Consider the following 65166-nt stretch of genomic DNA (forward strand, 5'->3'; position numbering starts at 1 on the left):
TCCAAAAGGCACAGTATCAGGAATCGAAGTCCTGACAGCTTAATACTATATATATACCCTGTAACAATAGAAAGAGCTATTATCGATTATAATTTAGATTTTCAACTAATAGGTTTATTTCTTAGTATAAATATATATCCGCTAATGAATTTATATATATTAATCTTCCTTTTATAATCAATATTATAGAATTCTTAAATATAAGGATTTTTAATTTTATTATAATTTATATTTTTATTTATAATTCTTTTCAAATATCTCAGTATTCTTTTAGTAGCTTGAATATATTCTACATTAGGATTGGATAAGAAACTAGTTAATCTAGACATAGAAAATATTATATCTAATTTAGTTCTGAGAGCTAAATATAATAGAAAATCTATAATTTCTTAATATAATTTAATATTATTATTATTAGCTTTTCCTTTATTATAAATTAACTTTATTTTCGGGTTTATTGAAATGGAAATAGAATTGGAATCTAGTATATTGAATTAATAAATATCTTTTAGTATATTCTGATTGATGTAGTTTTAGTATATTGTTAATTCTTCAATTTGACTATCTAGATAGTTCTTTATAAACCTAGATTCTTTAGATTGAAGTATTCCTTTAGATTATTAATAAATTCATTAATAATCTCTTGATTTTGGGGTTATATAGTAATATTATTAATATAATATACTTAGAATTATATTCTTATTTTTATTAATAAAAATATATTTCCTTAGAGATTAGATTTATAAAATCTAATTTATTTAATATATCTTTTAGGATATAATATCATATCCTAACCAACTGTTTTAAGCTATATAAAGCTTTATTTAGCTTTAAAACTTATTCTTTAATTTATTAAATCCTTTTAATAGATTTAATAAAAATAATATATCAATATTGCCTTATGTAAATGCTAGTATCATATCGATTTTATAAATTAATTAATTATTTTGAAAAGCTAATATAAATAAAAGCTTTTATACTATTGATTTAATTATTAATACATATATATCAATATAATCTAATCTATATAACTATTCAAATCCTTTAATAATAAATCTAATTTTGAATTCAATAATTTCATTTAAATCCTTTATTTTATATATCCATCTAATTCTTAGGGTTTTATTATTATTAAAATTATTAATAATATTCCAAATCTTATTAAATTCAAGAATATTTGTTTTGTATTCCATAGCTTTTAATTAATATTCCTTTTCTAAAAAGCTAATAGCTTCTTTATAAATCTTAGATTTAATCAATATATAATTTGATTTATTAATAATAATCTTTTTATTATTTTTAAATTTAATATTAAAAGCTAATTAAAGATTTTATTAATTTATTTCAATATTTATTTTTTTATTAATTAAATTAAAATACCCAGAAAAAGCAAGTCTATAATAGGAAACTATATATTTTCCATTATTAGTAAGACCTTTATTATCAGAAATTAGATCTCTTATATATTTAGATTATTGTATATTAGATTCTATTTCCTCATTAAGTATAGATTTACTGAATATAGATTTATTAGAATTAATTTTTATATAGTCTATTATTTTATTACTTTTATTATTTTTATTTATTTTGAAATTAGTTTAATATTTATTAGTATTAATAATATCTTTATTCTCTATATTATCCTAAATAGATTAAAATTCAAGATCTTTTTTTTTTTAATAACTTTAGATTCTGGTTTTTATATTTATTAGAGTATATAAAATCTTTTTAAATATTAATATTTCTTAAATTAATTATTCTTTTATTGATTGGAATATAGATCAAATAATTATTAAATAAATTAAAATCTATTAGTATATCTTTTCAAACTCTAAAATCCAGTTTTTTATTATAAATCTTTTTATTATTAATAATATAAATAAGAGAGCCTAGAATTCTAATATAATTTAGATTAGATTTCTTATTATATATTAATTTAAATAATAAATTATTAATAAATTATTATATATTCTATTTTTGATATAAACAATAGTTTTAACTAGATATAACTATAAATAAAGTAGAATCTCTTTTTTCTTAGTTATACAAATTAATTTTTTAATTATACATCTATTTAATATTTCAACTATTCCATTCTGGGAATAAGCATACAAACTAATATATTTATATATAATCCCATAATTTCGAATAAAATCCGATTATTTATTCAAAAAAACTCAAAAGTATTATTTAATCTTAATATTTTAATACTAATATTAAACTGATTTTTAATTAGATTATAAAATTTTATTAGAATATTATAAGCCTAGGATTTGAATTTAATAAAATATATTCAAATAGTTCTAATAATCTAATTAATAAATACTAAAAAGTATTTTTTATTTTTTATTTTTATAATTTTAAAAGATCTAGCTATATCTAAACTGAATTTTTTGAATTTAGAACTTATTTCAGGGATTTCAAAGAATTTCTTACTTATTTTCTAATAGAATTTGCCGAATTTATATAATTCATATATATTTAAATCAGATTTAGCTATATCTGATTAGATATTTAAGGATTTAATAATATAATCTTTATTCATATAACCTAATTTCTCATAAATTAAATTAAAATCGATTTTATTTAATAATAAATTTAATTTTTGAATTGATTTTTTTTAATTTTAAAAATATTAATACTTTTAAAATATTTAGAATTTATTTTAAAATTAAAATAATATGTATTAATTAATTAAAGAACTATAATTCATATATTAGCCTTTTTATAAATAATATCAATTTTATTTCCTGGAGGAATAATATAACTAAATTATTCTTTTTAGATTATTTTATTCAAATTAATAAAATTGAAGGTTATATTGGGAATATAATATATTCCTTATAATAGTATCTTTAATTTATTATTAATTAGAATAGAAATATCTTTTATATTATTAATATAAAGCTTTTTTCTATTAGCTATAATAATAAAATAATTATTTAATAGCTTATAATTTATAAATCATTTTTTATTAAATAAATAATACTCTATAATACTCGAATTTAATATAAATTTATATTTAAATCTAAAAGATTAATTAGTTAAGTCTATATAATAATCTATAGTTATTAATTATTTACTAAAAATAGATTTATTCAAATCTTTCTTTAAATCTTTATTCAAATTTCTATTTAGATTTGATTTAAATTGTTTCTTATTATTCCTTTTATTAATCTTTAATTTAGAATATTTTATAAAGTATTTCAATTTTAAATATCTTTTTTTAAAGTAATACTTGTAATAAGGAGTTTTATTAAAGTTTGTTTTATTAGCATTTAAATCAATATTAAATTGTATTCTAGCCTTTTTGAATATTAGCTTGGAAAAGAATTTATCCAGATTAATATTAATTATATTTTTAGTTAGTTCTTTATATTTTCGAAAAGCAAAACTATCAAAAAAGCTAAATAGGCCTCTAAAAAGAAATCATATTATAAAAATATTCGGAATATCGAAATTCATTAATTTTAAATAATTATATAATAATTGAATTGAATTAATATATTCGTTTATTCCTTTTAAGTTAATATAATTAGATTTTATTAGCCTATTTAAGTATTTTCTTATTAATTCAATAAAAAACTCTCCAAACATTTTATTAATAAAGTTCTATAAGCTTTTAACTATGGTTTTCTTAAATCTTTTGATTAATTTGAAGCTAATTATAGATTTAATAGCTTTTAATGTCTTTCTTTTGTTTTTCTGATATTCTAAAAGTCTTTTATTATATTTTATGGTTAATTCAGATAAAATAGGTTTTTCTAATTTGTTTATATATAGACTTTTATTAAATGGAACTTCTATATTGTTGATATATAGTATAAAGCTATTTATTTTGAGAAAGAGCTTAGTTTGATTAATCCATGTCACGAATCGATACTCAATTGCAGCTGCAATCGCTCATATACATATATACACATATATACGATTATATATATATAATTGATATATAAATACACTCAATAAACACTTTGTTTTTGATTCTATAATTATAGATTTTAAGAATAAATTATATTTTATTCTTGCAATTCTTTTAAAACAAAGTATTATATTATTTACAATTTCTATATAATTATATAGCTATTTAATAATTATTTAAATAATATTTTATAATTATAATATCTTTTTAAATAAATTATATATTAATATTATTTATAAAAAGAAGATTTATTTCAATTAAGATTTAATAAAGATATTTCCTTTAAATATATCGAATTATAAATATTATTATTATATTCAATTTATTTATTTTAAAAGAATTTTATTACTTTCCCTTTATAATCAATCAAGCTTCTTTAATCAATAACAATCAATCTCGATAAAGTAATAAATATAATTCTTTTGATTCTAATATAAATATTAATAAATATAAAAAAGGCAAATAATCAGAAAACAATTTTTCAATTAAGGAATTAATTCTCAAAAATAATATATTGATATACACTTATTCATTTCAGGAAAAACGATTACTGATTTTTATAAACTATAAAATCTTATAAAACAAAATAATAAAATTTAAAGAAGAATTGCTATAGTATAATCCTAGTACTGTTTATTTATTTCAATCTCTCTAATTCCAATAACAATATTATATAGATTCCTTAAAGAATTGCGAAATCTGAACTTCTAATATTCTAATTATCTTTATTGAAAGGGTACCTTTTATTATCAAAAAAAAGAAGAATAAGAGAAAACTCTGTTTACAAAATCAATCTTTACAATAATCTTTTCTGAATACTAATAATAGATTCTCCTCAATTCTAATTACTTTATTAATCAATCTATAAATTCAATAAATACTCCTTTCTTGCTTTTTTATTATTATAATAAAGTATTTATATATTCCAAAATCTACTAATCTTTTATTTAAATTCAAGAATAATATAAAATCGAAAGCAAGCCTTTAGTAGCTATTAATTACAAAATGACTTGAACTTTACGAAAACTTGTTTATCTCAGAATCACAATAACAATCCTATATAATAGAATAAATCAAAAAAGAAATATAAAAATATATATTCTTATTATATATACAAATCTTTTATTTGATAGATTAATAATTAATTAATCAGTTTATAGCTATTTACAAGAATTTAGTTAAGACTAATTATACCCATATTAAGTATAAATACTGAATTATACCTAACAATATATAATACAGAAATTTCCTAATATAGTATTACAAGTTTAGGCTATTAATTATATAAACAAAAATTATTAATCCAATAACCTTTTTTTATAATCTAAAAAAAAGATTTTTGATTTTTTTTAATAAACTATTAATCTCTATATTCAATAATATTATATTGTGGAAGATTTAGCTAATAAGTTTATTAAGATTAATAAACTCAAAGTTATACTTTAGGAATACAATTGTAATAGAATAATTAAAGAAATTCCTCTTAGAAAGTCGTTTAGTAGAACCCTTTTATCAACTTCTTCCAGAACTACTTTCTATTTGATAAATAATTCAAATCTATTCACTTAGACCTTATATCCCTCTTATATTTCTATTAATTATATAGGAACCTTTAAGTTCAATAATATTCTATTTTTAAGAAATAACTTTAATTATAGTATATTTGCTTTTGTATTAAAAGCGAATTGTAATTTTACTTTATATACAAGCAATATAAATACTATAATCAAAATTCAAAAGATTAAAGAAAACAAAGAGTTTTATAATATAGAAAAGAATATTAAGAAGGATATTAATCTAGATGTATAAGTAGAAGCTATTGAATCTGTTTGTATTATTGAAAACTAATATTTAAATTAAAATGTTTAAATAAAAATTCCTTTTTAAGTGTAATTTGGGATATAAGATTTCTTGATTTAATAAAATTAATAAGAAATAATTTTATAAATTTATTATATATATTTTTGAAAAATAAATATTTATATTATATCTAAGTGCTTATAGATTCTGGAGTAAATAGTTATATTTTTATTAATAAAATACTTTTTTTATTATTATTTTCTATATTTAAATCCTGTTTTAAATTACTCAAATTATTAATTGAAATCAAAAGCTATAATAATACAAAAAGCAAAACTATTATTTATTTAATTTTTTTTAATTTTATAATTAATATTTGATAATAATTCTATTTATTATTTCTTATTATTAATTTGGACTTATATAATATAATTCTAGATTATAAATGATTAGTAAAGATTCAAATCAAAATCGATTATTTTAAATAATATCTCGAATAGCTTTTTAAGTATTCTTTTACTATTTCTTTATCAAAAAATATATTTCTAATTAGGGATAGCTTATAATAATCTAAAATTAATTATTTAAAATAGAAAAACATTAATAATTAAAATATCTGGTTGAAAGAGACATATTACTATATTGATAATGGATAATAGGAGATAATATTAATTATATTTATAATATTTATTATATTTCTTCAAAAACCTAATATAATAATCTCTGGTATAGTCAAACCCCCGATTTCAATTAATTTAAAAAAGAAATCTATTTTCAATTAAGTCTATATTTAATTTATTTTTAAATCTCTTTTATTATATATTTCCGATATATATAATATATATATATTCAAATCGATTTAATTCTAGTTTATCTATAAAAGAAATAAGAATTATAAGATCTTTATAATTATCTATAAAGAAATCGATAATATTATTTCAAATTACAAATCTAATTAGAATAATAATTATTAAATTATAGCCATAGTTATTTTTCTAAATAATTTCAAATTAGAAACTATTATTATTCTTAATTGTATTATTATAGATATTGAAATAGAATTTCCAATTCTTAAGGTTTATTAATAATATTATTGAGTATTTTCTAAATATAAGTCCAATATCCTATCTCCCTTCTATTTGTATAATTATAAAATCATTCTTAAAAAAAAAAAAAAAAAAAGCTTTTAAATATAACCTATTATATAAAATATTATTTAAATAATTTAAAGTTATTAAAAAATATATTATTGAAAATCTTACTAAAAGATTTATAAAATCTAATTAAATATTATTTATAATGCCAATTCTTTTTATAAAAAAGTTGAATAAAAGCTTAAGATTTTATATAAACTTTAGATTAATAAATTCTTTAATATATAAAAATAAACATCCTTTACTTTTCATTAATAAGATATTTATACAACTCACTAATACAAAAATATATATTAAATTAGATATTCGATAAATATTTTATTATATATATATAAATCCTATTTTTAAAGAATATATTACCTTCCATACTTGATATAATTCTTATAAATATAAAGTTTTACCTTTTAGATTAACAAATAATTTTATAACTTATTAATAATATATAAATAATATTCTATTCAACTATTTAAATAATTTTTATACTATCTATCTCAATAATATATTAATATACTCTAAAAACAAAGATAAATATAAAAAATATATTAAGCACATTCTCAAACGATTTAAATTTATTAGACTATAAGCAGATTTTAAGAAATATAAATTCAATATCAAATATATCAAATATTTAGATTTTATTATTTTTATTAACAAAGTACAAATTGATTTAAAGAAAATCAAAGTAATTGTTATTTGGATTTACCCTATTACTATAAAAGATATTTAATTGTTTTTAGGTTTTTATAACTTTTATTATTGATTTATTAAAAATTATAGTATAATAGTAAAACCTTTTTATGAATTTATAAAAGCAAATATCAAACTCTATTTTAACGAAATCTATTAGAATATATTCGATATACTCAAAGATAGATTTATCTTTACTTTTTTTTTATAATATTATAATTATATATTACTTTGTATATTAAAAATCGATATATTTAATAATATAATTACTAATATACTCTTTTAAAAATATAATAACAAATAATTATTAATTATTTACTTTTCAAAAACAATAATTACTATCAAACTAAATTATAAAATTTATAATAAAGAAATACTTATAATTATTAAATCCCTAGATTATTAAAAAACCGAATTTACTAAATCTGTCACGGCGCCAACTACATTGCCTTCATACTTCAGGCATATACCATTAGCGTGCCCTACTTTCTATAAGAGCGCCTTATTCTTTTATAACTCTTTTATTTTTATAATATAATATAAGTCTTTATTTATATTTTAATAGTTTGTATTATTTCTTTAGAAGCTATTCTAGTTTTATTTCTATTCCAAACTTATCAAAGTTTCGATCTGATTAAATCGATTGGATTTATTGTTACCTTGCTATATATTCTAGTTACTATTGTTCTAAACCTTAATTATAATTATAATTGATTAAGTATTTGTATTTAATCTATTTTCTCAATTCCTATTTTTGAATTATATTCTTAATTTTATTGAAATTGATATTTTTTTATTTATAGATTTATTTAATAATCCAAATATTATACATTTTGTAGCTACCTAAATTATATTTGAATCAATTGAATTATATACAAGTATACTTCAAATCTAAATTACTAATATCTAAACTAAAATTAATAAATTAAATAATATAATTAATATATTGAAAATCGCTATTCGAAATAATCTATAGACTTTGTATTACTATAAGTATCTTATTACTTTTAAAAAGTTTAATAATAATAAATAGAATATTATAAAATACCAAAATCAATATATTATATTTTATAATATTATTAATTATTATTTAATTATAGATTATAAAAATGAATTAGAATTTCAGAAAATTATATTTTTTGTTAATCTATTTTTTGATTCTATTTATACAAATAATCAAATATATTTTAATACAATTATTAATAATTTATATAATTCTAATCTTTAGTTTTTTAGATAATATATTATTATAAATATCTAAAGCAAATTAAATAAATAATATCAAATTCTTAATCTTTTCTATAAAGCTTTTATAGATTATAATAAATATAAAATAAAAAAGACTTTATTTAATAATTTCATTATTGAATTTAAGCAATTTGCTATTAAATATAGAAAAACTATTAAATAACAGATTATAGATTTTAAATTTAAGATTTTATAAGAATTAATTGATATATTTATTAATTATCCAAATAAACCTTCTATTACTAATATTGAGATATAAATAGTTTGGTAGTAAGATATTTATAACGATTTAAAGGAAAAAGCTTATCTTAATAATTAACAAAAGAATCAAAATACCAATTTCAATCATAATTGTCACGGATCGGCACCCAATTGCAGCTGCAATCGCTTATGTGCGTATGCGCGTATGTGTACGATCATGTGTATATAGTTGATATATAGGTGTACTTGATAAGCGCTTTGCTTTCGATTCTGTAGTTGTAGATTCTAAGGACAAATTGTATCCTGCTCTTGCAGTTCTTCTAAGGCAAAGCGTTACAATAATCAATCGAAATTCTATAATAAAAAGTTGGTTATCATTATACTTTCTCCTATATCTAATTTCTTTAATAATCTTATATAATTGAATACTGCTCAATCAGATTAGCGCTTTTCAATTTACTATATTCAAAAGTAATATATCAAACTCAGCTTCTATTTTTATTACAAAAAATCAGATTATATTAAAAGCAATTATAAAAAGAAATAAGTTAATAATATAAAATATAATATTAATATTAATATAAGATACATCTTTTATACTAATTATTTCTTTATAATTAATTAATATAAAAATCTGGAATCCTATTATAATACTATTATCTTTTCATACCAGAATTTATTTTTATCTACCAATCATTCCTTAATTATATTATTATACTATATCTTTCTAATTTTCTTTAACTTTATTTAAATATTTAATCTAAAAGATTATATCAAGAGTTTTATTTACTTAAAAGAAAGCAATAGTTCGATTTTCTAATTAGATATATTAAAAGATTGATTTCAGCTTACAATCATAAATCAAAATCTTTTATAAGAAATTTACTTTTATAAATTAAAAGATTAATTATATCTAAGAATTCTTTATATTTTAAATTAATAAATAATAAATCTTTTAAAATCTTAATAAAAGTTTTTCTTATATTTAATATAATTATTCTATTTATTAATCTTATAGATAATAAAACTATAGATTATAGTTTTATTAATAAAAAAGTTATTTTTAAGTTTTAGATATTTATATATTCTTTTTTTTATATTTATTATCTACTTTTAACTAATAATAAGCTCTCCAATATTCTTTTTTAGTATATACTCCTAAATATACAAATCAATAATTATAAAAAGATAAATCTATTCTATATTACTATTTTATTAATTATAAACCCTATAATCCTTAATCTTTTATAGCTTTAATATTATAATTCTACTATTGATTAATTAATAATAATATTCAAATTTATATTTATATATTACTTAAAATATTACTATCCAACTAATATTATAATAATTATTATTTTCAATATAAAAAATAATTAAAAGATAACTTTACTAAAAATAGTAAAATTATATTGAATATTCTTAAATCTTTTTTATAAAAGCTTATTCTAAAAATAGCCTTTATTTTTAATATAAAAATAATCAAAAAATAACTTTATTAAAAAATAGTAAAGTTATATTTGATATCCCTAAATCTTTTTTATAAAAGCTTATTTCAAAATTAGTTTTTATAAAAGGGATTATTAATAAAAGCTTTAAAACTATTTTATTACTATTTTGAAACTAATCTATAATTCTCGAATCTATTATCAAAACCTCAGAAATACTTAAATCAGAAATATCCAAATCCATTTTGAGAAATATTCTATTAGCTTTAATATTTCCAAAAAAGCTTAATAAAAAGTATAGTATTTAATAAGAATTAAATAATATTAAATACCTTATTATTACTAGTTTTATTTAGTTTTATAAAAATTAGAATATATATATTACAAAACTAATCTGAAACAAACTGAATATTATTTATAAATTACATTAAATACTAATAAATAATTCTATTCAATTATGTTATGGTATTATGGAAAATAATATTAAGAAATTTATAAAGAAAATCGATTACTTAATATTATTTACAATCAATATTCAAAGTAGATTATTATTTTAATTATATAATTTATATATAGAGTTTCTGTCCTTATTTATTAATAAGCTTCTCTTTAAATACTTTTGGGATTATAAGATCGAATTTATATTAAATAAGGAATTATTATATAATAAAGAATATTTGATATTCTTAATCAAATTTTAGATTATATATAAATAGCTTAATAATAATTTGAATAAAGGATTCATTTATAAATCCTATTTTAAATTAATTACTTTATTTTTATTAGTTATAAAGTCTAATAAAGATATTTATATTTACTAAGATTATTATAAATTAAATAATATTATTATTAAAAACTAATATTTTCTGTTATTAATCAAAAAGATTCTTAATACTTTATATTATATAAAAATCTATATTAAATTGAATATTATTATTATATTTAATAAATTAAGAATTGTAAAAGAATATAAATAAAAAATAGCTTTTATAATTTACTTTAGCCTTTTTGAGTTTTTAATAATATCTTTTAATCTTTATAATGCTCTTACTTTATTTCAAAACTATATTAATTATATTCTTTTCGATTCTTTGGATAGAAACTATATTATATATTTGAATAATATTTTAATTTATTTTATTAATATTATAGATTATTGAAAGTAAATCTATAAGGTTATATAGAGATTGATTAATATTAGTTTACAAATTGATATTAAGAAATACGAATTCGAAATTATATGAATTAAATATTTCAAATTAATCATTATATTTAATAGAATCGAAATGAATTTAGATAAAATCAAAACAATTCTTGATTAGAAGTTATTAATAAAATTAAAAGATTTTTAATATTTTTTTAAATTTACTAATTTTTATTGATATTTTATTTATAACTTTTTTAAGATTATAAAATCATTTAATTATTTATTGAAAAAGGAATCTATATAATAGTAGATTATCAATTACGAAATTGCTTTTAATAATTTAAAGCAAATATTTGTTTTTACTTTAATTTTTGCTATATTCGATATTTATCATTATATAATCATTGAAATAAATATTTTTGATTAGACTATAAAAAGAATTATCTTTTAATATAATAATAAGGGTTATTTATAATCAATTACTTATTTTTTATTAAAATATAATATAGCTAAATATAATTATAAGATTTATAATAAGGAGCTATTAGTAATTATTAAATTCTTGGAGAAATAAAGATTCGAATTATATAAAATTTAGAAATTATTCGAGATTATTATTGATTATAAGAATTTAGAGTATTTTATATTAATAAAGATATTAAATTAAAGGTAAACAAGATAGATAGAATTTCTTTTAGAATTCAACTTTTGTATTATATATTAATCAGATTATAAGATAGTTTATTTTGATATTTTTAATAGAAAGGTAAAGGATTACTTAGTATATATTAATTCTAATAATAATCGGATTAAGAATCGCTTATAAACAATACTTCCAAAACGAGTATTCGATGTAACTATATATAAGGATTTTATTAAATAAATAAATAATACTATGAACCTTATTATAGCCTCTATAAATAATATTATTTCTAATATTAAAAAGTTAATTAATAATCTTATTAATAAAATATATAATTTATTTATATTAATTATTAGTATATATAAAACACTTTAAAATCCCATTACTCGTTATTAGTTATTAATAATCAAAAAAGATTTTTGAATAGCTCTTCAAGATTACAAATTAATTAATAGATAAATATTCTATCGAAATCGATTATTTATTCTTTTATCTATTGAATTCTATATACAAATTATTTATTGAATGTATTTTATCAGATCTATTGAATATCCAGGTTGTGTTAAAACTATTGATCTTGTTTTTTATATATACTAATAGTTTAATATAATAAAAGAGATTAAAGTCTATATACAAGTTTATCAACTATATTTTTATATAAAGTCTTTTCATCTTATAGCTTTCAGATTCCTTAAATCTTTATTAGTTTTATTTCAACCCTGATTTAATATCTTTATTAATTATATTATATTATTACCAATCTGCGAATATTATAACTGTAAGTATAATTATATAATTATTATTATCTATTATCTAACAAAAATATATTATTTTATATTAATAATAGAGCTATTTATAAAGGAATTTGCTGATTACTTTATTAAAAAAATCTATTATTTATATAGTATATCCAATAATATTATATTTAACAAAAACTTATAATTTATATTAATATTTTAAATACATTTTTCTAAATATTTATTAATTATTTTAAAATAATCTTTTTATTTTATTCCAAATTGAATAATCAAATAAAGAGATTCAATATTATAATAAAACAATACTTATAAGCTTTTATAAACTTTTATTAAAATAACTAATATATCTCATTATTATTAATAGACTTTATATTCAATAATATTATTTCAAAAACTATTAGTATATTTCTATTCTTTATTAACTATAGTTTCTATTTACAATTCGGAATCGAATCCTTTTTATTTATTTTATTGAATCTTTTATATTAGTAAAAGTATAAATTCCTGAAAGCCAATAAGATTATAGATCGATTTAATATTATTTTAATAAAACTGAAAGCTTTAATTATTTAAACCATTTAGAAATATAAAGATTATATAAACGAGATATATATTAATGTTTTTCTATATAAAAAGAGGAATATAATATAAATTAATATTAAAAATATAAAGACTAATCAATCTATAAAGAAAAGTAATAATAAATAAATCAAGTTTTATAAAATTCTAAAAGTTTATAAATATGTCTATCTATTTCAATTATTTATTATTTTCAAGATCTTTTTAATATTTCATAATTCATTATTTAAATTGCTTTATAGCTTAATTAAATTAACTGATTAAACTATAATCAATAAAATAGAATTTCATTATAATCAAGATCGAGTTCTAAAAAGGAATAATAATATAAATAAAAAAACCGAATAATAAAAATTTAATAAATTGCTTGATTATTATAATAAAAATAGATTTTGTTATTAAATCAAATAAAAATATTATTTATTATTGTAATAATTAATCAAGAATCTTAAAGATTAAAAGAAAACAATTATTACATTTTATTTAATAAATCTAAATAAACTGGATTTTTCTATATAAATAGAATTCAAAAAGTCTATTATCTTAAATAATTTTATATTAAATATAATCCCAAAACGAGGGTAGAGTAGGTTGAAAAAGGATTATTAGTTGATTATAGATCTTAGAAGAATTCATTTTAATTTTATAACAGAAATCAGAGTTTTTTAATATTATTCTAAGAGATTTTAAATTCTTATTTAATCAAATTCGTTATCCATTTAATTTAAATATAATAATAAACTAATCTTGTGAATTAATTCCTTATTACAACTTTACCAAAAATTAGCAAAATTAGCTGGATTGTATTTTAGCTTGCTTAAAACAAACAAGCCCTAAAAGGGGGATATTGTTACAGCATTAATTATATTATCTTTATACCTCAAGTATATACTATTAGTATACCCTACTTCCTATAAGAGAACCTTATCCTTCCATAGCTCTTCTATCTTTATAATACAATATAAGTCTTTACCCGTACCTTAACAAAATCCTTATATCAAATTAAAGTATATATCAATTATAAAGTTCTCGAATATTTTATATCTATCAAATAGCTAATATCACGGTCAATCCGTGTAAGGGCTGGCAAAGGCACATAAATAGCCCCTACAGAGCTACTTCAAGCCGATGCCAACCTGCATACAATTATAAATTGTAGAATTTTTATAGTTTAAAAGAATTAATGAAAAGTCTTTATACTATATTACACCTAATTGATTTATTACTATTATCTACTCTAACAATTCTTTTTATTCCCCTATATAGAACAATCCATCAACTATTTCTTAATCAAACAATTATCAATATCATTATGGTTTCAATAAAAAAAATATCTATCCCAAAAGGAAAGCGGAATACCCACAATACAACTCAAGACCAATCCAATAAAACTATTAATTAATTCCTGTAGAGTATCAATAACAATACTTATTCAGCCCAATTACACTCTCTTAATAATAATAAAGATATATCATTAACCTAATAACTTAAAGAAATAAAAAAAGAAATAATAGCTATAAAAAAGGCTTATAGAATGGCTATAAACTATATTTTATATACAACCACCCCGATCGAATATAACCAACCCGCAATCGTACCAAATACAATCCATCAGAATACTAACCTTAATTGAGGAAAACCACCGAAATTGCAGAGATTAAAACAATACAAAAAAAAGAATATCGAAAAAACTAAGAACTTCTTCTTCTAAACAGAAATTATATTTCAAAACAATACCCCTAACAATTTGGTATTGGTATATAAACAAATCAAATTATAAAAAAATAAACTGGAAAAACTTCAGGGAATATATGTATAATACTATTATAGATAAAGGGATTAGATAATAACAAGTAATCCAAAAGATTATATATACAAGATAAAAAGAAAAAGAAACTATAAATATATTTATAATCTACCTAGAAGATCTTAAGGAGGATATCGAGCAGGAGGCAGAGAGTGTTCGGGTTGAGAGATTTTTAGTGGATTTATTACCTAATATAGCTAGAAAAATATTGGAATTCCTATAACAATCTAAATTGTGTAATGAGCTTATAAGACAAATCTGTAGATTGGAAAATATAGAGAAATTATTCCGAGAAAGAGATACAGGGAACTTATATCGATTTTACAAATATAATTAATTATCTTTTCAATATCAAAATCTATTTAAATATTTCTATTTGGAAAATAATCCGATTCTAATTATTAAAACAGAAATTCAAGAATCAAATCAACCTTCTCAAAAGGAATTCTTTAAGATATCAAAACACTTTGTTAATGTATTGTATACAGAGTATATGCGGATTGCTATATACTATAAATACTAATAAAAAGGGTATATCGCTTCGAACTATTAGAATGATTTTGTGTGTAGATATTATAAGGGAAGGTATAAAGAAAATGAGTGTCAAAATAACCCCTTTAAGGTTACTCGTATAGGAAATATCTAGATCCAGTAATTATAATGAATATTCTATTGATACTGAGTTTATATAAAGAAAAGCGAATAATCTTTATAATCACAACAATCTTTAATAATAATAGTAAGTCGATAGTGCTTCGATATTTTGTCGATTTGGAAGTATAAGCTAATATTATATAGTAAAGTAAGTATATTGAATAGAACTAGATTTCTATCAAAAAAAGCACTCCCCTTATGTTAGCAAATGATATTGTAATTGTATTATATAGGGATTATGAATTCCCTATTGAAATGAAAGATGAAAAAGGGGAAAAGAGAACTCATATTTATAGCTTTACATTAGCAGTGCTGGATCTACTATGGATAAATGTTATTCTAGATTTCCTATAATTATAAACAATCAATTCTGATATCGATTAGAAATCGATATCACTTCGATATTGTTTTATCTTAAATAATCTTGAGATTATTTTTGCAAAAGAATTTTATTAGGAAATGAAGGAAGACAAAGCAGTTTTTGTAATCTTTCTAAATAAAATAATTTTGTAATTAAAAATAAAAGAGGGCTGTTTGATATTTGTATTAATCTTATATAAAATATTAGAAGAATTTCAGGAGTATAAGAAGGCTTTTTTGAAAAACAAAAGTAGCCTTTTATCCAAATATTATTTAATAAAGTATTGTATTAATTTCAAATCCGATTCGATCCCTCCTTAGAGCTTGATTTATTTCTTATCAAAGAAAGAGTTAGTAATACTACAAAAATATTTAAATGAATATTAAAGAAAAGAATAAATAAGAAGGTTTATCAGTTTAGCAAGGATATTTATTATATTCGTTTTAAAAAAGGGGGAAGACTATTAATTATATATTAACTATTAAGAGCTTAATCGGATTATTAGAAAGGATTAAATCCCTTTATCTTTTATTAATGAATCCCTAAACTAACTCCAATAAAATATTATATTCATTAAGCTAGATTTATAGAATATTTATTATCGAATCTGTATAAAAGTGGGGGATAAATGGAAGATTGTGTTTTGTATGCGGTATGGCTAGTATGAGTATAGGGTAATATCTTTCGGCCTTACCAATACCCTTATGATATTTCAAATATATATCAATTAAGCCTTATCTGGCTTGATGGATAGTATCTATATAATGTATCTTAATAATATTCTAATTTATTCAAGAGATAGAGTTATGTATATAATAAATATTCGAAAGGTCCTTACGCGATTCATTGAATATAAGTTCTATGTAAAGCTAAAGAAGTATATCTTTTATACTAATAAGGTAGAATTCCTAGGATACATTATTTCGTCTGTAAGTATTACTATGGAATCAGGCTATATTCAGATTATAATGAAATGGCTAATACTCAATAGCCTTAGAGATGTATAGGTATTTCTTAATTTTACAAACTTTTATTGATGGTTTATTAGGGCCTACTTAGCGATGGTTTATGGTATAACTATATTATTAAAGGGAACAAAAAAAGAAGAGATAGTAATCGAATTCAAGTGAATTAACAAAATACAAAAGGTATTTGAAGTATTAAAGAAAGCTTTTATATTAGCATTTATTCTTCAGTATTTCAATCCCTTACTTTATATAATAATCGAAATCAATGTATTAATCTTTGCTTTAGGTTGTATATTGTTATAGTTCTTTTTGAAAGGAATTAAAAAGGTATTGATTCAATAATGACATTTTATTGTATTCTATTCAAGAAAGCTGAGTTTAATGGAGTAATGATATTTCATTTATAATCAAGAATTACTAGTAATATATATTACTTTTATATAGTGGTGTTATTATGCAATAGGGAATCGATATATTGTTATAATTAAATCGGATTATAACAGTCTTTAGTATTTTATAACAAAAAAAAGTCTGAATAACCGGTAAGCAAGGTGAGTGGAGGTTTTGGCTGTATATGATTTCGAGATAGTATATAGGGCTGGAAGATTGAATCCTGTAGATAGATCATTGTGTTACCCTGATTATGCTGTTAATATAAATAATATAAATGATATGCTTTCAATTCTTCAGAATAAATTGAAGAATAGATCGATAATTATGAATCTGTTTTAAAGTTTTCCTGTCAAAAAGATAGAGCCTCTGTATAATGTTATAGGCTTCTTACAAAAAGAAAGATATAATCTACTATTCTATAAACTCAAGTATTCACTAATTGAAACTAGTTATAAACAATTAATACTATATCAAATAACTTGTATTTTAATAGAAAACAAAACAGTATTCAAGCTAATATTAAAGACAATAAGAAATGCTTTATTATATCTTTAAGCGAATAATGATTTTATAAAGAATAAAGAGTACCTGAATTAAAGATTATACTTTACTAAAATCGCTTTATCTTAACAGATAAACATCGACAGGCTTTTTAGATATAATAGGAATATCTATATATTACTAGACTTTACTTTAAAAGCAAAGATCTTGGAAGCCTATTACGATAACCCTATGGGTAGATATTGGGATATCTCTAAAACTTTAAAAATCTTAAAATCTAAATACTTCTGGTTTTTAATAAAAAAGAATGTAAAAACGTATATTAAAATATATGTGGTATACCAGTGTACTACTATCAAAAAGTATAAGCCCTATAGCAAGTTATAGACTCTTTTTATTCCCTATAGACCTTAGAAAAAGATAACTATAGATTTCATTACAAATCTATTCTTATCGAAATTGGGCAAGTATATGTATAATACAATTTTAGTAATTATTAACAGGTTTATAAAGCTTACCTGATATATATCTATTAATAAAACAATCATCTTATCAAAATTTGTTCAAATATTGATGTAGAATGTATTTAAGGATTTTGGGGTATTGGAAGGTATTGTGTCAGATAAAGAATTATAGTTTACAAGCAAGTTTTGGAATAGTTTTCTTTTTTATTTGTAAATACAATACAAGTTATCTATTATATTCTATCCTCAGATTGACGGGCAAATGGAGTGATAGAATTAAAATCTGATTTATTATATTAGTTATTATTCTAATTATCAATAAAACGATTAATCTTTATTATTATTATTCACAGAGTTCATTTATAATACTACATGGTATAGTATAATAAATATAAGCCTATTCTAAGCGATATATAAATTCCTACCAACATTCTATTACATCGGCAAGGATGTTGATGCTATAGAGAGGACACCAGCAGTACGTAAGCAAATCGCTTTCTTTAATAAAGAAAGGGAAAAATTGAAAAAACTATGGTAAACAGCTATAAACCGAAAGTCAAAGGATATAAATGGTACGATAATCCAGCGATATAATATCGAAGATAAAGTAATACTAAGCATTCAAAATATCAAATAATTTCAATTCAAAAAGAAGTTTTCGGATAGGTTTATAGGCTCTTTTCAAGTAATAGGTATAAAAACCAATAGTCAAGTATATAAACTCAAACTACCATCTATCTATAAGATTTACAATATCTTTTACATTTCCCTATTAGAATCATAATATAAACAATAGAATATCGCTAATCCACCACCATCAGAGGAGATAGACGATCACTTGGAACATAAAATGGAGAAGATTATAATACATAGAAAGAGAGGCAGAGGTATTCAATATCTAATCCGATAGAAAGGCTATTAATCAGCGGAAGATATATAGGAAGCCCCTTGCGATCTCAATAACACAAAAAAAGTATTGAAAGAATATAATAAAAGAAAAGAATTATTAATATATAGCTTAAAAAAAAAAAGGAAAAAAGCTATAAGATAATAGGGTTTTGCTACGTATCCACAAGCAAACCACCAATAATATAAAACTATTTGCAATATTTCTTCTTCTATTCCTTTTTATTTTGATAAGAACGAGAATATAATCCTTCATTTGCCGGTATATTGCATACTATTACCAAGTATACCAACTCATCCTGACATTTTTGGAATGCTTTAGGCTTCAATTTATGAATATCAGGGTCAATATTATCTGAATTTTTGTTAATACTTGGCTAATAAGATTATTGCTATTCCTTTTATAAAGCTTTATTCTTAGCAAAAGTATACCTTTAACTAATATAAGAATACTGTTGTAAAGATATTACTATATTAACATATTGAAAGGGTTTTATAACAAGAATTAATCCTTTTATTCTATATATCAAAAAGATCTAGTGTAAAAAGGAGAATTCTAAAAATAGCATTATCTATATTACTATTACTTCACTTACTCTTATCCATTAAAGACATATCCACTTTATCCTTATCCACACTTTCCTTTTTCTCCATTTTTACAAGAGCCTCGCTGAACTTTCAAATCTCTATCAATAGGTTGTCAGCAACCCGCAGGCGTTTGCGGAATCGAATATTTTCAGAAGAATTCACAATAACATCAGATTTTCCAGTATAGATAGAATAACTTATACAAGGAGCCTTAGTCTTTAGCAAAATGTTAATATTCTGATATCAAGAATTAGAAAGAGAATTAATAGTAATTAATACTATTTTTTATTTCGAAATTATATGGGAAGCTTTATGAGGAGGAAGGATAGCTTGGGTGGCTAAGCTTCTGGTAACAGATCGATAAGCAGAAGCTATCGAATCTCTGATAGCATATTTCTTTGCCTGAAGAGTGGTAATATTAATATTATCTTTAGAAATATAGGAAATATCAGAATATTGAAGAATACTAATAATCTGATGGAGAAAAGGGTTATCTTCTTTGTTATTATTAAGATTAGAAAAGAATTTATTAGGATATCTAAAATAATCCTTTTTGAGCATAAAAAAACAAATACAAAAATAAGGGTAAGATAATAATTGAGTATTAATACAAAAAGAAATGCAGTCCTTCAAACCAGTTAGTATATTCACAGCACCCAAAACCTTACCTCCTAGGGAAGCAAGAGATAGAGCAGGAATGTTGATAGCATAGAGGTAAACAACTAAAGCCATAAAATCACTCTCATTATTCAAATCTATTATGGCTATCAGTCTCATAACAAAACCTGGAATAGCAGTATCCAGTACAGACAAATTATTCTAGAATCCAAAAAAGTCAGCTGAACACCACTATAGAGAAACAAAGGGTAACTAACAATAGCTCGATAAAAGTCCACAAGGCACTCTATAAGATTGCCTATTCAATCCAATTTCTTTATAACAAATAAAAATAATATCTCAAATAACTCTAGCTTTTTAATATCACTCTGCTTATTCTTCTTTCACAAAAAGGCCTTTATATTTCTAATATAACACTTATTTCGATATACTATCACAATTTCGATATTCTCTTTTTTTTAACTACCAACAGAAATAGTTTATCAAAAAGCTTAGATTTAATACAACAAGTTGATATTAGGAATATATCAGGGAAATACTAATTGACAGATCTTTTTCTAGGTATAATAATAGCTATACTTAGTATAAGAACCCTTATTATAATAATAGAAATCTTTAAAAGCAAAGAATATAATATATTTAGAGTAATAAAGATATATAGGAATAATCAAATCAGTAGAATTTACTATAAACCGAACCGCAATCGTCTAGGGGCTGATAAATTAAAGAATAGTTATAATAAAACAAAAATTAGTAAAAAAGTAATAAAGAATAATCTACTAAAAAAGAAAACAAACTCAGGAAATTAAAAGAAACTTATAGAGCCCCTAATAATCTATTAATAAAAGCAATAAATATATTGAAATATTGTTTATTAATTATTTATAGCTTTATAGCATTCTTACTTTCTTTTAATATACAACACAGATATAATCACTCGACATCCCATTTTCTTATATTACACAAACCGAATTCGAAAAATAAACATACACATCTCGAAATACAATATACAATATAAAAAGCTTTATCACAATTAATCCATATAAAAGCTAACGAGAGCATATAAATAGCCCCTACAGGACTACTTCGAGCCAATATTAACCCACACACAATTATAAATTATAGAATTTTTATAATTTAAAAGGATTAATGAAAAGTCTTTGTACTATATTACACCTAATTGATTCATTACTATTATCTACTCTAACAGCTAAATACTTAATAAATATACTAAGCAAAACTATTTACTAATTATAACTTTATTATTATATATTATACTAAAAAGAATAATTCACTTATAGATATACTTACTTATTATATTAACAAATTAAATTAATAAAATAATATTAAGAAAAAGAATTAATTATAATAATTTATAAAAAATAATTAAATAAATATTAGAATTATACATAAATCTTTCTAATAAGAATTAAATACTATTATAAACCTTAATATAAATACAATATTCCTATTTTTCGATATAATCAATTATATTATTAAAATAAATAAATTCTATCCGAATTTAAAAACTTTATATAATTATATAATCAAATTATATAAATATCTTACTCTTACAAAAGAATTATTGTTTTATAACAATTATCTATATATCCCAAATACCAACAATTTATAAACTTACTTGATTTATAAAGTTTATAATTTAATTTCTACTATATATTCTAATATAGAAAAAATCTATTCTCTTTTAATTAAACAATATTATTAAAAAAATATAATTCTTATAATTAATCAATATATATAGAATTATCACAAATACAAGTATAACTTCATTCTCAAAAATTATATTTCTGGTTTACTTCATCTATTCCCTATTTCTATAAGAATATAGCAATATATTATTATAAATTATTATAATTTCAATAAAAATAAATACAATTATAACAATATATTCATTATTATTAATCAATTAACCAAATAAACCATTTCAATATTTTATTATAAATTAATTAATTTAAGAAATTAGATCTACTTATATCTATATTATATATACAGATATTATAATACCCCAAAATTTATAATCTTTAATCGCAATCCTTAATTTATATCAATCTTTTAATAAAAATTCAATAATATTTTAAGAATATAAGTTAAATTATTTATTATTTATTATCTACAAATTAATAGTTAAATCAAGATTTATCATTAATATCTCTAATAATACTTATATCTTTTTATAAACTATTATTAAGATAATTAATTTGAATTTCTATTAATGATAGATTATATTTAGTTTATATTTCTTTATAAATCATTAGATAATCAATCCCTATACAAAACTTTATATAGTTATTTATTCTACAATCCCTGAAATTGGAAATTCGATTTTATTATATTTATTAATAATTTGAATATAATTAATATTAAAGAATATACTAAATATAATAAATTAATATTTAATTAAGTAAAAAAGAATATTTTATATATATAAGAAAAAATATTTTGATTAATTAATTTATATTATTATTTAATTGATTTTGATATAGGAGATTATATATAATTCAGTATAAAAAACTTTCTAATATAATAATCTTCAAAAAAATTGAATTACTTAATTCAGGATGAATTCAAGATTATTAATCAAATTAGAGATTCCTTTTAATTAAATCTATTATTTATTATAAAAGTTTATTCTATATTTTCATTTAACAAACTCTACAAAATAATAGATAATCTATTTTTTAAATAAACTATTAAATTATTATCTTTAATAAATATTATTAATAATATTAAATAAAAAGTAGAATATATTCTAGTTATTAAGAAAATATATTAATAATTCAAATATAAAGTATTATAATTAAATATTAATAATAATCTTACCTGATATCCCGTTTTTAATCTCAAAACTATTTTGCATTTCCTTTATAATTTCTATTTATAAAATCTCTTTCTACCAAAATCTTTTATACACTTATTCAAATAAATTTGCTTTTACAAGAATAAAAAGAATAATTATAATTTTATAAATAATAATCAATATATAAATAAGAAAAATCAAAAAAACTTTTTTATATATTAAAATAATAAAGAAATTATAATTTTATAAATAATAAAAAAATAATTAAATAAAGATTAAATTATTAAAATAATATAATAAAGAATATTTTTTTCTTATTTTGATAATTTTAAAATAAATTAGAAAGAAAGTCTTTATAATTATTAATAATTATAGTTAAATAAGATATAAAAGCAAAGACTAGATAATTTAAATTAAAATATTAATTAAATTTTTAGCTAATAATAATAATAAGAATATATAGAATAATTATAAATCAAAAGATAAAACAACTTTTAGTTGTAATATATATAACAACAAAACTAAACTTATATTTAATTATTTATAATTACTTATAAATTATCAAAAGCTTTACTTCTATCTATATTATAATAAGTTAATACTACTATTTCAATTTGCTTTTCTATATTATGGCTTTGGTTATATAATACTCTGTATTCTTTCGAGTAAGGATAATAGAAAGTATTTTTTTCGAAATACAATTTCTTAATTCCTTTTATAAATTAAATTATCAAAAAAATTAATTTTATTAAAACCAATAAAGTTATAACTTATTTTTATTATATTATTATATTTAGTAATAATTATTTAATATTAAAAAAATATTTTATAAGTCTTTTTAGAGAATAAGTATTTATACTTATACTTACTAGTGAAATAAAGCAGGTAATAAGCTTAACCAGACAATTGGTTAGAAACTCAGTAATACATATTATCCCTTTTATTGGAAATACAATTATATATATAGTTTATATAAACTCAGTTATTCTTTTAAATATATTATTTCTATTATAATATTATCTTTTTTAATAATCTTTTATTTAGAAATTCTAGTTTATTAATATTAATAAAGTCAATACTTTTATAATGGGGTGTATTGAATTTATAATCAGATTGATTTTAATATAAGGCTTTTATAATCTTTTTCTTAATAATCTTGTATTTATTATTTTTGATATTATTAAAGTAATATATTATTATAGCTAATTTATTAGTAAACTTCTTTTTATAATTATTAATATAATCAATCAAAGAATTATATTTTTTTTTCAAATTCTGTTGGGGAATATAATAGAATAAATATATTTAATAAGCAAATTAAAGATTGATTCTATTCTTAAAATTATTATTTATAATAATTATAATTGTATTTATTAGATAAATCGATTATATATTGAAGATGGATAAATAAAAAATCTTATTTATATTTTTTATTAGAATTACAATTACTTTTATAATAAAACTCCTTTTTCTCAAATTCTTTTTTTTTAATAAATTATTTGTTTTGTATAATAAAAAAAGCAGTTACTCTTTTTTCTATAAACTAAATAGAAAAATAAATTAATAAAGCAAATATAAAAAAAATTATAAATAATTCATTATTATATATATATTCTCCTATTATTGAATTTATATTGATAATAACTTGCTTTTGCTATTATATTTTCTTTTTGAGATTAAAGGCATATTAATTGATAAATATGAGAAGATTGATTAATTTAAAAAATTTGAAAAAGAAAAGAGATTCAATCAATCTATATACTTTAAAGGATTCAATTAGTTGTTAGATTATAAAACGATTTCCTTTATTTTGTATATACCTTCCTATTATAAAAAAGAAAAACCTATATATATATTTGTTTATTATATTATTTTAATCAAATAATAATAATACTATTTTGTAATTACTGATTTAATAACTAAAACAAATAATTATAAAACTTAAAAGTAAGCTTTTTTAAAAAGGGGGGTAGTATTATGAATTAGTATCTAATTATAGTTGTAATTGTTTATATGTATATATATGTATATATATGTATATATATGTATATATATGTATATATATGTATATATATGTATATATATGTATATATATGTATATATATGTATATATATAATTATGTATATATAATTGATATATAGATATACTCGATAAATACTTTGTTTCCGATTCTGTAATTGTAGATTCTAAGGATAAATTATATTCTATTCTTGCAGTTCTTCTAAGACAAAGCGTTACAATCTATTCAATATAATTAGATCTGCCTTTTAGAGGATTAGATTTAAAATTGATATCAGAGGCTATTTTAAGTCCTTTATAGATTAATTGATCTTATACTAGTTAAATATTAGTCTAAATAGATTAGCTAGTTTCGGGCTTAAATGGATTAGATAAATAAATTAATTTAAAATTGATTTTAGTCTTGAGGATCAAATAGACCAGTTATTTCTTAAATTAGCTCTTTATTTTAATTAATATAAAATAAAGACTAAATAAGCTAGAACATCTTAATATAAAAAAGATTAATATATTATTTGTTATGGGTAGCAATATAGCATAAATATATCGTTTAGAAATCTAATTTTATATGCTTAATTAGATTTAACTTCAGGGACACAGACTTTAGGGTTTATATACAATAGTTTTCGATATGAATTTAATTAAATTGATTCGAAAAATTCGATATTCAATAGCTCAATAACAATATATATATAATATATAGCCTTAAATCAAGCTAATTCCCTTTTTAAATTAGTTTAAACTAGCTGGGCTTATAATCTCTTAAAGATTAGCTTTTATAATAAGAAGGAATAGTATTATTATAAGGATAATAAAAGATCTAATTAGTTTAAGCTATAGGGATAAATCGAATATATAGAATAAGAGTTGAATTGAAGTCAATTTAGAAGAGCTAGACTGAATTGAGATGAAATTACTTGTTTTTTCCTAGAATTCCTTTAAAGAATATTCTAGATTTATATAATTTATAATAAAATTCCAGTATATTTTATACTTATAAATAAGATCGATTTAAATTGTATCTTATAGAATCACTTTAGATAATAAAAAGAAAGTACAACCAATCAATTTAGCAAGGTTTCCTGTATACTTCCATCTAGTTTTATTTTATTCTATTCTATTATAAATCAATTTGATAAAAGATATTATTATATAACTATATAATAATATGATTTTATAATATAAAATCATATTATATGTATATTAGTCATTAATATATCCCTTATTTGATAAGATATTAGTAAGTGATTTAGTGGACTTATTATGAATCCTCACAATAGGTAGATAGATATTAGATAAGTTTTAATGAGTATTATATAATATAAGGTGGGAGAATTTGATGGTGGATTGTTGGGATGGGATTTGGGTGGATTTGAGTGGAGGAGAGGGTGAAGGGGGGAGTAGAGGGAAGTGGAGGGGGAGTGGGAGGTATTGGGGTGGCTTCTGTACTCCATGGTTTGAGTATGGTGGCAGGAGCTGAGGTATGCTGGAAAGGAGGAGATTTAAATGGGAAAGGAGGTGTAGTGAGATAGTAAGGCAATGAAGTAAAGAGGTAATAAAGTAGTGAGATAATGAGATAATGAGATAATGAGGTGGTGAGGTGGTGAGATAACTGATAGGATTTGAGCCTCTGTGTTTAATCTATTCAGTTGCATATTGCAGAGCTGGAAAGAGGATGACTGAAAGTGTGGATAAGGGTGAGATTAGTTTGGATGTAGAGATGTGAATGATGGGGATTTTAGGGGGTGAGAATCCTCTTGGTAGATAGGAGTTATGGTTTATGGACTGGGGAGGTTGGTTTGGTGAATTGGGGGGGGGGTGTTGTTAGTTGTTGGTTGGATTTTATTGGTAATTTGGAGGGTAAGTTACAAGAGAGAGAAGAAATCCGATTAATGAAGAGTGGTGTCGGTAATAAGACAAGCGAAAGGGGTAAAGATATGTTTATTTTGAAGCTAACGTAATGTGAATGCTGATCTTTTGTATCCGCGTTGTCTAAATCACTGCTATAGGACTAGAAGGGTATTGAGGAGAGGAGAGGACTTAAAAGAAATGCTGCTTTGACTAATCCTTTTGAGTTCGGGTGTATTAAGTGTGTTGATGGCGAAACAGAACGATGATTAGGTTGAGGTTGATGTTGAAGGTCAGATTGAGATCGAGGTTGAGGTTGAGTTTAAACTTAGATATGAATAGAATCATAGTAGAGAGGTGGAGAGTATTCAGTTCAATGAGGTATTGTCACGGACCAGTGACGAGGCTTGAGAAAGAGAGTCAAGCGAACATGGATAAGGATCTTGAAGGCAGAGGTGACGTGTAAAGAAGGATGCGTTTGGAAAACGAGATGAAATGATTTCGAAGTTTAGTTACTTTGAAAATCTGAAAGGTTTGGTCCAAAATGTCACTTTTCTAGATGTGCAACAAAAGGTTATGTTGGGTTTGTTTGCCACGTGAGTACACGTGGTTTGAGGTTGAGATGGGAAGGTGCGAAGATTGTGTTAGGTAGGGGAGGTAGGGGGGGGGGGGGGGGGGGGTGATGCTAGATGATCTTATGGGAAGATGGTGGGGAAATGAGAATGTGAAATGCTCAGGATTAAGGGAAGGGCACTGCAGAGACTGTGCGATGCGATGTACAGGATTTCTTCATGGTGCGGCTTTTCTACTACTTGTTTACGTTGAGCTTGGGGGCCCATGTACAGTGGAGGCTGTTGTGTTAAGGTGCGGGTGTCTGGTAAGTGATGGTTGGGAAGAAGCTCAGGATATGAAGAAAACATACTGGTTAAGAAGATTCGAAGACTATCTAAGTTTGAGGTGGGTAGAGGAGAAGAAATGCAAATGGTATGCAGTCAGAGCTATCTAGGTGGGTGAGTTTGACGTGGGTTGGGAAGAATTCTGAAATAGACTGACGAACATGATTCAGAGACAGTTCCTATTAAAATGTCTACAAGTTTCCCTCCATACATATATGCGATGTCGGTAATAGTACAGTCGCAAGATTCGAACTACCGGGAGAGAAACATGAACATCAATCACCACATGTAAGTTTACGCCTTATTAATCACTCATATGAACCTGCAAAATGGGTTATTGGTATGTAATTGCTTTAGATAAGTTCCTTTCCAGGAAGCTTTCATTCCCCTAAATATAGCAAATGCTGATATCTGCCTGGAAACAATCGCAAAATGATTGCCCATACCATGATCAGATATTCCTCGTTCCGTATCCCTTCCTCCCATCCTCCCGTTATCCTGCTAACCTTATCAATCCCATCATAGCTCCAACCCCCGGGATTATGCTTCTTTTTTGATAAACTTTTCGAGAAAGGAGACAGCAGAAATTCTGTGGGGACACTTTTCTCCACTGCCGTGGTGGTGATAAACACAACCTGGGGCATACTGAGGGTCAGAAAACTTTCCATGTGGCGGTCGAATATTGTCGCCTTCAAGCAAGGCAAGTAGCTCAACAAGGGTATATCTCTTGTTAGATGCGAGGGCACAGTTCAATGCTGTATTCTTACTGTTCAAATTTCCTGAAGCATCGATTTCTTGAATGATGAAAGCAACCAAATCAACCAAGAAGACACGGATCTTTGAATCTTGCGATAGTTGCTTGTGAAATCGGCGAATATGGACTATATTGATTGGTGAAGTATCCATTTTCAATAAATAGATGAATATTTCGAGGAAATCATCTTGAAATTCATGGAGAGAGTATCTGTCGGCAAAGAGAAGAATTTCCGTGAAGCAATTTATAAATTCACTCTGGTCATGTGGAGAGCATTCGTGCTCGTTCTCGGAATCTTCAATACTTTGTATGAATCTAGTGCCGCGATCGTAAGTCCATTCGACAAATACCCCCAAAGGGAGGTTACCGAAATCGGGCAGGATTGCTGCGGGAAATGCACTGATGTCCTTCAATGAACCCTTGCCAAATACCTTGTCAAATAAGGGTCTCGATCTTTGATGAATCAATTCTTTTCTGATCAAATAATATGCTTCGTCCTTTGTTTGAATTGCATAGTGACCCGATATAGGAAACTTTCCCGGAGCACTATGATTGCTGGCTGTTAGCTACATTCATTCTTAAAGTGAAAGGTCTACATACTCAAACTTCTGGAAGACAATAACGTCAGCAGGCGCCGCTAATGCTTTCTCTTGGGCGGCTTTCAAGGTTACTAGCTTATTTTCAAGGGATTGAGATGAGCTATTGTTATGTGAACCAAAACAATTGCTCATACCAGCGCCGCTTCGAGTCTTTGGGAATAAGCGTAGAGCTAGTCGCCTGAACCAGGATTGACGAGCGACAACAGGAACTGGAGTTGCCTTGCCATCAGTAATGCTACTGGCTGTGCCAAATGAGATCTTTTCGATATCAATGTTTAACATGCTTTCAGTGATGCTGTCTGGGCACAATGAACACTTTTTGTTAACCATGTTTGTGATGGCTTTGTTGATGCAGAATTGAATGTGTTTGTTTGTATTCAAAAGGAAGTTTCAGTCGAACGCTTGGGGAATTGTTGACCTTCTGGCAGGTAAGAAGTTGATTATGGGAATTGTAAAAAGACGAAGATATGTTGGGGAATCTGAAAGCTTTTAACCAGAAATTCAAGAGACAACCGACGCTAAGCTTTTCGATCGCTGTATGAATTCACTACTGTGTTTGGATCGGTTTGGGAATGAATATACACCGAATCGTTCCATTCTATCTATAAAGATGGTCAAGAATCGCGTGAAAACAAATATTGAATATATTCAATATATTCATGACACAATAAATCTCGGTTGCATTGACATTGAATGACATCATTCACTTTTCTAAAGATCAATCAGTACCTAGGTAGCTTCTGCGGGGTAAACACCAGCCACTCCACGGTGTCTTTATAGGGGATATGATAGGCCAGATGATTAGCATAGGCGAAGTAGGTGCAAATTTATTCTCTTTTAGATTGTATATACTGTGAGTAGAGTTGAAGAGTGCCGCTGTTTTGCGTTTTCCCAAATCAACTATAAGCAATTTGAAGGAGTTCACGTCTCTGAAGAGTAAATGCCTTGAAGTTCTTGACTCGACCAATTATCGGCAGGTGGAAGTGATTTTAGTGGTGGAATGATAAATTAAATCACAATTAGAGATTGAAATGTCTTGTATACTTGTTAGTACTCAAGATGTTGCCATTAGAGGTCAAATTTACGAGAACAATAACCCATAAAGAGTCATTGAATAAAACTCGTTCGTGGCGTTTGTGCTTTACTCAGCTAGAACTTACTCAATTCCTTGGAAAACTACACGAGCCTGAATTTCCGCAGTTTCACACCTCTTTCTATCAATGCTTGTGGAAGCATCCTAGGATCAGAATCCATCGTCTCGCCTGTCACAAGATGTTTGAAATAGGATTTGCTGATAGGCCATGGACCGTCATCTCTATTAACTTCTATCCATTCAGAGGGTAGAGGGGAGACACGTGGGTCATCGAGTGTTTTTTCGTTCGGTTTGACAAAGTGAGTTGAGTACCCTGAATCTTTCCTTCGGTATAGTTCTGTTTTCCATGGAGTTGGGAGAGGACCAAGCAGAGCTTCTCCGTCCATTAAACCATGAATGAAGTAGGATCCTACAACTAGAAACTCTCCAGCTGGTGTTGGGCGTAGAACTATTGGAAGTTCAGTTCCTAATAGTACACATACATAGTCACCTTGTACTGTCAGCTCTTTTGAAGAGGTTTGGAGCTGGTGAATCAAGCCTTACCTTCCTCAACTCCAAGTGGTCCTATTCCCATATAACCCTCTTCTGTTGTTATGAATGCCGTGGGACCATAATTCAATCCGTAAAAATAATTTAGTATCGCATCTTCATCTTTATTATCTTTATCAACAGCTTCTAAATAGCTTCGGCGGAGCTCCCAGGAATGTGGAATACGAAGGCCGGGATATCTTTCCTTAGTACGCCCTTGATAAATAGTTTGGAGGAATGCATCAATCAAAGAACCGCCCGCGATATAGTCTCTAGAGCTGAGACCCTCGGGCTCCCAGCCACGAATAGCTTGGAAAGTTTCCCTTGCATTTCCTGAAGATTTTGTTTTAACTGAAGTAATTCTTGTGCAACAAACGCCGGTGACTTCCAAGGTCATCGGCGCTTGATATTTTGTCAGTGAGGAAGAAGAACCCGCTGCATATCTTCCCAAGACAATACCGATCATAATACTTTTATCCTCGAAAGACTAATTCGGAACCCATGATAGTCCGCCTTCAAATCTTTGGATCAACTGACAGTGTTGCAACAAGTACAGACGCTTTGTGACAGTGACATGACTGAGCACCGCACTCTTATACACTTCTGCCACAGGAATAGAATAGTCGCACGTAATTCCTTCGGCTATCAAAGGCGACACTAAGCCCAGTACCCCATATATTTTATCACGGGGATCGCTGCAGTTGCGATGCTTAGCCCATCTCAGAAGCTCGGGTAACTCTCTCATAGAGTCAGGCAGAACTCCAGGAGCGTACGACAATAATTGGGAGCGTATGTCGCTTGGTGTCGTGACCTTTCTCCCAAGCACCAACATTGCTTTTCGAAGAGCAGTGAAAGGAATAGAGGTATTACCGCACTGTACTGATGATCTCTGATCGCCAAGTAAGACTTCTTGTAAGACCCAGACTCGACTGAACCAAGGCCTCCGGAAGAGAGCTCTTATGGATGACCATGTTTTGGTGTCATATGGCAGATGAAAGTTCGAGTGTCTCCATTCCATCAACTTGGTTCCAGGGGCGCATGCAACTAATCCTCCTCCTATGTACTCGACCTGTTTGGCGAAATGCTCAGTAGTAGATAAAGCACTTGTACTATCGTCAGCTTCTTCGCCAAGCCAGATGATAGTTCGATCCGCGAAGGAGAAGATGTTTCTCATGCGTCCTATTTCGTGGCTTCGCTCGGACACGTCACTTTGATTGATACAGATAGAGTCTATCCACAATATTCGCGGCTTATCCGTGTATCTTAATTGTCTAAGTGCAACAGCAAGAGAAGCCCCAATTTGTATCGTTGCCAGAGTTTCGCCCAACACATGTGCTGTGATTGGATTTTCGGCAGACCCCCAGACATATGAAAGAGCTTCATATTTAGGTTTGTTTTCCGGAAAAATTCCATGTTTCGGCAAATCATGAAGAGCACGATCAAGATTTGGATCTGGATGGTCCCACGAATTTAGATTTCCATTGCGGTGTTTGAAGATATATCGTCCATCGATTGTTTTCATAGCATACATATCGTCCGGAAGAGTTTTTTGCAGTTCTTCAAGTGAAAGTCTCTTGATTTCACTAGTCTCTCTCGGTGGAATGGCTAGGGGTACGTGGAAAATGTGCATGGAGATGCTGTCGTCTTGTGCGCCTGGCATTAGACTCAATAATCTGATCTCGTCATTTCCCCTTTCCAGCTGGGTGTATTTGTAAGGAGCCATTCTCATCTAATTTAAAAGAAGAATCTTGTTTACATGATCAAATGAGGCTGAAGATGAGGTCGAGTCGGGTTGTGCACAGAATAGTAACCAACAGCGCCCAAACGAGGGAATCAAAACTCAGAAAATTGCTTCAAAAAAGTGCCGTTGAGAGCTAGAGCATATTGATATGAAGTTCAAACAACCTTTTCTCATTTATGAGACGATGTCTAAACCAAAGTGACATAAGTTCCACTATTGAAGTTGTTGAATTCAGCTGACCAGCTGGAGGTGCTAGGTAGAAAACAAGAGCCACAATTGAGCCACACTGACTTCATTGATGTGGCGGGCTGCCTAAATTATGCAGGTTTGAGTGAACCAGTGGTAAATCAGGCATAGAAAATAATGTCTCACCTATTCCCCTTAATAACCTTCTTTCGCGAGTCTAAGGCAAAATCTGGAGAGAAAGTCCTTGTCAAGATCACACGTATTGAATAAAAAGCTTCTTGATCTCAAGAAGCAATTTAAAGACTCGTTCTTGGTTCGTCACAATTTGTAGACGGGATGTATTTTTTGACTCCAAATGCCTAGACAACGGCGAAACTAGATTGAATAACAGAATGTTCATATAGCATCGGAACTTTCAAAATCCTTCAAACATAAGTATTGGATGATATCTTCATGTCATGGTTCTTATTTCATTATAAAACTGCGAATTCGATTGGATTCGATTTCTCCAGAATATAAACATGAATGAAGAAAATAAGAATTTTCTGTAAAGCAATCAAGCAAAAGTCAGAAACAAGCGAGATACATTCAGAAAAATAGAGTTGTAAGATGCGGTATGTTTACAAGAAAACAGCATCTTCATGCTCGGTGCATATCTCCAGGTGCGTAGGCGTGATACAGGCGATTCGATATTTCAAAATTCATTCGAATCGCATTTTTTGTATTCAATTCAGCATTTGGAAAAGTGCCTACTCCAGCTAGATTTTAATCCAATGGTATTCGCATTTTATAGATAGGACGTCCTAACTAATTACTTTAACTATCAAAAATCTGTTTCCGGTAACAATCACTTCAGGGCTTCTGGATGTTCATTCTTTCTCTCCATAGTGGCTTCCTGTGCAGCAGGTAGTCTCTACTACGTATAGCAGACATGATCCCCACCAATCCAGCTACCGGCCATAGTTTCAATATCCACTCATACCAAGATAACTTGATCCCCGAGAACTTTGACATATCTACCTTTACTTTCTCGTAAACAGTAGGCAAAGATGTAGCCGAGTACTTTGACCGTAAATCCTCGTACCACTTTCTATCATACAGCTCCCAGAATTCTGTCTCCGTATAATAAGTGTGAGAGTACAGGACTTTGAAGCCTCCCAAATCCGCAAGTTTCTTCTCCAATTGTCGATTTTGCCGGAAGAACTTGTCTCTGTTCTTGGATCCTGGACCCCAGAGACCAATGTTGAGCATTGGCTTTGCATCGTTACCTGGACCCGGTAATGTAGTTGAGGGATGAAATGTTGGCGCTTGCATCTCTCGTAAAGGACATAGCCACAGAGGCCATATGTTAAACTCAGCTGCTGAGTAGTCAATGAATTCCTCCGCTGTAGAATATGGAAGTGAAAGGTCCTGTACGATATGCTCGAATGAGTGGCCAGTACCATGTAGAGCACGATATAGCATCCGGGTGTGCATAAAATCGTCTAGGAACCATCGAGACCATCGATTGAATGGAACAAACGGAAAGTATTGAAATGCTTGATGACCCATCCAGAAACCACCTCGGTCCCATCGGAATAAATATTCGCCCAATGGTATATAGTCAACGCAAAGCTTCTGAGATTCGCTATTCATTCGCTCTTGGATATGTAGATGAAACCAGGGATCTCTAGCATGACTGAATGATTGCTCTTTCATGGTAGCTGGCTTATCATCTGTTAATTTCCCAGTCATTACTACGCCAAAATCTTTGGAGAACAAGATTCCATCAACATAGTCATTGTTGGAATTTCCAATTTCTTTCTTAACCCCTTCAATTGTCTCATGAACCGAGGATTTTCGCTCATAAGTCAGCTGAACAAATTTCTTGGCAGGGATGAGCTGCAATTCGATCAATGTGGCTATTCCCAAAGTGCCCATTGCACCAGCAGCTCCTTTAAATAGATCCGCATTTTGGGAACGAGATGCGGTGACAACTTCTCCATTTGCAAGTATCATTTCGACGGAATTGATAGTTTGGTCAAAATATCCGTATTTGAATGAGCTGCTTTCCCCAGCAGATCCCGCATATCCCCCACCGACAGTGATACCAGGGAATTCCATCACTACTGGCGGTATGAGACCATGTTTTAAAGTCGCTTCGATAAGCCGATCCATGGGAACATTCGGCTCAACGAGTGCTGTACGAGCTAACGGGTCAATGTTCAACACGTTTTTGAGGCTGCTGATATCAACAAGGCGATTTTGATGATTTGGTCTTGTGCTATTTGTCGATCCATGATAGATTCTGAATGATTCTTTTCGAGCAAAGAAGGCACGAACTGAAGCCGCGACGGCCTTTACTGCTGCTTCATGGCTACCCATCGTGCACATAGTATATTTGTTGTAGTTGTTAGAAGTTCTTGTAACCAGCCACGAGATATTGAGAACGGGATTATCATACTAGGCAAGAAGTAGTGTGATAATAGCACCATCTGGGATATTTACTGGCGGCTACAGCATTTCGGAGCAAGTGAGAATTATTCAACTGATTGGCTTATCTATTGTGAAACACGTGTGGTAGCATTGTATGCAGTCATCATAAGCCACAGCTGGGTATATGAAGATACTTTACCGCTTTTGTAATCGCTTGCATTCGTACTAACCTCCCCCTTTTCTTGAACAAAGCCTCCACTACAAATCCGCACCACAACACCCCACCACTAATTATCGCACAGAATATCGTAATGAAGAACGTTTGCTGCTATTTTATCATTCTTGGGAGTAAGGTTCCGGTTTGAGTTTTGATCAATTGCGAATTTTTAACGATTCAGGATGCTTCTAAGTGGTAGGGTGCGTGTGTAGTAAGCTTAATTTCCATACTGTCGGTAGCGAAGAAGACGCCAATGAAAAACGTGAAAGGGCCTCAGTGAAGATTTGTCACGGTGCCCTTGGGCCAATACCAGAGCCTGTGCATACATGGCTAGGGTGCCTATCCAGAATATATAAAAGCTACACACCACACCTAAGCGGTGTTTTTGTCAGCAGACGACTGGGGACTTGAATAATTTATTGGTAACTATCAAGTAGGGATTTTTGAGGTTTGAGATATAACTGGATCTAGATGCGCTGAGGTTATAATAACTAGCGCACTTATGCAGAATTTTGGCACCACTAGGGAGTACTAAACAACATATCACCCTATTTGTGCCATGATTTCGACTCTCAGGACATGAATCATACAACTGGATAGTCTTTTCCACGCCGCAATTTTCTAATTCTGATTCTTGAGGTCTACTGTAACCATCGGGTTACAACGACAACCGAGAGCATGTTTCAGCTCCCGAGAATATGAGTATAGAAGGGCTTTGTACAAGATTAGTGAAGTGGATCTCAATGCTTTGCTGACATTAGTGCCTCGTTACTTCTTTTTCTACACTATTATATTGCCGTGTTGAGATCTAGCTTGACGTTCTCCGATAACTGTTACCGAGAATAATGCTTTCCGAAGGACTGTTCAATACAACGGTCTGTCCATCCCAAACTCTCGTCTGCGGCTGGGTATCGAGCCCTAATACCCGAGGGACGATCAATATTATTTGGAGCTCCCTGAGCACTATCTGGCTGTGTACATGGACCGCTTTGTGTTTGAACATACCGGAACAGCAAAGCTCACGAGGCTGGCGCATGATGTTATACAAATTCCGATGGCAGATGTTCGCCGTCTTCTTTCCGGAGGTTCTCGTTGCTCTAGCAGCCGAACAATGGATATCTGCAAAGCAATCTGTCCGCACATTTAGGGAGTTAGGTCATAATGATTGGACGATCAGACACGGATTCTTCGCTGATATGGGTGGGATAATCGTAGCACCCAAAGACTCAGACCACTTTGCAATCGATAGCTATCAACTGGCACACTTGATCAGAAACAATCACATATCGCTTCCTCCGATTGACATCAACGATATTCGAGCTGTGAATAAAGCTGATGGGCTCGCAAGAGCAGTAACTATGGCTCAGATGGCATGGTTCTGTATGGCATGTCTCGGTCGGAGCATAGAAGGACTCAACATTACCCCAGTGGAGCTCGAAACCTTAGCTTTTATTCTTTGTACCACGCACACATTCTTCTTCTGGTGGAACAAACCGCTCGATCCAGCCAGACCTTTGATTTTGTCTTTAAATGAGACTACCGAAGAACTCTGCATGCCAGGCCACGATCCGGAAAGCTTCGAGCGAACGCCGCTAGATTTTGTAAGGCCAGCACCAGACTCGAAAAGTCTTATTGCTCCGTTTTGGTTTGGGCTCAAGGCTACTTTCAATGTGCAGCAATACTTACGACCGATTAAGCGTCCAATAACACCAACAATAGCACGTAAGACAATTTCCAATAGCACGATTCACCCAGCTGAGGGAATCGGGTGGATTCTCACACTGTATTTGATATTTTTCCAGGCTATGTTCTATGGGCTTCACATCGGTGTTGCATGGAAGATTCCTTTCCCAACTCATCTAGAATTCTCGATCTACGAGCTCGCAAATATTGTGGATTTCGGGTTAATCGTCATGTTTATTCTGGCTTTACCGCTTGGGGCGCACTTTGCACCTTTCATTGGAAGAGTAGTTTTCAAGAAAGAGGCCTCAACTGTTTTAGAGGTAGCTGCTATGTTGCCACCTTGGGGAAAGCTACTTGTCCATGGACCATTTGTCATTGGGTATATCATAGCAAGAGTCTTGGTCTTAGGAGAGAGTGTTGTCGCTTTGAGGGCAATGCCTGATATCATATTCCAAGACCTCGATTGGTCGAACTTTTTACCTCACATTTAGAAGATTAGAGCTAGAAACTTCATCATTGGGATAGTTGAGAGCTTACATTCAAGAGATGGGTTCAAAGGTTCGGAGAGCTTTGATAGTATTTATCTAATTGTAATATATATGTTGTAAAATTCTTGAGCCCGCGGAAAAATTATAGTTCCGAGCTTTTGTGGATTCTTGTATGGCTACCAGTGGGTGCATGGATTGACGGGACAGGCGAGTAAAACGCTTCCTGGATAAGAGGAAGACTTGGAGGGAGAAGGAGAAAGAAGAATGAAAGGAATGACTTGGGTATAAGACAAGCTTTGAAACAATGTAGGCAACGCACACTCCTAATAGTGTAAAGCTATGCTTGTTATTCGTCGGTTAATCATCTGCACTGAATCCAAATAATTGGAAGATCCATATCCCAAAGTAAATTGACCATCTTGGATATTCTGAGCATGCAAGATGAATGAAATCAGCATGAGCTGTATGTTACAATGGAGGTTGGATCTCCCACCCGGATTGGAAGAATGCTGCTTGAAAATGCGAATCTAGATAGCTTATTCTCAGTAGTTTATCAGTCGTGCATCAATCTAAATCTGCAAATATTTCGAATGAGCTATAGCATTATAGATTGAACCTTTTTTAAAAATGAAATCATTTACCTTGGATGTCCTAGCTAGATTAGCTGCAGAAGCTTCAATCGTCTTGACTTCTTGATCATTGTACATTAACCTGCTCAAATGTCAATAAATATAGATAAGCAGCTTTGCTGAGCCGATTAGTTCAAGTTAGTTCAAAACTATACATTAAGATGACATGCCGGTCGACAGCGCTTTTTTTGCGGGTGGTTTATAAGCCCAAACATCCAAGGAACGATGAACATTATCTCTTGCCTCACATTAATACTTGAAAGGGGCAAACATAGCTTGGTAATCCTTGGGTTTGATCGAAGATGTAATAACGTAGATATCAAATAGATATCAATGGATTTCAGTATACTATTATCAACCTATATTCCAACCTTTGTACGGTTCAATAAAAGTCATCAGAACTTCGAATATTGAAATTTTGGAAAAAGCCCAAGGTGGCAAGATCTTTGGATTTATTGACCTAGATTCATCCTCCAAAGCCATTTACTCCTTGGCTAGCTCACTCATCAAATATACATTAGCTGCAACCTTTTTAGCTTGACGTGTACCGTCTATGTTACTTTTACAAAGCAGCTTTACCTCTGACTTCCTGCGCGATGGATGGAAAGATGAGCATTGCTCTTATATCAAAAATTGCCGTCTCACTGTTAGTACTAAGTGAGTGTTTGTTTCGCAACAGAATATCATACAAATAGGCAACGATAGAATCCAAGAACAATGAAGCTTGACAACATGAAGCTTTGAAAATGTGCGATAAGTATGGGCGGTAACAAAGAATACCAAAAGCAATTCTTTTGTTTTTCAACTTTATAATTCCTTACGCCAAAGTCTATCTCGCGATCGTCTTCTCAAATGAGAATATCACCACCTTCAGGACCATTTTGAGCTCTATCAATTCTGTCTTGTGTTGTCTTAAATAACTTAGGAAGAGACATAGGAACACGAACTTCTTCAAAGGACTTTCCCGTTCTCAACATCTCTGCCAATCCCTTTGCCGCAAGCCAAATGACAGGCATACCATGGCCATTAAATCCTGCGATTATGAATTGGTCAGACTTTTGTGGGACGAGACCAATATGAGGGTTTGAATCGAAGGAGTATCCCATTACTATATGACAGGTCAGCTTCCTTGAGCTTAGAAAAGGTCGTTGGGGGAGATAATTTACCACCAGTCCAGATACTCTCAATTTTGGCATCCGATTTTTCCCATCCACAAAAGGTGCGCTGCATGAAATTCTCGTAGTACCTCTCTTTCATGGTTGGTTCAATTAACTTGCCGTCGTCTACATTGTTATACCATTGATCCTTATGGGAACGAAATGTTGCTGAAGCTCCACCCACAATGATACTTCCATCGGATCTAGGAATAAGGTAATCGAGAATACCATCCTCAGTACGAACAATATAGGAGTAACCGATAGGAGGTGAAGTAGCATCTTTGGAAACTGTAATATGGCAGCACATACCTTTGCATGGAATGATGTTCTTGGCATATTCGGGGAGGAGACCAGAAACATAGGCATTGTTGGCGTGGACGACCTTCCGGGCTCGAAGAATTCCGCGAGAAGTTTCGACCAAGTGATACCCATGAGCTGATTGTTTGATCGAAATGACAGGAGTGTTGGTTTGAAGGTTGACAGAGCCGGTAGCTAAGGCAGAAGCGAGGAGAGAGGTGATAAGCTTGTATGGAGACAAAGTAGCAGCAGTGTAAGTCGAACATGCTTTCGCGCCTTTAACACCTAAAATCTGTGATCAATTAGCAGAGCAATGTTTCCAACACGGCCAAAATTAAACTTACAGTCTCGGCATCTTTACCAATGGTAAATTGAACATCTTCCATGTACGATAATTCCGGGTTCAGGAGCAACCGATCATAGACATCCTTAGCCTCATCGGCAGCATTTTGATTGTTCCATACATCACATGTTCTGGTCAAGGTGAAATCACAGTCAATCTCCTCGCGTAAGATGAGCTCTTTCAATGCTTGAACATGTGCAATCTCAAATTCTGCAATCTCGGCGCCAGATCTCACACCAGACCTATTGACATATTTTGGGATGTGACCGTAAAGATCTGGACGGAGATGCCCACCTAGAAATACTTAGTATGCTACTGCTAAACGATAATGATGTTTGGATTTACCATTTCTTCCAGTAGCACCAGAACAGACAGATCTTGCATCAAGAATCATGACAGATAACTTGGGGCAATTGGGCGTCATGTCATTTTTGACAAGATTATATGCAGTGGCTACTCCGGCATAGCCTGCACCAATAATAACGACATCGATGATGTCACTAACTGGTAGAATATCAGTACTTCTATGATCATGAAGATAATGCTTTTCAGAATGCCAGAAAGGCTTCGTCGAATCCTTTGCAGAAGTTGGGAAATTGTGGGAAGTTCGTTGATTCGCCATAACGACGTCCTTTGAAGGTCAGCTGCAGATTGTCCGGGGTGTATGGCGTTCTGACAGAAACCAGATCCTTCAAAAGTGTGTATGAAGATATGAAAATAGTTGACGAGTTCTAACTTCGGAAGTACTGTCAGTAGAGAAACTGTACAGGATAAGAAGATCCCTGAGATATTAGTACGAAACAGTTCCGGGTGAAGTGAGATAATAAGTAGCAGTAGGTATCTAGAAGATTCAACCAATTCGAGAAAAGAAAGTAGATATCCGGCTCTGAAAAAGCTCACAGGGTGCTCAATGCACGATATTAAAAGCTTTTTTTTCTTAAATAGAAAATTGTGACAGCAGTGAATGATTGAAGAGACGGTATCTCCGCGACGCCGAGTTGCTGAGAGACTTTGTCCATCAAAACAACACAGACTTGATACCATCGTCTTCTGTTTGTATCTAACCCTTATATAGGAACAAGACAACAGGACGAAGCAAGATCCGAAGCAATACCAAAATAACGGTACTACCATGTCTCGGTCGCAATTCTGGTATAGATAGCTGTATCATTGGATAGAACAAACGACAAACACATGACTATTCTGTTTGGTAGATTTCTTTTTTAGAAAATTGGTTCTAATAGCGGTGACGATTGATGACTTCATGGTCGTCAACAAGTATGTGCTGTGGTCTCTAACTAACTTGTGGCAATTCACATTCACGATTTTTGGTAATGAAGTAACGATTTCAGGGGTAAATCCACTAACCCAATTTGGTGTTAGCGTACATCACAACCTACAAACAAATTCTCAAGAACCATCAGACTCTTGTGTAATCAGAGTACACAGATGGATAAGAATTGATTCTGTGGACCTTTGTGATCGTCAAGATGTGTTACACAATATGATGTTAAGCCTCTACTTGTCGTCGTTTCTTGTTATACTTTCCAGATTCAGACCCTGCAATGTTTGTTGCTTCGGATGTAAGATTCTGTCATGAAATCCCTCCAGACGAGAATACTATCGCTCAACAATACGACCGTGATGTGCAGTTGGTATCAGACGCGTGAAAGGAAAAAAGGTCACAAGAACTAACTCACGATACACAAAATGATTTGAGCCTGTAGGTGCGGAGATAAGATACGGTTATCCAAGACATGTCAAATTCAAGTCGCTCTTTCCCAGTGGGAAGATTCGGAAAGATACATAGGCAAAAACAGCAGGTACAACTTCTTATCAGAATTCTCTTACCTTCCACTTCCTCGTTGTAAGAAGAAGAATCATGAAATTCTTCCATCTCACCGATTCTCTCGATTTGCATTGAAAACGTGTCCACTGTCTACTGTCCAGCCAAAAGTTCATGTTTGGATGATTGTTCAATCAAACGCTCAAGCACTACCATTCATCAACATGTCTTCAAACGACACTGCAACGAATCGGCAAATCAATACTCCCAGCGATGAACCCTTAATCCACCCAGTTAATGGAGCATCGCCGGAGCCTCAAGATAGTGAACCGAAAGAGTTTGCTGAAGTCAAGGAATTGAGGTAACGATAAATAAGTATCCGGTTTCCACAAACATCGGGCTGATCTCGTTTCGCAGACGAGGCTTAGCTCAGAGGCATATTCAAATGATTGCTTTGGCTGGAACAATTGGGACAGTAAGACTCATAACACGCTGTAGCTGCACCTAGGGAATACTGATTCTCTAGGGTCTTTTCTTAGGTTCTGGGAAAGCAATTGCCAGAGCAGGTCCACTGGGAGCATTGTAAGTTTCTATTGAACAGATAATGTACGGCGCTTACTAGCCCAACAGACTCGGATATACTCTTGTGGGGATACTTGTATCTGGCGTGGTTCTTTCTATAGCTGAACTTAGGTACGTCTCCGTCTAGGGTCTCAAATCCAAAGAATTCTTGCTGATATTGGCCATCAAAGTGCTCTTGTTCCTTTAAGCGGAGGTATCATACGTCATGCCGAATATTTTGTCGATCCTGCTCTTTCATTCGCGAATGGTTGGAACCAAGTTTACAGCAACATCATTACGATACCTGCCGAACTCGTTGCCGCTGCAGTTTTGATCCAGTTCTGGGTCCAAATCAACAATGCCGTCTGGATCATATCCTTCGGATTCCTGTTGGTCATTAGTAATCTCCTTTTTGTGCGCGTATATGGGGAGCTTGAATTTACATGTGCGATACTAAAGATAATGCTCATAGTGGGATTGAACATAATGGTGCGTCTATATATCAGTCTCAAAGGCTCTGACCAATTCTTCTCAGGCACTGATCATTACTTGTGGTGGAGGTCCAAATGGTGAAACATATGGGTTCCGATATTGGCGAAATCCAGGGCCGTTTGTTGACTACCTAGGATATACTGGTGCCTTGGGGCATTTCACGGGCTTCTGGACCACATTCTCGAATGCAGTATATGCATATTCTGGAGTTGAAAACTTCTCACTTGCAGCTGCAGAGACGCAGTCACCTCGAAGAAATATTCCTATCGCTGCGAAAAGAATCTTCTTCAGAGTGATGTTGTTCTACGGTATGAATTGATTCCTCCTCGAGTCTTGGTGTTGATTGTTGATTAAATTCATAGTGCTTTCGATGTTCATGATCGGCATGATTGTACCATCGAATGATAAAGAGCTCTTGCGATCGACGGGAACAGCAGCCCAGTCACCTTTTGTTATCGCAGCTAATAATGCAGGAATCAAAGTTGTTCCTTCAATCATCAATGCTGTTGTTTTGACTAGTGCTTGGAGTGCTGGTAATGCAGGTTAGTACTCCCTTGAAAGAGAAAGCCTGCAACTAAATTCTCTAGCTATGCTTGGTGGATCTAGAATGTTATATGGGCTTGGTCAACATGGACATTCACCAAAAGTCTTTCTCCAAACTAATCGCTTTGATGTACCATACATTGCCATTGGGTTCCTCAGTCTCTTCATTTGCCTCGGGTTTCTAACACTTTCAAGCTCTGCGAGCGTTGTTTTCAATTGGCTTCAGGACTTTGTTGCAGTTGCTGCTCTTGTCAATTGGATGATTATTTGCGGTGTGTATCTAAGGTTCTATTATGGATGTAGAAAGCAAGGAATCTCTCGATCAACATTGCCATGGAAAGGACCATTTCAACCATATGCTGCATGGATAGCATTGATCTCGTTTGGTATTCTTCTCTTGACAGGTGGCTACTCCGTCTTTATCAAGGATCAGTAAGTCATCTCCAAATTCAAACCGATTATAATGCATGAGAAAATGACTAATGAGACTTTTCTTTTCAGTTGGAACACGGAAACTTTCGTTTCATCTTACATCAACATTCCCCTCATTCTCATTTTATACTTCGGTTACAAATACAAGCAGGGTACTGAGATTATTCCATTGTCTGATATTCCAATCCAAAAGTTTATTGATATCGCAAACGACAATCCGGAGCCAGAGGAGGATAAGGTCGTGGGATGGAAGAGGTTAAATATTTTGTGGAGCTAGGTGGGTCAGTGTAATGAGGAGAGAAGGACTCGAATGTCGGACTTATTTGAAACGTATGCTGGGATAAGCGGATACATGAGTTTCTATGATTCAAGATACCTGAAGTGTTAAGGTTTTTCTTTTGGGCGAAATCTTCAAAGGTTTGTGTAGCTAAAACTAGACCAGTGAGGAGACCATATATCTATAAAAGATATCATTGCAGATGCGGGCTAGTCAAATTTCAATTTTCTTTTAAATCAGTAGTAGAATTGTGAGGATTCATAATAAGTCCACTAAATCACTTACTAATATCTTATCAAATAAGGGATATATTAATGACTAATATACATATAATATGATTTTATATTATAAAATCATATTATTATATAGTTATATAATAATATCTTTTATCAAATTGATTTATAATAGAATAGAATAAAATAAAACTAGATGGAAGTATACAGGAAACCTTGCTAAATTGATTGGTTGTACTTTCTTTTTATTATCTAAAGTGATTCTATAAGATACAATTTAAATCGATCTTATTTATAAGCATGGAATATACTGGAATTTCATTATAAATTATATAAACCTAGAATATTCTTTAAAGAAACTTTAGAAAAAAGTAAGCAATTCATTTCAACTCAGCTTAGCTCTTCTAAATTGACTTCAATTTAATTCTTATTCTATATATTCGATTTATCCCTTAAGCTTAAATTGACTAGATTTTCCATTATCCTTATAATAATACTATTTCTTTTTATTATAAAAGCTAACCTCCAAAAGATTATAAGTCCAACTAATCTAAATTAATTTAAAAAGAGAATTAGCTTGATTTAAGGCTATATATTATATATATATTATTATTGAGCTATTGAATATCGAATTTTCGAATTAATTTAATTGAATTCATATCAAAAACTACTATATTGTCACGGATCGGCACCCAATCGCAGCTGCAATCACTCACGTGCGCATATGCGCACGTATACAATCACGTATATATAATTGATATATAAATATATTCAATAAGTGCTTTACTTCCGATTCTATAGTTATAGATTTTAAGAATAAATTATACCCTATTCTTACAATTCTTTTAAAATAAAGCATTACATTATCTACAACTCCTATACAATCATATAATTATTTAATAGCTATCCAAATAATATCTTATAACCATAATATCTTTTTGAATAAATTATATATTGATATTATTTATAAAAAGAAGATTTATTCCAATTAAGATTTAATAAATTTTTTTTTTTAAATATATTGAATTATAAGTATTGCTATTATATCCAATTTATTTATTTTAAAAGGACTTTATTGCTTTCCTTTTATAATTAACTAAATTCCCTTAATTAATAATAATCAATTTCAATAAAATAATAATCACAATTTCTTTAATTCGAATATAAATATTAATAAATATAAAAAAAGCAAATAATCGGGAAACGATTCCTTAATTGAAAAATTAATTTTTGAAAACAGTATATCAATATACACTTATTTATTTCAGAAAAAACAAATACTAACTCTTATAGATTATAGAGTTTTATAAAATGAAATAACAAAATTTAAAGAAAAATTGCTACAATATAATTCTAATATTATTTATTTATTTTAATCTCTCCAACCTTAATAGTAACATTATATAGATTCCTTAAAGAATTACAAAATCCGAATTTTTGATATTTTAGTTATTTTTATTAAAAAGATATTTTTTATTATTAAAAAAAAGAAAAATAAAAGAAAACTCTATTTATAAAGTTAATCTTTATGACAATCTCTTTCGAATATTAATAATAGATTTCTCTCAATTCTAATTACTTTACTAAATGATCTATAAATTCAATAAATATCTTTTTCTTATTCCCTTATTATTATAATAAAACATTTATATATTCCAAAGCCCATCAATCTTTCATTTAAACTCAAGAATAATATAGAATCAAAAATAAATCTTTAATAATTATTGATTATAAAATAACTTGAACTTTACAAAAATTTGCTTATTTCGGAATTATAATAATAATCCTATATAATAAAATAGATTGAAAGAAAAGTACAAGAATATATATTCTTATTATACATATAAGTCCCCTATTTAATAGATTAGTAATTGATTAATCAGTTTATAGCTATTTATAAGAATCCGATTGAGGCTGATTATATTTATATTAAATATAAATACTGGATTATACCGAATAATATATAATATAAAAACTTTCTAATATAATACTATAAGTTTAAACTATTAGCTATATAAATAGAAATTATTGATTTAATAATTCTTTTTTGTAATTTGAAAAAAAAGATCTCTAATTTTCTTTAATAAATTATTAATCTTTATATTCAATAATATTATATTATAGAAAATCTAATTAATAAACTTATTGAGATCAATAAACTTGAAGTTATATTTTAGGAATGTAACTGTAATAAAACAACTAAAAAAATTCTTTTTAGAAAATTATTTAACAGAATTCTTTCATTAATTTTTTTTAAAATCGTTTTCTGCTTATTAAATAATCTAAATCTATTTATTCAAATCTTATATCCTTCTTATACTTTTATTAGCTATATAGAAATCTTTAAGTCTAATAATGTCCTATTTCTAAAAAACAATTTCAATTATAGTATATTTATCTTTATACTAAAAGCAAATTGCAGTTTTATTCTATATATAGATAATATAAATACTATAATTAAAATCCAAAAAATTAAAAAAAATAAAGAGTTCTATAATATAGAAAAGAATATTAAAAAGAATATTAATTTAGATATGTAAACGAAAACTATCAAATCTATTCATATTACTAAAAACCAGTATTTAAATCAAAGTGTTTAAATAAAAGTTTTTTTTTAAGTGTAGTCCGGGATATAAGATTTCTTAATTTGATAAAACTAATAAAAAGTGATTTTATAAATCTATTATATATATTTTCGAAGAATAGATATTTATATTATATTCAAATATTTATAGATTTCAAAATAAATAATTATACTTTTATTGATAAAATACTCCTTTTATTATTATTTCTTATATTTAAATTTCATTTTATATTACTTAAATTATTAATTGAAATCAAAAGCTATAATAATACAAAAAGCAAAGCTATTATTCATTTAATCTTTTTTAATTTTATAATTAATATTCAATAATAATTCTATTTACTATTTCTTATTATCAATTTAGATTTATATAATATAATTTTAAATTATAAATAATTAATAAAAATCAAAATCAAAATCGATTATTTTAAATAATATTTTAAATAACCTTCTGAATATTCTTTTATTATTTCTTTATCAAAAAATATATTTCTAATTAGGGATAGCTTATAATAACCTAAAATCGATTATTTAAAATAGAAAGATATTAATAATTGAAATATCTGATTAGAAAAGATATATTATTATATTAACAATAAATAATAGAAAATAGTATTAATTATATCTATAATATTTATTATACTTTCCCAGGAGTTTAATACAGTAATCCCCGGTGCGATTGAACTTCCGATTTCAATTAATCTAGGAAAAAAATCTATTTTCAATTAAATTTATATTTAATCTATTTATAAATCTTTCTTATTATATATCTCTAATATATACAATATATATATATTTAAGCTAATTCAATTCTAGTTTATTTATAAAAAAAATAAGAATTATAAAATCTTTATAGTTATCTATAAAAAAATCAATTATATTATTTCAAATTATAAATCTAATCAGAACAATAATTATTGAATTATAATTATAATTGTTTTTTAAATAATTTTAAATTAGAAATTATTGTTACTTTTAATTATATCATTATAAATATTAAAATAAAACCTTTAATCCTTAAAGCTTATTAATAATACTATCAAGCATTCTCTAAACACAAATCCAATATTCTATCTCCTTTTTATTTATATAATTATAAAATTATTTTTAAAGAAAAAAGCAAAAAAGCTTTTAAATATAACTCATTATATAAAATATTATTCAAATAACTTAAAATCGTTAAAGAATATATTATTAAAAATCTTATTAAAAGATTTATAAAATCCAATCAAATATTATTCACAATATTAATTCTTTTTATAAAAAAGTCAAATAAAAACTTAAGATTTTATATAAACTTTAGATTACTAAATTCTTTAATATATAAAAATAAATACTCTTTATTTCTTATTAACAAAATATTCATATAATTTGCTAATACAAAAATATATATTAAATTAGATATTCAATAAACATTCTATCATATATATATAAATCCTATTTTTAAAGAATATATTCTCTTCTATACTTGATATAATTCCTATAAATACAAAGTTTTATCTTTTAAATTAACAAACAGCCCTATAATTTATTAATAATATATAAATGATATCTTATTTAATTATTTAAATAATTTTTATACTATCTATTTCAATAATATATTAATATACTCTAAAAATGAAAACAAATACAAAAAATATATTAAATATATTTTCAAATAATTTGGATCCATCAGATTATAAGCAAACCTCAAGAAATACAAATTCAATATCAAATATACTAAATATTTAGATTTTATTATTTCTATTAATAAAATATAAATCGATTTAAAAAAAATCGAAATAATTATTATTTGAATTTACTCTACTACTATAAAAAATATTTAATTGTTTTTAGATTTTTATAATTTTTATTTTTGATTTATTAAAGATTATAATATAATAACAAAATCTCTTTATAAATTTATAAAAGTAAATATTAAACTCTATTTCAACAAAATCTATTAGAATATATTTGATATATTTCAAAATAGATTTATTTCTATTCCTTTTCTATAATATTATAATTATATATTATTTTATATACTAAAAACCAATATATTCAATAATATAATTACTAATATACTTTCCTAAAAGCATAATAACAAATAGTTATTAGTCATTTATTTTTCGAAAATAATTATTATTATTAAATTAAATTATAAAGTTCATAATAAAGAAATACTTGTAATCATTAAATCCCTAAATTATTAAAAAGCTAAATTTACTAGATTTTTATATTAGATTAAGATATATATTAATTATAAAGCTTTTAAATATTTTATATTTATCAAATAATTAAATACTTAATAAGTATACTAAACAGAATTACTTATTAATTATAACTTTATTATTATATATTATATTAAAAAAAACAATTTATTTATAAATATACTTATTTGCTATATTAATAAACTAAACTAGCAAAATAATACTAAAAAAAAGAATTAATTATAATAATTTATAAAAGATAATTAGATAAATATTAGAATTATATATAAATCTTTTTAATAAAAATCAAATATTATCACAAATCTCAATATAAGTATAATATCTTTATTTTTTAATATAATTAATTATATTATTAAAATAAATAAATTCTATCTAAATTCAAAAGCTTTATACAATTATATAATCAAATTATATAAATATTTTATTTTTATAAAAGGATTATTACTTTATAATAATTATTTATATATTCCAAATATTAATAATTTATAAATTTACTTGATTTACAAAGTTTATAATTCAATTTTTATTATACATTCTGATATAAAGAAAATCTATACTTTTTTAATCAAATAATATTATTGAAAGAATATAATTCTTATAATCGATTAATACATACAGAACTATTATAAATATAAGTACAGCTCCATTCTTAGAAATTATATCCCCAGTTTATTTCATCCACTCCCTATTTCTATAAGAATATAATAATATATTATTATGAATTACTATAATTTCAATAAAGATAAATATAATTATAACAATATATTTATTATTATTAACTAATTAATTAAATAAACTATTTCAATACTCTATCATAAATTAATTGATTCAAAAAATTAAATCTATTTATATCTATATTATATATACAGATATTATAATATCTTAGAATCTATAATCTCTAATTATAATTTTCAATTTATATCAATCTTCTAATAAGAATTCAATAATATCTTAGAAATATAAGTTAAACTATCTATTACTCATTATCTGTAAATTGATAATTAAATTAAGATTTATAATTAATATCTTCAATAATACTTATATCCCTTTATAAACTATTATTAAAATAATCAATCTGAATTTCTATTAATAATAAATTACATTTAGTTTATATTTTCTTATAAATTATTAAATAATTAATCTCTATACAAAACTCTATATAACTATCTACTCTATAATCCCTAAAATTAGAAATTTGATTTTATTATATTTATTAATAATTTAAATATAACTAATACTAAAGAATATACTAAATATAATAAATTAATATTTAATTAAATAACAGAGAATATTTTGTATATATAAAAAAAGACATCTTAATTAATTAAATTGTATTATTATTTAATTAACTTTGATATAGAAGATTATATATAACTTAGTATAAAGAACTTTTCAATATAATAATCTTCAAAAAAACTAAATTATTTAATTCAGAATAAATTCAAGATTATTGATTGAATTGAAGATTCCTTTTAATTGAATCTATTATTTACTATAAAAATCCATTTTATATTTCTATTTAATAAACTCTATAAAACAATAAATAATCCACTTTTCGAATAAATTATTGAATTACTATCTTTAATAAATATTATTAATAATATTAAATAAAAAATAAAATATATTCTAACTATTAAGAAAATATACCAATAATTCAAATATAAAATATTATAACTAAATACTAATAACAACCTTATCTAATACCCTACTTTCAATCTCAAAACTACCCTACATTTCCTTTGCGATTTCTATTTATGAAATTCCTTTTTATTAAAATCTTCTATATATTTATTTAAATAAATTTACTTTTACAAGAATAAAAAGAATAATTACAATTTCATAAATAATAATTAATATATAAATAAAAAAAATTAAAAGAACTTTTTTTATATATCAAAATAATAAAGAAATTATAATTTTATAAATAATAAAAAAGCAATTAAATAAAGATTAAATTATTAAAAGAATATAATAAAAAATATCTTTTCTTTATTTTAATAATTTTAAAATAAACCAAAAAAAAAGTTCTTATAAACATTAATAATTATAATTGAATAAAATATAAAAGCAAAAACTAAATAATTTAAACTAAAATACTAATTGAGTTTCTAGTTAATAATAATAAGAATATATAGAATAACTATAAGCTAAAAGGCAAAATAACTCTTAGTTATAATATATATAATAATAAAATCGAGCTTATACTTAGTCGCCTATAATTGTTTACAAACTACTAAAAACTCTACTTCTATTTGTATTATAGTAAATTAATATTATTACTCCAATTTATCTCTTTATACTATAATTTCAATCATACAACATTCTATATTCTTCCAAATAAAAATAATAAAAAGTGTTTTTTTTAAAATATAATTTCTCAATTTTTCTTATAAATCAAGTTATTAAAAAAGGATTAATTTTATTAAAACTAATAAAATTACAATTTATCTTTATTACATTATTATATTTAATAATAATTATTTAATATTAAAGAAATATCTTATAAATCTTTCTAAAAAACAAGTACTTACATTTATACTTATCAATAAAATAAAGCAAATAGCAAGTTTGATTAAATAATTGATTAGGAATTTAATAGTATATATTATTCCTTTTATTAGAAATATAATTATATATACAGTTTATATAAATCCAATTATTCTTTTAAATATATTATTTCTATTATAATATTATCTTTTTTAATGATTTTTTACTTAAAGATCCTAATTTATTAATATTAATAAAGCTAATACTTCTATAATAAAATATATCAAATTTGTAATTAAATTAATCTTAATATAAGACCTTTATAATCTTCTCCTTAATAATTTTATACCCATTATTTTTGATATTATTAAAATAACATATTATTACAGTTAACTTATTAATAAACTTTTTTTATAATTATTAATATAATCAATTAAAGGATTATATTTTTTCTTTGAATTTTATTTAGAAATATAATAGAATGAATATATCCAATAAGCAAATCGAAGATTAATTTCATTTTTGAGATTATTATTTATAATAATTATAATTATATTTATTAGATAAACTAATTATATATTAAAAATAAATAAATAAAAAACTTTATTTATATTTCTTATTAAAGTTACAGTTATTCCTATAATAGAACTCCTTCTTTTCAGACTCTTTTTTTTTAATAAATTACTTGATTTATATAATAGAAAAAACAGTTATTCTTTTTTTTATAAACTAAATAGAAAAATAAATCAGCAAAGCAAATATAGAAAAAACTATAAATAATTTATTATTATATATACATTCTCCTATTATTAAATCTATATTAATAATAATTTATTTTTATTATTATATTTTCTTTTTAGAATTGAAAATATATTAATTAATAAATATAAAAGAGTTAATTGATTAAAAAAAATTTAGAAAAAAAAAAGAATTTAATCAATTTATATATTTTGAAGAATTTGATTAGTTATTAGACTATAGAATGGTTTTCTTTATTTTGTATATATCTTCTTATTATAAAAAAAAAATCTATATATATATTTGTTTATTATATCATTCTAATTAAATAATAATAATATTATTTTATAATTGCTGATTTGATAACTAAAATAAATAATTATAAAGCTTAAGAATAAGCTTTTTCGAAAAAAAGGGTAATATTACGGATCGGTATTTAATTACAACTATAATCACTTACATATATATATACACACATATACAATTATATATACATAATTGATATATAGATACACTTAATAAACACTTTGCTTCCGATTTTGTAATTATAGATTCTAAGGATAAATTGTACCCTGCTCTCGCAGTTCTTCTAAGGCAAAGCGTCACATATATATAGATTCTGAGACCTATATCCCTAAAGCTAAATCTAATTAAATATATAAAATTAAATCCCTAAATAATATATTTATACTATATTGTTGAAAGGTGTGGTTCACGTGATCATGGAGTAGGGGGAGCTAGCCCCAATTAGTACTAGTAAGAGCTCTGTCCTATACAGAGCTCTTCCTCTCGGAAGTTATAGAATAAACTTAGAACACTAGTTCTTCTAATGCTATCACTTTCTACCTTATACTTTTCATCTTATTCCTTATAGAGAGTTATACTTAAAACAGATTATAAGCCCAAATTCGTATTTAGATTAGAAACTATTAATAGAAAGGAATGTGTAGAGGTGTAAGAGAAAAAGCAAAGGTCTATATAATCAAAAGAAAGGCAAAGGCCTACATAACAAAGAGAATAAGTTATAAAGATATAAGAGAAAGGTAAAGGCTTAAATCAAATTAAAAGAGTTATAGCAAAAGCTCCTTATCAATAAAAAGTTATAGCAAAAGCTTCTCATTAATACGAAATCGAAAAACGTATTTATTCTATATAAAAACTCAAATTATATTAAAAGAAAAAGCAAATTAATATCCCCATCTCATAATATATCAAAATCAAGATTAATAACAACATCCATAATTATAGAAAATGATTTCAATAATAAAAAGCCACAAATCCTAATATTAAACAAAAAGAACTAATATTATTGATTTAAGATAATAAAATTGTATTTCATAAAGAAAGGATAGAATTATACCATTACAAATAATATAGCTATATATAGAGTACTCTATATAGATTCCATTAAATTGATGAATACAATATACAAAATGAAAAAGCCTAAACTAATGTAAAGCTTTTTGTTATTCAATATATCAATAATATGAATAACAAATTTATCGAAAATATTATTGAGTTTAATAATAAATAAATCAAACTAAAAGCAAAATATAAACATATTACTTTTCAAGAATTATAAAACAAGTTTATATAATTAATAATATAGAAACTAAAGAAGAATATGTTAGAGTAGATAATAGCAATAAATCAACTAGGTGTAATGTAGCATAAAGACTTTTCATTAATCCTTCTAAACTATGAAAATTCTATAATTTATAATTATACATGGATTGATGTCAGCCCGAAGTAGCCCTATAGGAACTATTCATATACCCTCACCAGCCCTTATACAAATTGATTATAACAAAACCCCTTATATTGCATATTATATCCTAAGATATATATATTTACTTTCCAAACTCGGTTTGTATAATACAAGAAAATAGAATGCCGAGTAATCATATCCATACTATATATTAAAAGGAAATAAGAATATTATAAAACTATAAACAATCAATAAACAATATTTCAATATATTTATTACTTTCATTAACAAATCACTAGGGGTTCTATAAGTTTTTTCCAATTTCCTGAATTCGTTTTCTCTTTTAACAAATCATTTTTTATTACTTTTTTACTAGTTCTTATTTTATCATAGCTGCCCCTCAATTCATTAGCTTTTAGGCAATTGCGGCTTGGTTTGCAATAAGTCCTACTGGATTAATTATCTCTATATATCTTTGTTATTTCAAGTATATTACATTTTTTGCCTCCAAAGATTTCTGTTATTACAATAAGAGTCCTTACACTAAATATAGCTATTATTATATCCAGAAGAAGATCTGCTAGCTAGTACCTCCCTGATACATTCCCGATATCAACTTGTTATATCAAATCTAAGCCTTTTAATAAACTACTCTTACTGATAATCAAAAGAAAAAAAATGTCGAGATTATAATAGTATATCGAAATAAGCACTACATTAAAAATATAAAAATCTTTTTATAAAAAAAAAATAAGTAAGATGGTACTAAAAAACCAGAGTTATTTGAGATATTATCTCTATTTATTATAAAAAAGTTGAATTAAATAAACAATCTTATAAAACACTTTATAGATTTTTATCAAACTATTATTAATCATCCTTTATCTCCTTATAATAGTGCTTAACTGACTTTTTTGATTTTAGAATAATTTGTTTGTACTAGATATTATTATTCCAGACTCCATTATAAAACTAATAATTATAATAGATTTGAATAATAAAAGCGATTTTATAACTCTAATTATTTACTTCTGTATTATCAATATTCTTGCCCCACCCCCTGCTCCCCCAGAAGATAAAACTCTAGGTGCCGTGAATATACTAGCTAGTTCGGAGAGCTATAAACCCCCTTATACCAATATTCAATTATTGTCTCGCCCCCATTCCTATATTCATTCCTTTATATCTAAAAAGGATTACTTTAGATATTTCAATAAATCCCTTTCTAATCTTAATAATAATAAAGAGAACAATCCTTTTCTCCATTAGATTATTAATATCCCTCAACATTCTGATATTCCCCGTATTTCTAAAAATGATATTAATGTTACTATCTCTTAAGCGAAAAAGTATATTACCAAAGATTCGATAGCTTCCATCCATCGATCCGCTATCAGGATTAAGATTACCCAAGTTATTCTTCCTTCTCATAAAGCTTTCTATATAACTCTGAAATAAAAGATAATATTAGTTATTACTAATCCCTCCTCTAATTCTCAATATTAGAATATTAATACTTCATTCAAGATTAAGACTTTTTGTATAAATTGTTTTATTTATATTGGAAAATCTAATATCATTATAAGTTCTTCTAAAAATATTCGATTCTATAAATATCTATAGATTATTGATAATTAATTAATAAAGATTTAAATATTTAATAAAACCTTTATAAAAATAGAGGAAAAGGAAAGTATAAATGAAAATAAAGTAGATATACCTTTAGCAAATAAGAGTAAGCAAAGCAATAGTGATATAAATAATACTATTTTTGGGATTCTCTTTTCTATATTAGATTTTCTTAATATATAAAGTAAAAGGATTAATTCTTACTATAAAATCCTTTTAATATATTAATATAATAATACCTTTATAATAATATCCTTATATTAGTTAAAGGTATACTTTTATTAAGAATAAGGTTTTATAAAAGGAATGATAATAATCTTATTAACTAAATACTAATAAAGATTCAGATAATATTGATTTTGATATTTATAAATTAAAGCCTAAAGTATTTTAAAAATGTTAAGATAAATTAGTACGCTTGGCAGTAGTATGTAATATATTGGCAAATGAAAAATTACATCCTCATTCTTATTAAAATAAAAAGGAATAAAAAGAGAAATGTTACAAATAGTTTTATATTATTGGTAATTCGTTTGTAGGTATATAGCGAAATTTTATTATCTTATAGCTTTTTTTCTTTTTTTCTTTTGAATTATATATTGATAATTCCCTTCTTTTATTATATTCTTTCAATACTTCTTTTACATTATTAAGATTATAAAGAGCTTTTCACATATCTTCTACTAGTTAGTAGCTTTTCCATTAAACTAGATATTGAATACTTCTACCTTTCTTTTTATATACTATAATCTTCTCTATTTCGTATTCCAAATAATTATCTATTTCCTCTAATAACAATAAATCAACAATATCCTATCATTTATATTATAATTTTAATAAGAAAATATAAAAGATATTGTAAATCTTATAGATAAATAATAACTTAAGTTTATATATTTAACTACTGATTTTTATATTTATTATTTGAAAAGGGTCTATAAACCTATCCGAAAATTTCTTTTTGAATCGAAATTATTTAATATTTCAAATACTTAATATCACTTTGTCTTCAATATTATATTACTAGATTATTATACTATTTGTATCCTTTGACTTTCGATTTATAACTGCTTACTATAGTTCTCTCAATTTTTCCTTTTCTTTATTGAATAAAACAATTTGCTTATATACTACTAATACTCTTCCTATAGCATCAGTATTTTTACTGATGTAGTGAAATATTGATAGAAATCTGTATATTGCTTGAAATAGATTTGTATTTATTATATTATACTATATAGCATTATAAATAAATTCTGTAAATAATAATAATAAAAACTAATCGTTCTACTAATAATTAGAATAACAACTAATATAATAAATTAGATTTTGATTTTGTTATTCCGTTTACCCATCAATTTGAAAGTAGAATATAGTAAATAATTTGTATTGTATTTATAGATAAAAAAGAAAGCTATTCTAAAACTTACTTGTAAACTATAATCCCCTATTTGAGATAATACCTTTCAATACCCTAAAGTCCTTAAATATATTTTATATTAATATTTGAATGAGTTTTAATAAAATAATTGTTTTATTAATAAATATATATCAAGCAAACTTTATAAACCTATTAACAACTACTAAAACCATATTATACATATACTTATTCAATTTTGATAGAAATAGATCTATAATGAAATCTATAATTATCTTTTTCCAAAGTTTATAGGGAATAAAAAGAATCTGTAATTTACTATAGAACTTATATTTTTTGATAATAATATATTGATATACTATGTATATTTTAATATATATTTTTATATCCTTTCTTATTAAAAACTAGAAATATTTAGATCTTAAGATTTTTAAAATTTTAGAGATACTTTAATATCTATCTATAAGGTTATTATAATAAATTTCCAAAATCTCTACTCTCAAAGTAGAATCTAGTAATATATAAATATTCTTATTATATCTAAAAAGCCTATCAGTATTTATTTATTAAAATAAGATAATTCTAGCGAAATATAGTTTTTGATTTAAATATTCTTTATTTTTTATAAAATTATTATCTGCTTAAAGATATAATAAAGCATTTTCTATTATTTCTGATATTAACTTGAATACTATTTCATCTTCTGCTAAAATACAAGCTATTCAATATAATATTAACTGTTTACAATCAGTTTTAATCAACAAATATTTAAGTTTATGAAATAATAGACTATATCCTTCTTTTTATAAAAAGCCTATAACGTTACACAAAGACTCTATCTTTTTAATAGGGAAACTTTAAAACAGATTTATAATTATTGATTTATTCTTTAGTTTATTTTGAAGGATTAGAAATATATTATTTATACTATCCATATCGATAGTATAATCAAAATAGTATAATAACTTATCTGCAGGATTCAATCTTCTAGTCTTATATATTATCTTGAAATTATATATAGCCAAAACCTCTATTTATTTTGCTTACCAGTTATTTAGGCTTTTCTTTATTATAAAGTATTAAAGATTATTGTAATCCAATTTAATCATAATAATATATCAATTCCCTATTATATAATAGTATTATTATATAAAAGCAGTATATATTACTAATAATTCTTAATTATGAGTAAAATATTATTACTCTACTAGAATCAGCTTTCTCAAATAGAACACAATAGGATACTACTATTGGATCGATACCTTTTTGATTTCTTTTAAGAAGAGTTGTAATAATATATAATTTAAAGCAAAAATCAAAGTATTGGTTTTGATTATTATACAGAATAAGAGATCGAAATACTAGAGAATAGGTATTGATATGAAGATTTTCTTTAATATTTCAAATACTTTTTATACTTTATCAATCTATTTGAATTCAATTATTATCTCTCCTTTCTTTATTCCCTTTATTAATACAATTATATTATAAGTCATCACCAAATAGGTTCTAATAAATTATCAATAAAAGTTCACGAAACCAAAAAACATTTGTATATCCCTAAGGCTATTGAATATTAGCCATTCCACTATAATTTGAATATGGTTTGGTTTTATAATAATATTTATAAACGAAACAATGTATCCCAGTAATTCCACCTTATTAGTATAAAAGATACATTTCTTTAGCTTTATATAAAGCTTGTATTTGATAAGTTATACAAAAACCTTTCGGATATTTGTTATATATATGACTCTATTTCTTAAATAGATTAGAATATTATTAAGATATATTATATAGATACTATCCGTTAAGCCGAATAAGACTTGATTGATATATATCTAAAATGTTGTAGGAATATTAATAAGGCTGAAAGACATTATTCTATACTCGTATTAACCATATTGCATGTAAAACACAATCTTTCACTCATCCTTTACTCTTATACAGATTCGATAATAAGCATCCTGTAAGTTTAGTTTAATGAATATAATATCTTATTGGAATCAGTTTAGGGATTTATTAATAAAAAGTAAGAGAATTCAATTCTTTCTAATAATTCAATTAAATCCTTAATAATCAATATATAATTAATAGCCTTTCCCCTTTTTTAAAATAAATATAATAGATGTTTTTATTAAACTAATAAACCTTCTTATTTATTCTTTTTTTTAATATTTATTTAAATACTTTTATAATATTATTAATTCTTTCTTTAATAAAGAATAAATTGAATTCTAAAGAAGAATTGAACCGGATTTGAGATTAATACAATATTTTATTAAATAGTATTCAGACAAAAGACTACTTTTGTTTTCCAAAAAAGCTTTTTTATATTTTTAAAATTCTTCTGATATCTTATATAAGATTAATACAAATATTAGATAATCCCCTTTTATTTTTGATTACAAAACTATTTTATTTAGGAAAATTACAAAAATTGCTTTACCTTTTTTTATTTTTTAATAAAATTCTTTTATAAAAATGATCTCGAAATTGCTTAAAATAAAGTGATATTAGAATAATATTAATTTTTAATTAATATCAGAATTAATTGTTTATAACTACAAAAGATCTAGAATAATATTTATCTATAATAAATCCAGTATTATTAATATAAAACTATAGATATAAATTCTCTTTTCCCTTTTTTTATCTTTTATTTCAATAGAGAATTTATAATCCCCATACAATATAATTACAATATTATTTATTAATATAAGGGAAATGCTTTTTTTAATAGAAATCTAGTTTTATTTGATATACTTGTTTTACTATATAATATTAGCTTATACTTCTAAATCAATAAGATATTGAAACACTATTAGCTTGCTATTGTTATTAAAGATTACTATAACTATAAAGATTATCCATCCTTCTTTATATAAACCCAGTATTAATAAAATACTTATTATAATTACTGAATCTAAATATTTTCTGTATAAATAATCTTAAAAAGATTATTTTAGTATTTATTTTCTTTATGCCTTCCTTTATAATATCTACACATAAAGTCATTCCAATAATTTAAAGCAATATACCCTTTCTGTTAGTATTTATAATATATAACAATTTATATACACTCTATATATAATATATTAACAAAATGTTTTAATATCTTAAAGGATTCCTTTCAAAAGAGTTGATTGGATTCTTGAACCTTTATTTTAGCAATTAAGATTGGATTGTTTTTCAAATAGAAATATTTAGATGGATTTTGATATCGAAAGAATGATTGGTTATACTTACAGAATCGATATAAATTCCCTACATCTTTTCCTCGAAATAATTTCTTTATACTTTCCAATTTATAGATTTGTCTTATAAGCTTATTATACAATTTAAATTGTTATAAGGATTTCGATATTTTTCTAACTATACTAAATAGTAGATCTACTAAAAGTCTTTTAACCCGAATACTCTCCGCCTCCTACTCAATATCCTCCTTAAAGCCTTTTAAATAGATTACGAATATATTTATAGTTTCTCCTTCTTTTTGCTTTATATATATAATCTTTTGAATTACTCATTACTATCTAATTCTTTTATTTATAATAATATTATATATATACTCCCTAAAGTTTTTTCAATTTATTTCTTTATAACTTGATTTATTTATATATTAATATCAAATTATTAAGGACTACCATTCAAAGTATTAAATAATATATTTTATTTTCTTAATATCAATAAGAAAATAATATCTATTATTATTTCGAAATATAATTTCTACCTAGAAAAAAAAGTTTTTAGCTTTTTCGATATTCTTTTTTTTATATTATTTCAATCTCTACAACTTTAATAATTTTCTTTAATCAAAATTAATACCCTAATAGATTATATTCAATATAACTGTAAATCGATTATACTCGATTAGGATAGTTATATATAAGATATAGTTTATAGTTACCCTATAAACCTTTTTTATAATTATTATTTTTTCTTTTATTTCTTTAAATTATTAGATCAACAATATATCCTCGTTATCATTAAAAGAATACAATTGAGCCGAATAAGTATTGCTACCAATACTCTATAGAAATTGATTGATAGTTTTATCGAATTGGTTTTGAATCATATTACAAATATCCTACTCTCCCCTTAAAATAAATACTCTTCTTATTGAAACTATAGTAATATTGATAATTACTCGACTAAGAAATAGTTGATAGATTGCTTTATATATAGAATAAAAAGAATTATTAAAATAGATAATAACAATAAATCAATTAAATATAATATAGTATAAAGACTTTTTATTAATCCTTTTAAACTATGAAAATTCTATAATTTATAATTGTACACGGGTTGGTGTCGGCCCGAAGTAGCCCTGCAGGGACTACTCACGTGCTCTCGCTAGCCCTTACACGGATTGACCGTGACAGAATACTATAATCAAAAAAAACTAAAGCGAAATATATTTAATTCAAAAAGAAATAATCAAAGTAAAAATAATATAGAAGGATTTGTTGATTAAAAATATTATTCTAGAATTCTTTATTCAAAAATTATTGGAATATTTCAATATTATTATTGAAGCAATCGATATTTAAAATCTTAATTTTATAATTAAGTTTGAAAAGATTTGAATTATAAATAAAATAGTTATTTTTAAAAATATTTTTATAATAAATAAAAATAGAGATATAAGTATAATAATGATTACACAAAACCACTAAGATTGTGGATGATATAATAAAAACTATTACCGAAATTTGAAAAAAGATCCTGTAATTCAAATAAAGAAAAAGAATATTTTTATTATAACAACCCAAACTATATTATACAAAACTATCCGTACAAGGAAAATATTTAGATTTATATCAAAAACAATCTGATTAAGAAATTATTATCTCTATTGAAATATCAAATAAATTCAAATTGAAAAAGCTATAAATTCTTTTTTAACAATCTAACTGTTACGGGCATTAATACGATATGGAATCGACATCGGGCCGACTATTAATCCGGAAGCAAGCGAAGAGTTTTCACATATATATAGCTTTAGAAAAAAGGTTTCAAAGGAATTAATGAAAAGTCTTATTCTAGTTTTACATCTATTCTATACTAATCATTACCTTGCATTAATTCTAACAATTCTTTTCATTCAACCCTTTAAAACAAGTTGTCAACTAGTTTTTGGAAATAGCTTTAAAAACTTTAGATCTCACTTAAACCACAATACACTTACAATATACTAATAATATACAATTGATATTATTCAAATCAAAATAATTCCTATCTTATTTATAAGATTGAATTGAAAGAAAACTAAGAAAAAAATATCTTTATAATACGAATTCCTCAAAAGGCCTACAGAGCATTATTGCAATATATTGTCAATATCCTTTCAAAATAAATAATTGAATAAAAGAAAGAAAGGATAGAGGAAAAAAAGAATCTTTTCCGTGAAGCAATTGCAAATCTTATTCTAGATAATATCTGCGAGATACTAGCAATACACCCATTTTATATTATTGAAAATAACAATAATTACCTCAGGCATTTTTTAGTTCTAGGAATTTAATAGAAAGATTGAAGTTTTGTTATACTTAATGGAAAGATTGAAGCTTTATTATTTTATAAGATTCCTATCAAGAAAATAGAGCTCCTATATAGCACTATACAAAGGAAAGGGCTTAATTAACTATTTCGTAATCAATCAAGATTATTAATTGAAGCTGGTTACAAACAATCGAAATTATATTAAATAGCTTGTATATTAGTTAAAGACAAAACAATGTTCTACTAGAATTGTTTTACCCTAATAAATAAGCATAGATTGAGTAGCTTGTATATTAACTAAAGATTTATTAAATAGCTTATATTTAGCTAAAGATAAAAATAGTATTTCGCTGGAATTGTCTTACTTTAATAGGTAGGTGTAAATAGGTTATTTTGGATCTCGTGAATCTTGAATTTATTGGTAGAAGCTGGTTATACTATTTTCGATATCTTTTAGATTCAAGAACTTGAAAAAGCTCTATTATTTTCAGATTTTTTAGGGTTTAAAAGTTTAATGCAAACTAATAAAACTAATAAATTTAGAATTCTTTTAGATTCCAAGAAATTAGTGGGAAGCTTACAAAGCTCTGCTATTTTCAGAATTTTCGGGATTTTAGATCTTTTTCCGGATTTCCTCTAAAATTCGAGAACTCAGTGGGAAGCTTGTAAAACTCTACTATTTTCAGGATTTTGAGGCTTTTCCAGGATTTTCGGGATACCAGGCCTTTTCTGGACATTCCGGATTTTTATCATTTTTATGATTTTGAATGCTATATAGTATCAAAAATACTGTTTATTCTAATTTTATAGATTTTATATACTTTTGAGGATTTGTCGGGAAGCTAGTGGAATTCTATTGTTTTTAAGGGTTTTCCTATATCGAAGTTTCAGGACTTTCAGATTTGAGAGAGTTTTAGGGTTTTCAGATTTTGAAGGTATTAATCCAACTAGCTTATAAGAGTTCTACCATTTTTCGAATTTTCGGGTTTCCTCTATGCTTTCAAGGAATTAGCAGGAAGCTAATAAAACTCCACTGATTTTGGGATTTTCAAGAGTTTCAGGATTTTCAGATTATAAGGGTATTAGCCCAGCTAGCTTATAGAGTTCTGTTATTTTTCAGGATTTTCAGGATTTTCAGGAGACTTTCGAGGACGAAAGCCGAAAAAGGGGGGCAAAACCCTATCGAATACGAACCACCACCTCACCATCGGATACGAACTACCACCCTACCGAAAGCGAATCGACTTCTTTTTCGAATTTTCGAAATTTTCAAGATTTTCAAGGTTTTCAAGGTTTTCAAGGTTTTCAAGGTTTTCAGGTTTTCAAGGTTTTCAAGGTTTTCAAGATTCGAATATGGATTGGATTAGTTCTTGGCACTCTTATACTACAACATAGCTCCTTTTAAAAGCTATAGAAAAGCTGAACCTCATAAAATGAGGATGTAGGCACTGCAATACTAGCTTGTTGCTGTAGGAGTTAATGAGGCTTAGAAAAAGGATTCGATATAATAGCGATTGGTTGTCGAATAGCTTTAAAGCTTTCGAGGACGAAAGCCTAAGGAGGAGGGCTCTGTTACGGGCATTAATACGATATGGAATCGACATCAGGCCGACTATTAATCCGAAAGCGAGCGAAGAGTTTTCACATATATATAGCTTCAGGAAAGAGGTTTCGAAGGAATTAATGAAAAGTCTTATTCTAGTCCTACACCTATTCTATACTAGTCGTCACCTTGCATTGATTCTAACACTAACCTTTTGTTTCATATATAATCACGGTTACATTACAACTGAAATCTCGAATAAAAAAAAATCTTATTATTATTTAAATAAATCTGTATATATATTCTTTTATAATAATATTAAAAAAATGAATTATAGATATTAACTACTCATTACATATAATTAATTAATTCTATCTTCTATCTAGTTTAAAGCCACTTTTTAGGTCAAGATAGATAAAGATTAGAAGAAAAGAATTGATTGCAAGAGAGTATAGAATAATAAAAATAAATGAAATAGAAAGGTATATAAGTTAAAGGTAT

General features: G+C 25.7%; 6 protein-coding genes across 6 annotated transcripts; 2 read left to right on the forward strand and 4 right to left on the reverse strand.

Moving 5' to 3' along the window:
- Window positions 1-28969: 28969 nt before the first annotated feature.
- Window positions 28970-30064, reverse strand: EAE98_012148 (uncharacterized protein; the record flags this gene model as incomplete). The annotated part of the gene is made up of 2 exons (XM_038959773.1): window positions 28970-29729; window positions 29784-30064. 2 exons carry the CDS (start codon window positions 30062-30064, stop codon window positions 28970-28972), a joined length of 1041 nt encoding a protein of 346 aa, XP_038803897.1.
- An 894-nt stretch (window positions 30065-30958) lies between these two features.
- EAE98_012149 (uncharacterized protein) lies at window positions 30959-33126 on the reverse strand (the record flags this gene model as incomplete). The annotated part of the gene is made up of 3 exons (XM_038959774.1): window positions 30959-31365; window positions 31419-31805; window positions 31941-33126. The coding sequence occupies 3 exons, from the start codon at window positions 33124-33126 to the stop codon at window positions 30959-30961; spliced, it is 1980 nt and encodes a 659-aa protein (XP_038803898.1).
- Window positions 33127-34182: 1056 nt separating this feature from the next.
- EAE98_012150 (uncharacterized protein) lies at window positions 34183-35694 on the reverse strand (the record flags this gene model as incomplete). Its single annotated transcript, XM_038959775.1, has 1 exon — window positions 34183-35694. The coding sequence occupies one exon, from the start codon at window positions 35692-35694 to the stop codon at window positions 34183-34185; it is 1512 nt and encodes a 503-aa protein (XP_038803899.1).
- Window positions 35695-36807: 1113 nt separating this feature from the next.
- On the forward strand, window positions 36808-38136 carry EAE98_012151 (uncharacterized protein; the record flags this gene model as incomplete). The annotated part of the gene is made up of 1 exon (XM_038959776.1): window positions 36808-38136. One exon carries the CDS (start codon window positions 36808-36810, stop codon window positions 38134-38136), a length of 1329 nt encoding a protein of 442 aa, XP_038803900.1.
- Window positions 38137-39610: 1474 nt separating this feature from the next.
- EAE98_012152 (uncharacterized protein) lies at window positions 39611-41181 on the reverse strand (the record flags this gene model as incomplete). The annotated part of the gene is made up of 4 exons (XM_038959777.1): window positions 39611-39870; window positions 39929-40508; window positions 40561-40853; window positions 40905-41181. 4 exons carry the CDS (start codon window positions 41179-41181, stop codon window positions 39611-39613), a joined length of 1410 nt encoding a protein of 469 aa, XP_038803901.1.
- Window positions 41182-42569: 1388 nt separating this feature from the next.
- On the forward strand, window positions 42570-44650 carry EAE98_012153 (uncharacterized protein; the record flags this gene model as incomplete). Its single annotated transcript, XM_038959778.1, has 9 exons — window positions 42570-42706; window positions 42763-42820; window positions 42872-42927; window positions 42976-43038; window positions 43098-43395; window positions 43442-43706; window positions 43761-43940; window positions 43986-44373; window positions 44443-44650. 9 exons carry the CDS (start codon window positions 42570-42572, stop codon window positions 44648-44650), a joined length of 1653 nt encoding a protein of 550 aa, XP_038803902.1.
- Between the last annotated feature and the right edge of the window lie 20516 nt (window positions 44651-65166).

The sequence above is a fragment of the Botrytis deweyae genome (genome assembly GCF_014898535.1).
Source record: "Botrytis deweyae strain B1 chromosome Unknown BDEW_059, whole genome shotgun sequence".
In the NCBI taxonomy this organism is placed as follows: Eukaryota; Fungi; Ascomycota; class Leotiomycetes; order Helotiales; family Sclerotiniaceae; genus Botrytis; species Botrytis deweyae.